Raw genomic sequence first — 61,598 nt, forward strand, 5'->3', positions numbered from 1 at the left:
TTTTTCTTTTAAGCAAGCCTATCCAGATATGTTGAAGTTACTGTGCTAATTTTCATTTTAATCATCTTTGAATATTGTAAACATCTGCTTTAAACCGGTTTTTACTGATAATGTTTCTGTTTCATGTTTTGTAAACCACTTAGAGGCTTGTTTGCTTTTGCAGTTAAGAGGTAAAAAAAACAAACACCTGGAAATAAAATAAAGGCTTAAGACTTTAAAAATGATTGCAGCAGCTAGAACTTGTGTTTGCATGCTTTTGCATCTTCACACAGGAACCCACAATGCATTGGTTCTTCTCCCTAAACATACAGATCACCCCCCCTCAAAACGAGCAATGTTGTGCTAGATATTGTATTCTTGCTTTCAAACATTAGGGAAAGGGTGGGGCGGCTTCTCTCTTTTTTGATACATGTTACAAAAGCAGTGTTTCCCAGCTAAAAATGTTAGGGACCAGTTACATAGGCATCACTTGTAAGTGATAATCTTGTGGCAGAAAGCAGCATCGGCTTGCTTTAAATTGTAGCTTGCTCCAGAAATGCTTCCAAATTAAAGCAATAAGAATTCCCATCTAGGATTTTCTGAACTTCTGGCTTTGCATATCCAATCACAATGAAAGCTACTTCTGGGGCACTTCCTCCCTTTTTTTCAAATTCAACTGCCTGCCACCCTATGTCTGCTGGTAGCACTCCTTCCATTGGATCACTGCTGAGATGGCTAAGGGAAGGCTTAGGGACTGCTCAGATAAAATAATATTGTGGTCCACATTTGGAATGTCATGGTTCCCCACCATCTTATACAATCTAGAGAAGTCACATTCATAAGTGGTTACACTCCATCCTAAGCACAGCAATTTTCTACAGCAAAGGTGGACACCCTCAACTTAGAAATATAGGGTTGCCTTCCATGCCCCCTCTGAATCAAGAACACACAAAAGTGATGAAGTCCAGCACCTTATGCTACATCAGACTTATGGGCTATTTCTACGTGCTGCAGAATCTATTATGTACAAGAGTTCTCTTGGCAGTTTTCAATACCGCTGACCATGGTATGTCCTCCAGGACATGGGATTTGAAGGCACAGTGTTGGGGTCAGTTTCAAAGAATAGCAATGGGGGGATTTTGTTCCATCTCCTAGCAGGTGTGTTGTGGGGTACCATAGGACATTATATCACCAATGCTGCTTAATATCTATTTAACACTGCTGGGAACAGTCATTAGATTTGGAGCAAGATGGCATCCATATGCTGATTACACTTAGCTTTGTTACATCTGAATTACTACAGCCAATGACCATTTTGAATTGGTGTCTGGATGCAGTGGTGGGCAGGGTGGGGGACAAAAAATAGAGACTGAATTCTAGAAAGATGACACCGTCGGAGAGCTGTTTCTCAGGTCTCAGGGTTCAATGCTACTGGGTGGGGTCACGCTTCCTACAGGCATGTAGTTTTGGAGGTAATAGGCATTCTTCACTACAGAGGCTATCACTGAGGTGGTACCCAAATACAACCTTTGCTGGACAGCGATAGCTTGGCCACTCTGATTGATGCTCTGGTAACCTCACACTTGAACTACTGTAATGTTTTCTGTGGGCATCTTCTCAAGGGTTTGGTCCAGAAGCTACAGCTGATGTCAAGCGGATCACCTGGACAAGCCTACGCTAGACCTGTGCAGAGGGAACCATTTGCTGAAAAGATCATCTGGGAAAATTCGACTTGTGGTCTCATACATTATCATAGAGCGGTGACCTCAAACAAGCATTTTGCAATTATTGCCCCTAGACTATGGAATGCCCTTCTTTCAGCTGCTTCAGACATGCTATACACTTGTTTTTTATGATATAGCTTATTTGTATGTTGTATACCACTTAAGGTGTGGTTTTTTTTCCATAATTATTTATATTTTAAAGTAAAGAATATCTGTAAAGGAAATCTGAACCAGAAGAAGTTATTCTTGCCCAAATTTTACCCATTAGCTTTGCCTTTACCCATAGCCTCACCTTGTAAACAGTGGCAACAAATAGCATTTACAAAGAACACCCAAGTTCCTGCCAAAACAGTATTTTAATAAAATGAGCAGATCAAAAAGAGCAGAGTACAACAGGATTGTGGCCTCAGATAGGAAAACTATTAACACCATATAGCATTGTTTTAAGTGTTGTGTGCCTCAACAATGCCAAGTAGCAATCCACTGAACAGTCACTGATAACTAGAATTATGAGGTAGATATTATGCATTGGTTTGTGGGGATGGGAGACAGTAAGGGTCTATATTTCAGACAGACAACAGGAAGCAGACTCTGGAGGCACAGTACTACTTTATAAGGGTATTCTGTCATCCAAAAGCCTTGTCCTGAATTTTCAGGCATTTCTGCCATGATTGAGGCATTCTTACAGACATTCCAGTCAACAATTATAAATTAAGCTCATAGAAATTCCACCAGGGATCTGTGTTTTCTGTAAAACAAGTAATTTCCTTCCACTATCCAATCTTGTTTGGATAAGACGGGGGTCCTTCATATGTACTATTTTTGTGATTAAAAGCCTTAATAAGAAAGATATTTCCAGAGTATAATACTTGCATCTGTGGGAACACACAAAGACCAACTTTCTGTTTCATTATATTTTTATTCAATGTTGTCATTCTCCCCCCCCCAAAAAAAAAGCTTAGGACAAACATGAAACACAGTGCACAGGTTTCCCAGAGTGATTTCTTCAACAAAGTTGAACAAAGCAGGAAATGGCATATAATGGGAAGGTAAAAAAAAACAGGCATAGCTACAAGTATCAGTTTTCATATTTAGGGGAAGTGATTAGAATAAATCTTAATATTGCACGTAAATGTAGAACTGATATTTGCTGATTTTACAAAACAACCCAAAGTAAAAAGTATTTTTGTTTTTTTAAAAAAAAATATTAAAGCATTATGAATAATGTTAACTTGTCAGGTTCCCATTTCCATCTGTTAATTACAGTTCAGTGCGAAAGTTAGAAAAAATTAAGAGAATCAGAGCATAAGAATCAGAGCACAGACACAATATAATTGAGCATCTTTGGTAGTCAAGTCTATGCACTGCTGTTCATTTCATCTCTGCAGGAGGGGGGGGGGGAACAAGTCTACAAGTTGCAAACTGAGCTTTACTTTATAAAATCCAAACCATTCCTTTTAATCATTCTTTATGGATCTGTGAAGTTGCAAAGGAGTCGTTTTCCATATAAGCTAGTTCTTAATTAGTTAATAAAAATAATTCACGCATCTCAATTCTGAATTCATCTCACAGTCTGAACATATATTTTCACAACACTTCTTTGATATAGAAAAAAGCCCCGTAGGGTCTGAAATATCAAGGTGGTAAGTAGTAGTATGGGATGTTTCACTGAGGCTTGGCTGTAAACATCAGCCATAGAAAGCTAGCTTGTGCTGAGGCTGCATTCAGACATGGGTTTATTGTTTAGTTTTACTGGTATAATTGCTAAGTGCTTCTGTCCTGATCACTAACATTCCTGTTACAGGTAGGTAGCAGTGTTGGTCTGCCATAGTCAAAACAAATAATAAAAAAATTCTTTCCAGTAGCAATTTAGAGACCAAATAAGCTCATACCAAGAACAACTTAGTTGGTCTCTAAGGTGCTACTGTAAAGAATTTTTATTTATTTTGTTTTGACTAACATTCCTTTTATACTGCAGCACCTGTTGCATTTTAGAACTTGGGCTTTTTGATCATATGCTGCCATGTTGTGCTAAATATTAAATGGTGGTTAAATAACTATATGCTGGGATAGCACCCCAAATTTTGTCAATACAGAACTCCAGCGATTTTCCAAATTAAGGCAATTGCAAATTATTTTTTTTCCTGGAGAGAATTAACATGGGCATGCGTGCTAAACTTCCACTAGATTTCCATAAGTGGCTTTTGCATTGCGTGAAAGATCACATAAATCACAAAAATGCACAGGTAGGCAAATGCTAGGAAGACATAACTAAGTGACATCTGGATCCAGCCTTCGTATGAACATTTAGTCCATCTAACTCCATATTACCTACACCAGTTGGCAGCAGCTTTCCAGGGTTTCAGAAAGGGGTCTTTACAAGGTCTACGACAGAGGTTGAACATGGGGTATAAAGGATGTGTTCCACCAGTGAGCAATGTTCCACTGGCGACAGCATTATAATACATGCTCAGGGCTTGTATTCCAATAAAAAAGGACTTGTTGGAGAAAGTTTCTTTCTTTTCTTTCAAAACCCTAATAAAATGCATTTAGGCTCAACCTGGCAGCCTTTAAGTAAGTGCTACGTACCTTGCTGCTTTCAAAACATGGGGTCGCTGCCTTGGAACAGGAACCACATGTTATAAACATAAACATTGGAAGGTTAATACTTTCGTATATTTCCACAGCTACAGAAGCAAGCCTTAGATGCAGCTCCTCTTTGAAAGAGTCACATGCATTTTTCTCCCAATGCGACACAGTGTCACACATTTTAAGGCAGGCATTTTAATTCCTGAACACACGCCGATTTGTCTTCAAAGAAGGACCAGCTTTACAGCACAGTTTGTGCTTTGATCACAAGGGCACAGCCATAAAGTATTTGTCCCTGAGTAGTTCCAGAGCAATCCGGGGAATGCACTTCAGAATAAAGTGGACTAAAAGGTCCAACACTCAAAAAAAGAGCCCTTGGGGAATCCCATGCTGGGAACACTTAACCACTGCAGAACCAGCCAAGATCAACAAATGATGTAAGCTTCCCACTGGCATTTATTAGACACACTTGGAAATAGGCCTACAACATGCACCAATGCACTCTGATCAAAAGTACAGATCATCTTCCTAACTCTGCTATGGGAAGTGGGCTGAGAAAAGATCTCATTTATAAAGCTTCCTGATGTTAGAAAGGCTATAGCCAGAACATTTCTCCACCCCACTCTCCATAACAAGTTTGGGGAGATCAGGTTTACTTTCAGATATTTATCACTAGACAAGATTAGCAGCAAGGCTTTTCCTTTCCTCAGTACTACCATGATGAGAAGAACACTTAAGTTGTGTCTCAACATCTCCATTCAAGGATGCATGAGAACACTTACGAGCAGTGCAAAACTGTAAATTTCCTGAGGTATTACTAAACTGCATGTAGACAGGTTAATAAGAGAATACATATTTAAAGAAGGAAGGGATTTCTTTCCATGGTTTTTTTTTTTTTTTTTTTTTAAAGGAGCGTGTTCATGCTAGTTTATTGAAGAAATGCTTCAGAATTGCAGCTCCTAGGATGATGTGGCCTTATTGATATTTCTGCATCAGTTCAATTATATCTTTGTACATGCGCTGTGGGGCATCGAGGCCCCAGATGAAATCCAGATGTTCCCATTCAGGGATATTCTTGTGGTAAACTAAGTTCGGGACCTGAGTCATCAATAGGGCAATGTCCTTTGGGTCAGCAAGCCAGTCATGACCGCCAGTCCAGAGAGCTGTTGGAACAGTCATCTCCTTTACTTTGTAGAAAGGTGGTGTTGGCTAAAAGGGAGGGGGGGGAGAAACAGATTTTATTTTTTAAGGGCAGGTTTGTAGTTCAGAATACAACAAAGATTTATGGATTAAAAAACACCATATGTATACACAGTCTACATTAGGAATGTGGCCTTCTGGATATTGCTGGACCACATCTCTTATCACAGGGGTGTCCAACTTCCAAGAGGCTGCAATCTACTCCCACTATAAATAAATTGGCAGTGATCTACCCATTGGATTGACCAAAGTTGTGGAGCTTTTTTTTGGAGAGGATGAGCAAAGTTGTGGAGCTTTTTGGGGGAGGGCTAAGTCAAAGTTGTTGAGATTTTTTTAGGGAGAGGGATCAGCGCTGTTGAGCTTTTGGGGGGGAGCGATCGCTGGAGATCACAGGATCGACCAGGGACAGCCCGCGATCAACCGGTAGATAGACCTGTTGGACAGCCCTGTCCTATCAATATCACTGGTCATACAGTCGTACCTTGGAAGTCGAATGGAATCCATTCCGGAAGTCCGTTCGACTTCCAAAGCGTTGGAAAACCAAATTGTGGCTTCTGCAGCCAATCAGAAAATGCGGAAGCCCCGTCAGACATTCAGGTTCCAAAAGAACGTTCACAAACCAGAACAATCACTTCCGGGTTTGCGGCAATCGGGAGCCAAAATGTCTGACTTCCAGGGTGTTCAGGATCCAAGGTACAACTGTACTGGCTAGGGCTGATGGGAGTTAGAGTCCATTGCACTGCAGGTTTCTATTATGTAAGCAACATGCGTGCTCACAAATGAGTGAGAAATTCTTACCTGGTTGTAGTGAGCCATGTTTGCTTTCTTGCTACCCCAGTCAAAGGCTTTGAACTGCCCGGACTTCACAGCCTAAAAGAAGAGGCATGCTGCATTTGTAATGTTTGCATATACCTTCACATTCATTCATTCATTCATTCAATATTCAGGAGGATTCTTTAAACATAATTAAGGGTATAGATTCTACCTGAGCCCAGTGCAGCATGTTCTGAACAGATGTCCCAGCTGGACAGTGTGTTGAATATACATCTACTCGAGTCTGTAAGAAACAGCAACATTATCAAGTGAAACCATCACAAAATGCCACAGCCACTTAATTTATTTTGTTCTATTTGGTTTATTTGAATGAAAGTACTGCATCAGAGATCATGCAGTTCTGTGTTTATTTGCAGCAAAATAGTAACTACCAACAGCTCTTTACAGAGATCAACTTGGCACTCCAAACAAGCTGCAAATCTCAGTATTAAGTTACCAAGCAGTGACATTTACCTTAGGGCAAGGTATTTCAGTTTTAACTAACGTCCCACAACATTAATGCATTTTACATATTACATAGCAAAATTATTTCAGTGCAATCATATGAATGTGTTGTGAGAATTAAGTTTCACTGTGTTCAGCAAGGCTTTACTTCCCAGGTATGTTTAAGCCCTGATAATTCATCCCATGATCCAGCACAACTTCCCTAGGGCCAATGCAGATATGACAATGAACAACTGTGGGTGTATCATGAGATTGCATACTCTCGCCTCTCTAGCACATGAACTAATCCTACCCTTCTTTCACGCTGTATCCAATAGCTACCAATCATGGTTAAGGGGCGTTCTAGGATTCTAATTGGGAAAGGCTAAAATAGAATTCAGGAGCACTCTTGACCATGTTCATACTGAGTCAATATGGCAGGGAAAGAGTGCCTAATGCCACAGCCTGCTTGTGATCTACAATACATTCTTAGTTTCTGTTCACCAGTCCTGATTGGTATTCAGGGTGTGGCATAACAACTACAAGCATTCACTTCACATCATGGTTCACATCGTAATTCTAACGCTGTAGTGTGCCACAGATCAATTCATATTTTTATATGCATTTGTACAAGCTGGAACATAACAATTGTGTTATGTTCCAGCTTGTACAAATGCATAAAAAAATTCAACATAATCTTATGATTACATGAGTGTACTTTGTTCACGTTGTTTATCGTTGTAACCCTAGGAAAAGAAGAAATCTGGTGGAAAAGCAATGAAATAACAATAACTACATTCAGAAGATCACCTAATAATCCACACCAACGTTTTTTCCCCCTTTCCATTTTTACAAAGTGGGTGGTCACGACTTAGTTCTATGCCAGTCACTGTTTTGTTTTTGTTGTTTTGTTTTTGTATACCGCCCTTCATCTGCAGATCTCAGAGCAGTTCACAACATAAAATTACAATATACAATCCCATAACAGGAAGAGAAACATATGGAACTATGAGTTATACCCAAGCAATCATGTGTTTTCCAATATGCCAAAACAACATGAGCAGACACTTGTAAGATTCAAGCAAATTTTGCCCAAGGTAAATTAAGATATTGATGGCATAAGCTGTAATCATTTTAGAAAAGTTCACACACATCCAAGTTATTTAGATCATTCTACCTTTTATTAGGTAGTCAGAAAACTTACCATATTTAAGTTTTTCTCATTAAACCCACATAGTAGGAAGAAAACATTGCCGCAAAGATAATCAAATATGAAATGGTCACATAAGTGAGTAGCAAGCCAGCTCATAACTTTGTTCTGAGGGAGAAACTGCTTAGTTCCAAACATTGCCTGCCAAAACAAAAACATTAGTACATAGGTCATTAGGTTAAGTCAGTCGTCTGTTTCTGTGGATATTTCATTAGGTTAAGTCAGCGTCTGTTTTCTGTGGATATTCTAATCATATCAAGTAGCAACAAAGCAGCAACTATTATGAGAATCTTCTACTCACTTAGGATAGAAAACCCATTCAAATCCCACACACATAGGCAAAAGGATCCTGCACTATATTCTCAACACAAACATTGTCACTACAGCCCACTGAAGGAAACAGTATAAAGTAGCTACAGCAACACCCTGATGCCAAGTGGCAGCATCAACCAGTTTGAGCAGCTTAGGTGCTGAAGAGCGTTACAAGCAGTCTCGGGTCAACTGATGTGTTTACTTTTGAAGTGAGCCATTCATTCAGGCTTTTGTTAAAAGGTATGTTCCTTCTTTTCTTCAAGTATGTACAGAGCCAACGAAAAAGCACATTCCCAAGTACTTAGCTACATCCAGCAACAATTACGGCCTGTGGTTCAAGCAAGTATTTGGTCCAAAATACATACCTTGAACATCAGTTCAGGAAACACTCCAATCTTGGCTAACGGGCTGGTTGAAAACTTTACAGTGGCTACCGGCGCCAGTCCAAAGAACATCTTTACCTTCTTTGCTAGCTGTGGCATGGTTGAAAATGCAATGAACGCTGGGTAGTGGGATGGAAAAGGAGAGAAGAGAAATGAATATAGCTAGCTGGGCATTCGCAAACAAAACCCAAGATCAAAATTTTAAGCTCAGATTTCTCATAACAAAAGCAATGAAGTATTTTATGGCTTGTGTGGAACCATTTACAATAAGAACCTTCAAGTCAAAAGGAAGTTTTTTTTTTTGCATTAAGAAATCTGAACCCTTCTTTTATTTAAAAAAACTCAAAGTGGCTTATGAAATTACTATTGCAACAAACGCTAATATAACCAGCATTGGCAAAATTTAAAAGTGGGGGGAAAGATACATGAAATCAGAGTGAAAACCTGTGTCAGGGAACCGTCAGAGCCCAGAGGGGTGGTGGAAGAGCTCTGCGAGGCTGAAGGTTCCCAACACCACCAGAGCAGCACGGAGACATCCTGCGGGGAAGGCCACTTCCGCCCTTGAGCAGGAGGTGGATTTGTGGGCATCACGGCCCGATCAGCGTGTGGGGGCTGGGCTCAGCCCCTGCATGACTGGTAGAATATCCAATGCATCACAGGTAGGCCAACCAATCCAGTGGCCAGGTGGGGCATGTCTTAGGCTTTCTTTAGAAGGAGACAAGCGGGAATCTCTCCCCACTTTGCCCCAATTCCCAGAATCTGAGAGTGACTAAGGTGGTCACGGACTTTTGAGCTCTGCGCAATGTATATAGCTGTACAATAAACCTTGTAAATAAGAGGATCCGGAGTCAGGACTCTTTACTCGTGAGAAGCCACTACAGAAACCTCACAACCTGGCAGAATAGAAAGGCCTTAGCAGCACACATGAAGTTTAAACAGAGGGGACTCAAGCACACCCCCTCTATGGATGAAGTTTTTTTAACTGGCGATTGAAACAGCAGAAATATACTTTATTGCTTTTGACCAACTTAAAAACATTTACGGTTGCATATATATCCTCAACAGTGTAATAATTGTAAATTCACTTAATCAATATACTTAAGAATCACAAAAACATGAAGAATGACAGGTCAGTGGTGAGGTTAAGATATGACTGTGTTGGTTATTCAACTGCAGATTCTATTCAACATAGCACTGAGGCCAAATATTCCATTAGAGCAAGGAGTTTCCTTGTGCAACAGAATGTTCTCTCCTATATGTGACCCCCTGAAACTGTCTTTGGGTTCACCCAACTCTCCAAAGCAATTTAAAGCAGATGGTACAGGGGAGGAAGAGAAAATCTCTTTTACTACTACAAAAAGTGAGTTGATTACTGCCCTGTGACTTTTCTGACTGAGAATGATGGTTTGGCCCACACATTCCCTCCTTGCCTTCTCTCATGGGCCTTAATGCAATACTTCCTGGGTTTGTCAGACTGCAGCTTCCTGTTACAATTGGGTAATGGTTGTTTTTATTTCCAATGTGTGTCCAGTGAGACCATGTGTAATCACAGTACTATGAACAAGCTTCCTCCTAAAAGTACTGTAATATGGAATAGCAGCTGTACAAAGAAATCTGTGGCTATTAGAATTGTCAATGTGCATTTAAGAAACCTGCAAACTACCCATTATGGTGCCCTGTGAATGGCCAACATAAAATATTTGCTCCTGTCCGTTTTGTTCAGGATAAAATCTATTGAAGCGGGAAGGTCATATCTAGCCATTTCATCAAAACTGCAAAGGAAAGGAAAGGAAAGGATTTGCTAGTCTCAAATGCAATGTTCTCAGCACAATGCAATCAAAGTTCACCACAGACCCATCAAGTCCCCAAGTCTCTGAACATTTGTGGAGCAGCTTTTTGTTTTTTTTAAATCAAGCCATTACTCGTCCTCCTTAGATATCTCCACAGGCGCTGTTCAGAAATGGTCAATGCCACACTATGAGCAATTCACTACACATGAAGAAAGGCCACCACCTAGTTAACAGCAACCACGTGGCTACCACAATGTGACAGTTTTAACAGACAAGCTGTCTTTAGATGTCAGCAGCACCTGGAAAACTAACCAAGGCAAACTAAACTTTCACCACAGTTATTATAAATCATCATGGCAGTTTACAAATGCAACACTGACAGACTGGAAGAGGAAGACAAATCCTTCTGGAAAAGGGAGATGAAAAAGCCATGTTTCTCCCGGTGTGATGAATACTGGAAACGTTGGGAGAAACAACTTTTTTAAATGTCAATTTGGGAGGAACAGAATTTATGCAGTGGGCAGCGGAGGGCTCTGCTTCCTCTCCCGCCCATGTCTGAGGATCTTCTCCCACATAAAATCTAATTCCACCCAAACTCTATTAACACCACTAAGGACGCTTTTCACCACCATCGTTATATATTAAATGTCTTACCTGCACTTCACCCTGAGGTATCAGGGTGGGTTGCAACAATTTTAAAACGCAGTATTAAGAACAGTTAAAAGGCATTACAATAAAAGAAAATAGGATGGGTCCTAAATTATGCACCTCTGGTGTCAAGGGCCAGGGGAAAGAGATGACTCTTTAGCATATAACAAAAGATATGACAAGTACACCTCTATGAGGAGGGAACTCCAAAACTTAGGGGCTGCCACACAGAATGTCGCTTTCTGAAGCTTTGAGGGTGGCAGAACTACCAAGAGGTCCCATTCTCCCCAAGAGGGTTTGTAGGCATGGGCACCAGGATAAATTTTTAGCGGGGTTCAAAACACTGAAATGGGGGCAAGCCAGTTTCTCATTTTTTTAAAAAAGAGAATAATTGCACCTGTACAATTTGCCACATACCACAGATTTTACAGATGCTAGAAAGAGTTAACTCTTTTTAAAAAAAATTAAGAAAATGAAGGTAGGAATCATGAAGTTGTAGTTCATCTGCCCCTACTGCTGCAGATGCTAGTGTCTGTAGATATTTTAGGCCTAAGTCATTTAGAACTTTAAACACTAATGTGAGCTCCCTGAACTGGGCCCCAAAATGAATTGCCAACTGGTTTCATCCTTTGACGCTGGGGTTATCCCAATTGAGGGCTTCAACCAAGCACACAATTCCCCATATGTACAATATGTGAAATTGTTTATTTAACTACCAATATGAAGAGCATGAGTCTAAAGGGCAAAACCAGGAACCAGCGACATGCAAATAAGTTTAGATATTTCACTCTACCTGAACATCCAGAATTCTTCTTGGTCTGCTGTATAGTGTATGTGTTTTCTGGACCAGGTGTTCCCTCTACTGTTTCCTAGCCAAACATCATAGCCAGCATCAGCCAGTATGAAGCCCAGGCTGTTGTAGTCCAGATTTGTCACCCAGTTGCTGCCAGCAGCAAGCAAGCCGTGCTGGCAGAAACACTGAAGGCTTGGGACCTGAAAGTGAAATGTTTTAAGCAAAGTTACTGCTTCAGTGTCTGCTTCCAAAAAGACGAGATCCACTGAAATTTTTAACGCCAGTCATGCAATCATTCCATGTCTGCTGTAAACATGGGGCAAAGAGAATGCACAGCCAGCAATTCCACAAGTGGCGTCTTTTAGTCTGGAATGAATGGAGGGGATAGTCAACCAAGTTTTGCTCGCTGAAATTAATGAGCATGTCTAAGTCAACAACAGGTCTTCTCTGAGTAAAACTTGGTGGAATCACTTCTGAATGCAATGCGGAAAGCAGAGCAAACACAGTTTTTTAATACCCAACCTTTGCTCTGTTCAATACAGCTCTTATTTTATCTAGAAGTATGAGAAATCAAAACACCAGGCTTAAGTGTCCTTTGGGAAAACGTTCTTTTCTTCTATCACTTTGATACCTTGTACTAAAATTCTCCTTCATTACAAACAGATCCACAACCCCGCTTAACAGTTTTACCACTGCAAGAACCATCACTGAATGTATCAAAAACAGGATATTTGACACAAACAGCCACAAGATAAACTGAAACCGAGGGAAACGAGCTACTTTTCCCTAGATACTTGCTGCCTCTTAATTAGAACAGACCAACTGTGTAGGTCAAAGTTTCCGTGGTTGTTAAACATCGCTAGGGTATTCATTAAGCTAAACAAATTCTTTGTTCTGCTCCCCCCCCCCACATATCAAACCTTATAATGGAAGAGGGGCGGAAAATGAGACATTGAAGCTACAGGAAGCAGGAGGCTCAGACCATCTGCCTTTTCTTCATGGTGCCACCTGTGCCTCGACTACCAAAAATCATCACTTGTTATCGACTATCCTTTACTCAGGCTTCACAAATGCAACAGCCTCAGATTGTCCTAGCTCCATACCTTGGAGTGAACTCCTTTTACTCAAGGAAAAAGCTGCAGTCAAGAGAGACAAAGGCACTGGGACACTGAGCTGGATGTGCTACCACCTCCACCATTTTTGAAAGAAGAGGTAGTTAGTGAGTCTCTGTGAATGGCTGAAGCAAGTGCATCTGTGACAACTGCAAAAAGACTCTTTTGCAACTAAAGAGATCCGCCCCCGCCGCCCCCAAAAGATCACATGCACTTCCCTGTCACTTGTGTCAAGGTGGTGATGTCAACATGGACTATGAACTAGTTATTCTAGCTTCCCTTTCTGCCTACCACCATACTTCCCCACTTCTTTTAATAGCTCAGGAAAGGATTAAATATCCTTGACTTCATCTATTAGTATGGCCTGTTTATTTTGAAATCTTAAAAGAAAAAAGGAACAAGAACATGTTGGGCAATCGTGTGCACTTCCTCCCACATTGCTGAGCAGCTGGTGAGACCCACAAAATACAAAAATACGGAAGAGGGCAACTTGGCTGGCAACCATCACTTTTATAGGAAAAAGGAGACCACCATGTTATTTTGCAACATTGGATAGCAAGAGACACCCAAGAAAGCAAAATGGATAACAATAAAAAGAACAGCAGGTTGCCCAGTCATTATCAACATACAAGTATCCACCCTACATCTCCAAGAATGGAAAAGAGAGCCAACAAACCTGCACTGCTTGGGAAGAGACATGCCAGCACCCTATGGGCAAATTAAGGAATGAGAACTGGGGGTGGAAGAGGGGCAAGAGCTTGTGCCTGGCCTATGTCCCCACGCGCTTAGCAAGGCTTCCTGTGCTCCTTTGAACCAAAGCCATCTCATACCCAACTTCTGAGGGTGGGTGGGTGGAGTAGCTTTAGCTCAGACCTGCTCAGTCGAGTACAATGTTTCCACACCTAATGCCTTTGGGAAAAGAAGCAGGGAATGTTCACTTCCCCACATGAAGAGAGAAAGTGCTCTGCTCCTACCATGCCCTTGTGGCATATGTAATGAAGCCATACAAGCAAAACTGGTCCCAGTGGAGGCAGAATGGTGCCAGGTTTTGGATGCACTCCAAGTGTGGTAATATTTATCTGAATGTATTGCAAATTCTCTGTGGCCCAGATTATGCTACTGCCTTTGTGGGAGGGGATAACCCTGAAGATAAAAAAAGACTCTGAAAATACACAGTTAAAAAAAAAAGTAAAAAGCTAAATAATAATACCTACCAGCCTTCCCTTCTCTCCTCATGCCCCAATTCTTAGATCGTAAAGGGGTTGCGGGCGAGGGGGGCAGGTTCATTTTGTAGGAGTGAGCTCAATAGCAAGGTGTGTATGTATATATAACTTTGATTTTAACTGTTAGTTTCGCTGAACAAAGAATCTGTTATTGATATAAGAACCCTACACTATCAAATAAATTATCTATTTTCACACTGGTGAAACCTGATGTAAGCCAAATTTCTTCAAAGCAAGAAGCCATCATTTCTTTCTCTGTATCTATATCTACATCTCTGCATAGTATGGGACATTTGCATTTATGTGTACACACAATATATTACCTCGAAACACACACTCACCCTTGTTCCACTGATTTATTTTCCCATGAGGGATTCTGTTAATACTCAGGATATACCCATCATCTGTCACCACTTCATATTCCTCGCTGGGATATCCTCTGAATGAAATAATTTCGCTCTGGGAGGGAAAGGAAAGAATGGGCAGCGTTCAGTTGAGAACGTTAGCAAGTGGCTGTAAAAAAGCCTAGACAATTCTTTTCCACAGAAGACAGTCAGTACCTAGAGTGTGCAAAAAGGTGCAAAGTCAGAAAAGGGAGTAGTACTGTCCCACACAATCAGTTTATTTGCCAGTTCCAAAGAAGTCTAATAAGTTATGGCGGTGGCCAGGTCAGCACTCTGTGTGAACTGTTTGGTGACGGCCTTTAAACAAAACCGAACAGTATCCCTGAGGCAATTCAGCTTTCTAGAACTATCAGATTATGTACTTGAGTAACAGACTCAGAGAGCCAGCCTCCAGTTTTCCCAAGAATAATTATCAAGGGAAAGTTTGAAAAAGGGGGGGGGGCGGGGCGAGAGGCTTGAAAGAAGCTGCTGCTGTTGTAGCAAATAGAAGGCATGTTTCAACAAGAAGTCCAACCATCCCTGCGTTAGTGGGTCACGAGAGTGTTGATCAAGACTTGCCAGATAAGAAACATTTTGGAATGTGGGCATATAGTTCTGCTATCCGCCAAGCCTGTTGCTGCCACTTTATATCTTTTATGGGATTATTTTTGTTTCGTTTGTTTTTGTGCATGGGTTTTTTTTGGGGGGGGGAATTCTGTGGGTGTGGGTTGTTGTTGGTTTTTTGGTTTTTGTTTTGCTTTAATGGCTGTAAACCACCCTGAACAATGCAGTTGTATCGGAAGGGAAGGTTACGTTCCTAAAAAATAATAATGAATAAGTGAATATTTTCATGCTCCCTGTAATCCCAACTTTCAGTGAAAATCCAACTTCAGGAATTATCAAGCGTAGCACTAATTGCCACTGATGCCTTTAACTATGATAGATACGACACAGAAAGATAAAAAGGGCTTACATATCATAGTTCCCCCCCCCCCCCCCCCCCCCCCCCCCCCACAAATAGCTTATAGTGCTCGTCGACATTTGTCTTCTCACAAAGTTTTCTGAAGTTGCAAGTCCTTGGATCAAACTTGCCGCGACTATGAGGAGCCACATCCTTGATCTGCATGAAAACAAATTCATCTTTCAGTACACATATGTAAGACTACTTTTCCACAAACCTAAATTAATACTTTTACAGTGAAATCCACAAAGAGAACGATCAAGGATGTGCGCACACGTTTCACAGAAAGAAATGGTACATACAAAGCAGCTTTTGAAGAGTAAGACTAACAGTTTTTAAGAAACAGTTACAGGTAGGAAGAAAGAAAGAAAGAAAGAAGAGAGAGAGAGAGAGAGAGAGAGAGAAAGAACGTGCTTTCCTAGAGGGAAAACACCCCTGTAACAGAGATTTTGTAACAGAGGTTTTGGCCTCACTCAAGATCCAGCATAATTCCATGCACATATACCCAGAAGGGTCCAGGTTTGCAGCCTCGGCTTAACAAAACATTACACATGGTATGAAAGCTGTCTCAGTGTAGTGGTTAAGGGTACAAGTCATGAATTAACAAATATCTTGTCCAAATCTCATTTTATTGGGTGGTTTCACACGGATTGTTATTCTTTTAAGATAATACTGGTCAACTGTATTTGGGTGTTGAAAAGGGACACTTTGAATATTCCTGTTTGGCTGGCATGCCAAATGGATCATTTGAATTGCGACTGCCATTGAAAAGGCTGAATCAACTTGACATCTGCAACCAGAAAAAGGAGCAGTCACCATTCAATCATTTGGTGTGGTGGATCTGCTTCTGAAATTTTCTAGTGACCTGTGGAGGCCACCAGTTCTCCACATGACTGTAATCTGGTGTCAACTTAACACACTTTGTCTTCAAATCAAAAGACCATCCCTTGCTCCCTTTCATATCAGCCATGCCCACACATAATGCTGTGCCAGAAACCCTGACATAATTAACCAGTGTGTGTGCACCCACGTGCAGGACCATCTCCCTGTTGTTTTGCTGTGCCCTCTGAACAAGCAACAAAGCATGCCAGGAGCCAGCATCTAACAAGAGCTTTCCACTATGTGCAAGCCTGGAAACTGTATAGATAATGACTTCAAAACAAGCCATAATATGAAGCCATTATCACCTATAGCCAAACTCCTCTGGCATATATCAGAATATGTATACGTACATGGCATTTCTACAAGGGCATTATATAAACTCATTATTTTAAAAGTTTTTTCTTTGATAATTTGAATCATCAACAAGAGAGGAATGAATTTCAAAAGGTGCAAATACTGAATTTAAAAATAATAGTTACAGGTAGGTAGCCGTATTGGTCTGCCATAGTCAAAACAAAATAAAAAATAAAAAAATTCCTTCCAGTAGCACCTTAGAGACCAACTAAGTTTGTTCTTGGTATGAGCTTTCGTGTGCATGCACACTTCTTCAGGCGAAAGCTCTGAAACTTAGTTGGTCTCTAAGGTGCTACTGGAAGGATTTTTTTTTTTAAATAATAGTAATCTTGTTGCAGTCATCATTCTGTCTCAAAGGGGAGAGTCTTATCTTTCAGATAAAAGGCAGGGAGACATGCACCACCCCAATATGACATGCAAAACATTATTCAGTTTGGCCTTTGATCAGTGACTATGGCTGTCCTTGTTCTGCAGTTTCCCCACATGCCTTTTAACAGCACATGACTGAGAGAAGATAAAGTTCATTGCAATCACGCTTTCCTGAAACTGCTCTATGATCAGCTAAAAGGCCAAGGGGAAAGATAACATAAAAGTCAAGGCACCAAAAGAGTCATTGGTATATTAACATTAATCACATTAAACTGCAAACTTTTCTTTTCTTTTCTTTTCTTTTTTTGCTAACCCTGCCTTCAACAGCACCACAGCACCACATCACCTTCTGATGAAAGATGCATGCGTAAGGCCAGTAGATCAGGCAAACTTATTTATCACAGTTTTTTTAAAAAAAGTTTTAGTCAGCTTTTGAGCCAAATTGTCTCTTGTGAAAGGCTTTCAGCTTTCAAGGCTTTGAAGAAGCAAATGAAGAGTTACCTGTAGACGTTCCAAACCCAAGGGCCACCCAACACAGAGCAGGTTTCAGTATTCCAGCCTCAAGCTTACCAATGTTACCAATGCATGGATTACACTGGTCAAGCTATCCCCATCCTACAGCCAGTCCAGGGAGTTGTACTGGCTGTCAGCCTTCTATTCTTCAGTCTCAGTCTTATAGAACTCAGCAAAGAGGAGTATTGGGGGTGGTGGTGGTAAGAGTTTTCTCTGCCTGTCATTGGCCACCTGCTGTTTTGCCTCTCTGCCTTCCATCCTACTGGTTCCAATGGGCATTAGCCACCATTGATAATTGATTCATTTATTTATTGCAAAATGTATACACTGCTTGATTGTGTAAAAAAAACAACCAAAAATCCTCAAAGCCGTTTACAAAAAGATAAACCAACACTGGTTTAAATGTATCACTGAAATGGGAAACATCCCCTATTTCTGTCTTCTCTTCCTTCCCATTTTCTCTTCCCATCAGTGGGTGGATACTTATTTAACCAAATGGCACAAGAGACATGGCAAAATTCCAGGTCTGTAGAAGTACAACAAATATTTAGGGGGGCAGAGAGAGAGAAGAATGGAACAATTCATTGAGTGCACAGGGCGGGCGTGGGGGAAGGAGGCTGAAATGGAGTAACTCAGGAAAGGGCGTGGCTGGCTACCTGGAATACTGGACAGGAGTACTCCTTGCAGCAACATGTTGTTGCTTGTCTCTCTTTCAGAGAACAGAAACATGGAAGCAGCAGATGTTAAGAAACACACAACTGTTCTAAAAGAAGAAGTTAAAGAAGAAGTGTTACTTGCTAGTAGTGCTAACATTGCCACGAAAGATTTATTTCTCCTTTCACAGATAGCATCTAACAAGCAGAAGTCTCCTGAGAAGCAGGAAAATACGTGTTTTCCCACAACACTAACTACCTTAGCAATGCTCACTGAGGAAACCACTTTGAAAGAGAAATCCCAAAAGAACCTGGAGAGACTTAAAACCAGTAACAAAAACTGCATTCTTGTAAATAAATAAAAACTAAATAAAACCATGACAAATCAACACAGGAATCAATCACAAGGTTGGAGAGTATACATGCCTGTACATGCTAAAGTTATCAGCTAACCAGAGAATAACCAGCCTGGCCTGCCCTTGTGCCTTTTAACTGTGAAAGTTTAACAACTGCTGTGATCTGTAGAAACCAGCAGGTGAAGCATTTCTGGGCATGAAGGTGAGCATCAGCACTGGCTAATGTCTGCTGATGAAGCTGCTTTATACATGCAGGACCTGGTTAACAAGTTGTCAATTCCAGCATAGCACTCTCTCTCCTCTAATTGCCCTGGAATAACCGTCATATTCACAGTTACTAAAATGGGTTAGGATCTCCACTACATTCTGCACAGCTGCAGGGATTACACTGGGAAGTCAGAGGAGCAGTGTTTGAAACTCCCATTGTTCTAGGCGAATTTTGCAACAGGGAATTTCATTAATGTGAGCAGTCTCTGAGCTCTGGGTGCAGTACTGTGCCTAAGATTTCAGATTAAAACTGCCACTGCTGGGAGGAAAGAAGGACCTTTTTCTGCCTCCCCACTTCCAGTCACTCTCTTTAGCCTGGAGAAGAGGCCTTCATAAGAATATTAGGGTGGTTGGCAGGCGAAGAACTAGACCATGTGAAAAATGAACGTAAGATTTTAGCTGCAGTTCATTCATTTTCAAGTTTGTATTATTGTTTGTAAAAAGTGTGCCTAGACACTCCATTGTGGCATCCATAAGAGTTTGGATTTGATATCCCGCTTTTCACTACTACCCGAAGGAGTCTCAAAGCGGCTAACATTCTCCTTTCCCTTCCTCCCCCACAACAAACACTCTGTGAGGTGAGTGGGGCTGAGAGACTTCAGAGAAGTGTGACTAGCCCAAGGTCACCCAGCAGCTGCATGTGGAGGAGGGAGACGCGAACCCGGTTCCCCAGATTACGAGTCTGCCGCTCTTAACCACTACACCACACTGGCTCTCCATAACCTAAGTATAAGGTGCCATTTAGCTCCTAGCTTTCATATTTCAGTTTCTAACACTGCAGAGAAGAGAGGCACTGTGTGTTGCTCTACTCAGTTTCCTGCAGCACCCAGAGTTGAGCCATGATGCAGTGCACTCTCTGATTACAAATTAGAGCTTCTTTCCTTTCTCCCAAGTTGTGTATGCCATATATAATTGAAACATGTCAAGCTACCTTTTACGAAACCATATCATTGGTCAATCCAGCTTATTACTGCACACACCAGGGGTAGCCAATTTGGTGACCTCCAGATATTGTTGGACAACAACTTCCATCATTCCTGACCGTTGGTCGTGTTGGCTGACGCAAGTGGGAGTTGTAGTCCTACATTATCTGGAGGACACTACGTTGGCTAACCCTAGTCTATACTGACTAGTGGCTCTCCAGAGTTTCAGACAGGGTTTTCCCCACGCTGGTCCTACCTGCAGATGCCCAGGACTGAATATAGGATTTTTGCATGCAAAGCTTGTGCTCTACCACTGAACTACAGTCTACAGCTGATGGATCATGGCTCTTAGGAGTGCTGCAATGTTAGCACCATTTTCTTATGTGTTTGTTTAGACCTTTAAAAAAAGGAATTATCCGTACAGCAACAGTTTTCAGAGTTGTTCAGCAGAGGCAATTTCATCAGGCGCAGGTGTCTCTTATCACTGCAAACCGGAGAATACCCCCACTTCTGCACAACTCTCAAAACTTGAAAAAGATCTGCTGCATCTGATGAAGTGGCTTCTAGTCCACAGTATGGGGGTGGCCAACATGGTGCCCTCCAGAAGTTGTTGAACTACAACTCCCATCATGCTGGCTGGGGCTTATGGGAGTGGTAGTCCTTACGACATCTGGAGAGCATCGTATCTGCTACCCTTGCCACAGAAGCTTCTGCCACAATAAATCTGTGGAGGCTTTCTGAAGTGCCACAAGACTCTTGATTTCTACTGCTTTCCCTTTTTAGCTGGCCATCTAGACAGAAAGAAGAGAAAACTGGGCATAAATTTAAACGGATTTCAGGTTGCAGATTAGAATGAACAAGTGGCCTGTGCTGTCTATCAGTACTGTATCCCTATTTCAAGCCCAAAATATGCAGCTAGAAGATGGGGGAAAGCTAATCTTTTTAAAGCACCATCTCACCACTTAAAACTGCAAGAGCTAAAGGGTCCTAACCTAAAGTGCAACCCATTCTTTGTTCCGAGGAACTCGAGTAACAGACTGAAAGGTTTCATAGGAGGGAGAAGCCAAATGGGAGCAGCAAAATTAAGTTCCTACAAGTACAACAACCACTTAGTTACGTCCATTTCCATGCCAGTAATTCATGTGTGATTCATTTCAGCCCGTTATTCAGCATATAAAGAACAAAAAGACACACACTTGAGGACAAGGCAGCGGGAGAGAAGAGTAAGACCTGTAGTGTTAAAGAAGCTAGTTCACTCCACCAGCATGGGCGAATCATAGAACTATAGAGTTGGAAGGGACCCGGAGGATCATCTAGTCCAACCCCCTGCAATACAGAAGCACCAATGGGAGGTGCTGTGAAGGGACAGCCTGCCACTGCTACTTTCCCTCTTTCTAGGTGTTGCCTTATTTGCTGTTGCCAATTCCCTTCTGGTCCATATCGCCATTCCCCACCCCATACCCTCCAGCATTTCTCCGATGAAAAGAGAGACGTCCCCTCCAACATTTTCATCAGGATGTCCTCCTATTGCATCCCCTCCAACCTTTCTCCGATGAAAACAGGGGCTTCCTAAGGAAAAGCCGGACATTCTGGGATCCAATCAGAAACCGGGACGGCTTCGGTCAACCCAGGACTGTCCCTGGGCAAGAGGGACACTTGGTAAAAGGTAAAGGGACCCCTGACAATTAGGTCCGGTCGCGGATGACTCTGAGGTTGTGGCGCTCATCTCGCTTTACTGGCCAAGGGAGCCGGCATACAGATTCCGGGTCATGTGGCCAGCATGACTAAGCCGCTTCTGGCAAACCAGAGCAGCGCACGGAAACGCCGTTTACGTTCCCACCAGAGCGGTACCTATTTATCTACTTGCACTTCGTGCTTTCGAACTGCTAGGTTGGCAGGAGCAGGGACCAAGCAACGGGAGCTCACCCCGTCACAGGGATTCGAACCGTTGACCTTCTGATCGGCAAGCCCTACGCTCTGTTTTTTAACCCACAGCGCAACCCCCTGCCAAACCCCCTTCCCGAAAGCTTTAGCTAGCAACTATCCCCCCATCCCGAGCAAGGGTCCAGCAACAAGCGTCCCTTCGTGCAGGCCACTGGCGCCCTTCAGAACGACGAGCCGGAGCATCCCTGCGCGAGTCGCCAGGCTCCAGGCCACTTTTCGTTCCCTTCCAGGTCTTGGCGCACCATGTTTGCTTATAGCCCGAGGGAAGGGATTCCTCAGTTCCTTCGGACTTCAATGGCCGCAGAGCACCAAGCACAAGAGGCGCCCTGTTGACTCCCCCACCCTGCCTCCCTTCAGGCGATGCCCTCTCTCCTCGCCCCTTGCGCGCTTGGAAAGCGAAGCCACTCACCGGAAAGCAGAGGGACGAAGGAGTTGCAACCCAGGCTTCTTCCCCTCAGCTGCCAAACGGGGCGCGCGGCACAGCCAACCCCAAGCCTCGCTTGTCCCTCTCAGGCCACGCGCGCCGTCCAATCAGAGCGCGCGGAGGGGAAGAGAATGCCCAATCTCCTCGTCGTCTCCTCCTCCCACCCAGCCGAGGCCTGGGCGCCGGTGGTCGGGGGTTCGCAGAGGCAGCGGACGAGGCTGAGGGAGCGCGGGCTGGAGTCGGTAATGGCGCCGCCGAGCGTCAACTGCGGGGCAAGGGCAGCCCGCCTCTACGCATTTATGGGCTTCCTCTTCCTCTGGCGTCCGCGCAAAGGAGCTCTCGCGGTGGTGACTCATGCGGGCATGAGCACATTTACGAGGAGGCGAGTCGCTTTGAACTCCCTGGAAGCTCCCGCAGACCGAGTGAGACCATCCAGGCTAATATTGCCAGCTCTGGGCGGCAGCAGCTCATCCGGGCATCATAGAAGGGAAGCTTCCCAGCCAGCCCTGCCTAGAGATGCCAAGGACCGAACCCGGGACCTTCTGCAGGCAGAGCAGAGGTTTCTGCCACTGAGCTACTTCTCAAGTGTCCAGGAGTGGCTGTAGTATGCGGGATAACCAGTGCTTTTTTTCTTTTAAAAAAATGTTTAGGGGTACTCTCATTTTGACTCAAGAAAATCACCACTTTATAGTTCAAATCGGGGGAAATAAATACAGTAAACGGACAAAAGTACAAAGAACATGCATTACTTCATATTACACAGCTGGCAACGCACAGTATTGGCATGAGGTTGTGTGCACTAACATCTTCCCGATTCCTCTGCTTGCTGTTGGTGTCGATCACCAAATGTCCTCCTTTCAAAAACCATGAATTTATACACACTGAAGGTTTAAACCAGGGGTCAGCAAACTTTTTCAGCATGGGGCTGGTCCACTGTCCCTCAGACGTTGTGGGGGGCCAGACTATATTTGGAAAAAAATATGAACGAATTTCTATGCCCCACAAATAATCCAGAGATGCATTTTAAATAAAAGGACACATTCTACTCATGTAAAAACACGCTGATTCCCAGACCTTCAGCAGGCCAGATTTAAAAGAAGACTGGACCGGATCTGGCCCCCGGGCCTTAGTTTGCCTACCCATGGCTTAAACAAACTCAAAGGAGGCCCTACCAATTTTATCAATACTGAGTTGGCTACAGTGTTTAAATGCAATGAAGCTCTTGTTGGAGTCAGTATTAAATTCATCAGGTAGATTCACAAAATGTTGAGGGGTATGCGTACCCCTGTGTACCCCCAGAAAAAAAGCACTGGGGTTAACCCAGACTGAAATTCTCAGGTGCCAGAAAAGGCTATTTATAATGTATGCAACAACTGTGGCCCTTGTTTGGTTAGCCCCAAAATGGAAAGTGAGCAAAGTCCCAACTAAAGATGGTTGGCAACTGAGGTTGACAGAAGAATATGTACAACTTGCAGATTTAACATATACAGTAGAATAAGAGAGCATTAGAACGTGCATTTAAAGAAGATTGGAAAACGTTTATTTGATATATGGAAAATAACTATACATCTGGAAATTCTGGCAGCATTAAGACAAAACACTGAAGTGAAAAGAGAGGTCACAACCACTAAAAGGGTCTGAGATTTGGACCAATGAAAATGAGTTCACTAATATTGAAAAAAAAGTAGCATGCCAATACCTCAGTGGGCAAAATGTGGCAAGACACTAGCAAATGAAAGTGTCCGTTGAGGCATCGCGGTGGGCAGGGGGAGCATACCAGTTTTTAATACAAGCCACTTGATTCTCCCCACCCCCCAAATAATAGGCAACCAGTTTTTAAGAGCAAGAAAGCTTTGCACCATCTATGACAGGAAGAATGGACTGATCCGACTTGTTCACAAAGTTGCTTCAAATGCAACTTTGATGAACAGCTTTCTTCACAGAGAAACCCTAGCTTCAAAGTAGGTGGACCCTGTTCTAGGAAAATGTGTGAAAATTAAGAAAATTGTTAATTTAATCAAAAGCAGTACTCCTCATACAAGTTCTCTGCAAAGCAGTGGGTTCTGTACTCCAAACTCTTGTTGTGCATAAAAGTGAGGTGATTGTCAGGAGGACAATTGCTCACAAGGCTATTCTGGTTTTCTTCAGAAATAAATAATGAGCATGTGCTTCGTTTGACAACTCATGGTGGCTTTTACCACTTTTGACTGGTTTTTGAGTGGTTGACTGGTTGATCAAAAAGTAAATAATTGCTTCCGTCAAAGGAGAAGTTATGTAATATGTAGAGCAGTTAATTGGTTCAGTGCCTATTTTTTCCCCAAAACTATGTGAGGATGTACAGTGAGCACAATTATTCACTGTGGACACAGAGTCACTGGAATCAAGATACGAGTTACAAGAACAGTTCCTTGAGCTCTCTTGTGACACAACCTTAAAAGTGAAATTTCAGCAAGTAACATTACCAAAGTTTTGGATTTCAGTGACTAAAGAATACATACCCAGAATTGGCAAGTGAAACAATCATCCACCTGCTGCTATTTTGTATACCACTTGTCTTGTGATCAGACTTCAAGAATCATAAAAAAAAACAGTTTAGCTGCATGGAATGAGATGTGACTTAGCCTTTCTAATATCACTCCTCACTGGAATGAAATCTGGAAGAACAAACATGCCCAGATGTCTCACTGAAATTGTGAGCAAGTTGGTTGGGGAATCACTAGTTTTCAATAGCTTCTCAGCCTTTGGGCAAAGAACAACTGTAAAAAAAAACATTGGTTTTCATCTGTGTAGTAGCAATACTAAGCTTGCTCTGTGAATTGCCATTTTAGGATTAATCATGTGCCTTATTAGTGCTACTAAATATAAATAAAAAACGAATATGTAGAAGTAGGTCCCATGTTGCAGGTTGGAAGTCAGAGGTGGGTCTTGGGTCTGGACCATTTGAAGCCTAAAAGCCAAAAGCATAAGGGACGCGGGTGGCACTGTGGTCTAAACCACAGAGCCTACGGCTTGCCAATCAGAAGGTCGGCGGTTTGAATCCCCATGACAGGGTGAGTTTCCGTTGCAGTCCCTGCTCCTGCCCACCTAGCAGTTTGAAAGCACGTCAAGTGCAAGTAGATAAATAAGGTACCACTCCGGCGGGAAGGTAAACGGCATTTCCGTGCGCTGCTCTGGTTCGCTAGAAGCAGCTTAGTCATGCTGGCCACATGACCCAGAAGTTGTCTGTGGACAAACGCCGGCTCCCTCAGCCTATAGAGCGAGATGAGTGCCACAACCCCAGAGTCGTCCGCGACTGGACCTAATAGTCAGGGGTACCTTTACCTTTGACTTTACTCTAAAGCATAGAGTGCTAGTGAAATTCTTAAGAAGGTTTATTGTTTTGTCTCACAATGACTCCGATTACCGCAGAGCTGTAACAACGAACATATTCTAGTTAAGATGATAACAAATTAACCCTAGACTAACAGCTGGTTTCTATTTTTGTTGAAAACACAAACATAACTACTAAAGAAAGGTAACTATGGCAGCTTGTGGATATCACAGCACCACCCTGTGGTACATAGGCAAATATGGCATGATGCCTTGTTTGAGCAAAGCCTCAAGTCCTTTTTTTCTTTCTTTGTAAATAAAATGACTGCGCTCTATACATCTTATATAATCCAAAGGACTGTATTCCTTTTACACAGCATCTTTGTGATCCAAAAGGATCACTTTCTTGCTAAAATATGCTGTTTGGTGAATTTTGGTTGTACATATTTTGTTCTCTGAATTTCCATGAACTTGAGCCCCAAGAGCTGCGCAGGAGTCCTGGAGCCTTGGACTCTCCTCACTGCCTTTGGCTGTTGCCAAGCAGAGGAGCAAACCCTAGGCTGGCTGGAGCCTTCCGCCTGGCAGTCTGCTTTCTTTGTCTCCCCTCCTGCATTCCCCGCCTTGCTGCTAAGGATGGGCAAAGTGGAGCAGCTGGGCATCTTCCATGTTGCAAGGAACAAATGGTTCCAGAAAACTGGGATGGGTGGAGAGATACAGATTCAACATATTTCCTTTTTGCAGAAAGGCAGCAAAACAGACTTTTTCTTTTCTTTTCTTTTTTAGTGCCTGGGGCATACTATGTAGGTGGTGAGCTGTGTGTCGTTTGCTTTGTCCGTTACAAATTTATGCAGGCCTGTTTTAACACACACATGCAATCTGATTTGGTAAAATGGATGGGTGGATCACATGTGTTAAAAACAAAAGGAGGACACCCGCTGAGTAAAATAAACATGTACAGAGAACCAAAATTAAGTAACAGTGCAATGTTGGGTAATCCCAACATTGCACTGTTACTTTCACATCTGTGCACACCAGAGGGTGGGGCGTGATGTAGGCCTTGGCTTATCTGCTTCCTCCTTTTTTGCCTGGACTGGCAGATAAGTTCTACTGACACCACTTTTCTTCCAAATTCAGACCCCAGCAGGCAAGCTTAAAAGTACATTGATAACACTAGGCTGGTGGCGTCAGGCTAGCCTCCTTCCTCTACTCAGCATCTACTAAGACTGCCCAGCAGGCACTCCTCACTCACTGCCATCATTTGCACAGATATGACTACCCTGAGCAAGCAAACAAGCAGCACACAGCTAGTCTCAGTGGCATTTCAAACTGATGTCCACTTCAAACTGCATGTGTGCAAGCAAGCACCACTTTTGAAACACATTCTTCCATCGTCCCCTGGCCAGGTGCATCTGTGTGGAAGACATACACGTGCAAAACAACAACAACAACAACAACAACAACAACCCAAAAGGCATATATACATATAGAGTGAAGGGAAAACCATTCATGCAGTGCCATCCTATCTATGTATTAACTGAGGAAGAAGCCCCTTGTGACTTACTAATAGGGGTAGAAAAGAAATTGGATAGAGTTTGGATTTAAGGGCAAAGTTACCAATAATCTGCACTTTCCAAAAAATCATGTGAATTGAAACTGCCATTCTTCACAATTCACACTTCCCTGAATTTTCCAATGCAGTTCTCCATCCATCTTAAGATTCACTTTCCACTTAAATATCCTGTTGTGTACTACAGGAGGCAACTATTTAAAAACAGCTGAACTGAACAGAAGCATACCCCTTCTGTACTCAAGTGTGGCTCAGGCTGCAAATCTACAGTATATACACACTTGTTGCGGGGCTCACTTGTTTTTCGGCATGTACAGGATTCAGCTTTTACTCCCTGGTAGTATGGCGTTGTGGGTTAAACCACAGAGCCTAGGGCTTGCTGAGCAGAAGGTCAGAGGTTCAAATCCCAGCGATGGGTTGAGCTCCCGTTGCTCAGTCCCTGCTCCTGCCCACCTAGCAAAATCACATCAAAGTGCAAGTAGATAAATAGGTACCACTTTGGTGGGAAGGTAAACAGTGTTTCCGTGTGCTGCTCTGGTTTGCCAGAAGCAGCTTAGTCATGCTGGTCCCTGAATTTTCCAATGCAGTTCTCCATCAATCTCTTAAGATTCACTTTCCACTTAAATATCCTGTTGTGTACTACAGGAGGCAACTATTTAAAAACAGCTGAACTGAACAGAGCATACCCCTTCTGTACTCAAGTGTGGCTCAGGCTGCAAATCTACAGTATATGCACACTTGTTGCAGGGCTCACTTGTTTTTCAGCATGTACAGGATTCAGCTTTTACTCCCTGGTAGTATGGCGCTGTGGGTTAAACCACAGAGCCTAGGGCTTGCTGATCAGAAGGTCAGAGGTTCAAATCCCAGCGATGGGTTGAGCTCCCGTTGCTCAGTCCCTGCTCCTGCCCACCTAGCAAAATCACATCAAAGTGCAAGTAGATAAATAGGTACCACTTTGGTGGGAAGGTAAACAGTGTTTCCGTGTGCTGCTCTGGTTTGCCAGAAGCAGCTTAGTCATGCTGGTCACATGACCCGGAAGCTGTACGCCGGCTCCCTCAGCCAGTAAAGTGAGATGAACACCGCAACCCCAGAGTCATCCGCGACTGGACCTAACGGTCAGGAGTCCCTTTACCTAGTATGTTAAAAATTGCACCTTTCCCCTCTTGTACAGCAACTCAGGGTCTGTAGTGGCCAAGTAAAAGGGAAGACAGGGATCTAGCACCTATAACAAACAGACTGTAGAAGAGGGAATTTCAGCAGGATTAGCTTCACACACTTTGGACCTCCCCCACCCATGGGTACAGTATATACCGGTAGCCAAACATTTAATCACTGATGTAGTCTAGTCTAAACAGTGTCATGGGGTCAGAGGAACAGGAATCAGATTCCCTGTGTTTGTGTGTGTGTGTGTGTGTGTGTGTGTTTTGGTTTCTGTTTCCAGGGTCTTGGGCTCATAAGTTTCACTTTCCATTCTCCTTTTACAAGCAGAGAACAGATTCTCATAAACACTGTGAAGGGCTATAAAGAGGAAAGAGCATACCCAGTTTTATGGGAAGTTTCATTACACCTTATAAGCAATCTGAGACTATGGGGTAAGTAACAAATAATAGGTTACTGTGTACAGTGTTTGCTGGTTGTTTGTATTATTCATATGAATGCTATAGATAAAGAAACACTTTTTTTGCTTTGCTAGATAAATATAGATAGATAAAGAAATATGGAGCTTAAAAATTACTTGAGGGAGGGCATTTGAGACAGGTCGCTATCACAGAAAAGACCCACTGTGGCATTGTCACCAAATGGCAATTCATTTTTTTTAAAAAAATAATTTTTTATTTTTTATACTAAATTACTAAAAAAATAAAATATACATTCACATTCATTTTTCATTTTTGGCTATCAAAGCCATGACTTCCCTCAGACGTTCCACATGGCATTCAGAATTATATCTTAATATTATACTTCTTTGATCTACCATTGCTTACATTATCCTAAATCTCTTACTCACTCTATCTACCATAATTACAATAATATTTCTACACATTAACTACAAAGCTTCTTGAAGTTCTATTAGCGTATTCAACTGCAAATTGTTTGTCAAATAGTTTGTAAACTTTAACCAGTCTTTGATGAATTTCTGGTCCCGCTGTTCCCGGATTCTTCCCGTCATTTTGTCCAGTTCTGCATATTCCATTAATTTCACTGTCCAATCTTCTTTTGTCGGTATTTCTTCTTGTTTCCACCTTTGTGCTAGCAGAATCCTAGCTGCAGTCACTGCGTATTGGAAAAGTTTAACATCCTGTTTTTAATGTCTGTACCTATAATACCTAGTAAAAAGGCTTCAGGTTTTTTAGCAAAATTATATTTCAACATTTTTCTCAACTCATGATATATCATATCCCAATATGCCCTCACCTTCTTAAACTCCCACCACATATGATAAAAGGTACCGACACTTTCCTTACATTTCCAACACTTATTATCAGACTTATACATCTTTGCTAGTTTAACCGGGGTAATATGCCATCTATACATCATTTTAAACATATTTTCTTTTATTTCATTCCTTCCTTCCAAAGTTTTTCCCAATCTTCTAACATGATGTTATGTCCAAAGTCTTTTGCCCAATGAATCATCACTGACTTTACTTCTTCATCCTTCAGGTTCCATTCCAACAGCATCTTGTACATCTTAGCAAGTACTTTAAAGTCACTATTTAATATTTCAATTTCAAATTTTGATTTAGTCTCGCTAAAACCTGTCTTCTTCATGTCGCTCTTAAACATCTCATTAATTTGGTGATACTGCAACACCAAATGGCAATTCATTGGTACTGGAATGACTAGCAGGGTCTCCTCAGAAAAAACTTAAAAGATTGGCTTACCATGTAACCACCTCACCTACTTGGTTTTGTAAAGAGTTGCCCATACTTCTCTGCCTGGCGCACCAATTAACTGCATTTTTTATTCAGAAAGCCTCTTTCTCATTAAACAGCAGAGAAATGCAGTGAACTGGTGATTCAGGATGAGATCTATTCCTGCCTGGTTAGCTCGCTGTATTTTCTCTCTGTCTGTATAGATATTTTTTGCTTCCTTGGCATGCATCAATGATACCAAGCTGAGAAAGTGGGATCTAGGTGCATGAGTGTACACAAAAGGCAAGCAGAGAGTGTGTGAATTTGGTGTGTTTGTGTTATTTAGCTTCACACACTTTGGACCCTAGTTGTCATGGGTCCAACACCTCTTGACCAGTGGTGGAGCTGGGGGGGGGTGGTACCCAGAGCAGCAGGGTGTGGCACATTGCCCACACAAGCATCCTAATGGCGCCCACACTAGCATCCCCACCCGTGCGGGGAGGTGGGAGAGACGAGACGGGGGAAGAGGGGTTTAGAACACCCTTTAGAGCAGGGGTAGGCAACCTAAGGCCCATGGGCCAGATGCGGCCCAATTGCCTTCTCAATTCAGCCCACGGACAGTCCGGGAATCAGTGTGTTTTTACATAAGTAGGATGTGTTCTTTTATTTAAAATGCATCTCTGGGTTATTTGTGGGGCATAAAAAGGTAAAGCTAAAGGGACCCCTGACCATTAGGTCCAGTCATGTCCGACTCTGGGGTTGCGGCGCTCATCTCGCTCTATAGGCCAAGGGAGCTGGCATTTGTCTGCAAACAGTTTTTCCGGGTCATGGGCCAGCACGACAAAGCCGCTTCTGGCGAACCAAAGCAGCGCACGGAAACGCCGTTTACCTTCCCGCCGGAGCGGTCCCTATTTATCTACTTGCACTTTGATGTGCTTTCGAACTGCTAGGTGGGCAGGAGCTGGGACCTACGAGCAACGGGAGCTCACCCTGTCGCAGGGATTCGACACGCCGACCTTCTGATCGGCAAGCCCTAGGCTCTGGTTTAACCCACAGCGCCACCTGGTCCCTCTTGTGGGGCATAGGAATTGTTTTTTTTTTAAAAAAAAAAAAAAAAAATTCCCCAAAATTATAGGTCTGGCCCACACATGGTCTGAGGGACGGTGGACCAGCCCACAGCTGAAAAAGTTGCTGACCCCTGCTTTAGAGTTCCCTCCATCGGAGGGGCTTGATATAAAATGTTATTTTGTATTCAGAAGGCATGAAGTTTGTGTGGGGTATCTTGGTTTTAAAATATGCTTTTAAAAGTCTGGACTTTCAGACAGTAAAAGTGACAGCTGATCTTTTAGGAAAGTTAGGGGGGGAGAGGAGAGGAAGGTGGCACAAAGTTTTACAGATAACTTGACTTTTGCCCTCCTCCCCACCCCCATCCTTCACCACCCATGTGGCAGCTGATCTGGCGAGTTGCATTGCAAGTGATGAGAGGAAGCAACAGCAACAGCGCTTTTTATTCCTGTCTTGCTGCTTATTCACGATGCAATCCTGTGTGTGCTTACTTGGGAAAAGCGCTATTAAACTCAATGGTACTTGCTTCCGAGTAAACATACGTCAGGCTGCACTCCACCCACACCTCTTTCCCCTTCGGTGTTGGCTCCATTGCTTAGCTAATTGTTTAAAGGCTGTGAAAAGGAGTCCTAAACTCCAAAAACCTTTGTTTGTTTCATTTTAAAAAATCTAGTGCGTCCTTCAAATCAGGCTTTTTTTTTTTTTGCGTGTGGTGCTTTGTGTCTGTGCAACAGCAGCTCTGTAAAAACCTGGTGTGAGAGAAGCGACGTAAAGAAGCCAATACCTGTGATAGATAGGACACCATATTTCCCTTCATTGCTTGTCGTTGCTTTGCCTGTAGGCAACCTCTTGTACAGTAGTCCCAGGGATCACTGGCCGCGTCTTTGGGAGTTCCTGCCCATTCCAAGACGTCTCTCTCTCCTCTACCTCTCTGCACCCCCCCCCCACCTCCTTGCCAGAAGAGGCTCTATGACTTGCATGAGAAGCAGCCAGGAGCCAGCGCGGAGGGGGATGGGCTGCGGCTGCATTTGTCGCCCTGCGCAACTCTGTCAATATGGACAGGGAGCTCCACCAAGCAATATATTCGCCTCTTACCCTGAGGCTTAGCTGCCAGATGCCCATGTGTGTCTGAAGGCTCTGAGGAGACATTGCCCAAAAGTAGAGGAAACGGGTCTCTTTATCCCTTGGATGGCAAGCAAGGCTGGCAGGGAACACTTCTGGGTTTTGTTTGCAAGGCGAGGGCCGTGACCTTCACTTTTGCTCTGTTTTTGTTTTGCATTTTTATGTGGATGGAGGGGCAGTATACAAATTAACAACAACGCCTGATCTAGAAAAGCGCTCTCTCTCTCCACCCCCCCCCCCGGTGTCCTCTCTTCCGGGGAGTGGATGTAGTTGCAGGAGTTTGCTAAGGCTTAATGCCAGGGCAGAGAGAGAGAGAGAGAGAGGTGCTACCCCAGAGTCGAGTAATGTCTGAGCATTACATTGCCAGGGAGATAGATGATGAGGCTCATTGAAAAAAGCAGTGGTGGCTATTGGTGCAGCCGGCGGCGGCAGCAAGCCGATGGGTTTCAGTTTTGCTGCTGCTGCCGCCTTTGGAAGCAGGCTGACTGAGCTGCAGGCATTGTACCAGGCGTTGCCAAGGCTCGAGCGGGAGAAGGAAGGGAGGCCGTTCGCAGGCAGCAGGAAGGAGCCTGCGAGCACGGGCTCTCGCTGCTGCTACCTTCGTGAGCGTCATCCCAATGCGGCGGCGCCCGCCCAGACAGTGTCCCGAGGGGTGTGGTGCCCGCCCGCATGATGTCACCCCCCCCCAGGCTGGCACCTGGGGCGGTCTGCCCCCCACGCCCCCTTCCTCCGCCACTGGCTCTTGACCACTTATTCCTGAGGGAATTCAGGGCCTTGGGGGGGGGGGGGTTCTATCACTTTCCTAAAGGCTCATACATAGTCCAACTTTACTCCTTCCAACTATTTGATTTTGATGCACACAGAAAACATTAATCTGCATTGCTCAAAACTAATATGGGAAGAATCCTCCTTCCTATGGGTTCTCCGTGGGGTTAGCCTCCCCCCCCCCACATTTGTCCCTCAAACCTCTTAAAACAACCCTATTCAATTCAGCACTCCCTAGAAAAGACCCTGATGTTGGGAAAGATGGAGGGCACAAGGAGAAGGGGACGACAGAGGATGAGATGGTTGGACAGTGTTCTCGAAGCTACTAACATGAGTTTGGCCAAACTGCGAGAGGCAGTGAAGGATAGGCGTGCCTGGCGTGCTCTGGTCCATGGGGTCACGAAGAGTCGGACACGACTGAACGACTGAACAACAACAACAAATTCAATTCAGCAGAGTAACTGAGCTCCAGCAATTGTATGTGAGTAGTCTAAATCACAGAGCCACGGGCTTACCGGTCAGAAGGTCAGCGGTTCTATTCCCTGCGACGGGGCGAGTTCCCGTTGTTTGGTCCCTGCTCCTGCCAACCTAGCAGTTCGAAAGCACGTCAAAGTGCAAGTAGATAAATAGGTACCGCTCCAGCGGGAAGGTAACCGGTGTTTTCGTGCACTGCTCTGGTTCGCCAGAAGCGGCTTAGTCATGCTGGCCACATGACCTGGAAGCTGTACGCCGGCTCCCTCGGCCAATAAAGTGAGATGAGCACTGCAACCCCAGAGTCGTCTGCAACTGACCTAATGGTCAGGGGTCCCTTTACGTAGTCAAGATATTTCATAGTCAAAACAGTGATGGTTTTTGCTGTGAAGGTCCACGTGACCCCCTAGCTGCCAAATGGTTTCCCCTAGCTGTAGAATGCAAATGTCAGTCTGGAAAGCCAGCAATTCTTCTCTGGCTTGGATTTCAGTTGGGGAGGGGGGCATAATTTGGGAGCCTTGTAAACTCGCCTCTCTTTGAGGCAGGCTTTTATGACCCCATGAAGTTATTTTCCAACCTTGCTTAGGAGAACTTTGCTGCCGTTGCTAGGCCAGAAGTAAGATGATGGATGAGACAGAGATCCCTAGCAAGGGATCAGCCAACTTTTTCAGCAGGGGGCCAGTCCGCTGTCCATCAGACCTTGTGGGGGAGCAAACTATATTGGGGGGGGAATAAACAAATTCCGGGGGAATGAACGAATTCCTTTTATTTCCTTTCCCCCCCAAATTTTTATTGATTTTATAATACACCAAACAAACACCAAAAGTACAAACAATAAAAACACATACCCCACTACCTCACCAACATACTTATCTAAACCTACCGGTAACTATTCTTATATATATCATTGTAAGTTGACTTCCTCACGTCCTCGCTCCAACTGCTTTCTTGTAGTTCATCTTTAGTAACTTCCTTACCTATTTCTAATCTATATCAAAATACTATTCACCTTATCCAAATTTTAATAACCTTAACATTACTTCCTATATTACTAAACCTGTATCTTCTACCTCTGTAGCCTAACTATTTCCACCTGACTGCTTTACATAATAATTTTTAGCATATTTCTTCAAATATACTTTGAATTTAGTCCATTCTTTCTCCACCGCATCGTCCCTCTGGTCTCGGAGTTTCCCGGTCAGTTCAGCGAGCTCCATATAGTCTATCATTTCATCTGCCATTCTTCAGTCGTTGGTATTCTTCTGTCTTCCAATTCTTTGCCAGTAGAATTCTTGTTGCTGTTGTGGCATACATAAAGACTATTCTATCTTCTCTAGGAATCTCATGGTTTACAATACCCAGTAAAAAAAGCTTCTGTTTTTTTACTAAATGTTTTTTCAACACTTTTTTCAACTCATTATAAATCTTCTCCCAGAAGTCTTTTACTTTCGGCACGTCCACCACATATGGAAAAATGTCCCTTCTACTTGTTTACATTTCCAGCATTTGTTACACTGTCCATGATACATTTTTGCAGTTTAACCAGAGTTAAATACCATCTATACATCATTTTCATAACATTTTCTCCCAGGCTATGCACACTATGCAGGCCCCACAAAGAACCCAACATATGCATTTCAAAAGGACACATTCGATACAAGAGCACCAGGCAGGCCAGGCAGTATTGTAGATGATAAAAATTAAAATTATTATTATTTTCTTACCTGCACTGATGATAGTCAGTGTTTGGATGGGGGGTCCTCGCCTGGGTTTGGTGCTGCGTTGCGGCCTGCTGGGCCTCCTGCTACCGGTACCTCTTCCACGTTTCGGGGGTGCCAGCAGCAGAGGCCAGACCGCCACCACACAGCCAGCAGGAAGAGCTCCTGCCTGTTCTCCCCACCCTCTCCCTTCCTCCGCAGGACCTAATTTGCTGACCCCTGATCAAGCAGGTTAACATTCTCACAATGTTGTAGTGGTTTTAGATCAAGCATGGACAAGGCAAGTTAGGAAAGGTATTGGTCATGGACAAATACAAATAATGATAGCTTGCATCAGCCTTTCTTTGCAACTTAGTAATATGTCTATCTCTTTTTATTCTCATTGTGTAGTGACATTTCCATGGATCCTTTATGTGAAATACTCCAGCAAATGGACTGCCATTTTACATGGACATTGCTGAAGGAAGACATTGTTCCTGATGAATTAGAGGGAAGAATTGCTGACCAGATTAAGTTTTTAGCGGGCAGAGTTCAACATTATAACCTGCTGGCCTATGTGAAGTACTTGAATGGCAAGAAGGAAGAGGCTCTGGAAAATTTACAGAGGGCTGAAGAGGCTGTTAAAACAGAGTACCCAGAAGAAGTTGAAAAGGCAAGCCTTGTTACATGGGGCAACTATGCATGGGTGTATTACCGCATGGGCAAACTTACAGAAGCACAAACCTACATAAACAAGGTGGGAAGTACCTGCAAGGCAAATGGCAGTGCCTCTCCTTATAGGATGGAACTCCCACAGGTGTGCTGTGAAAAGGGGTGGGCACAGATAATGTTTGGCCAGAATTATACTGCAAAAGCCAAAGAGAGCTTTGCAAAGGCCCTGGAAAAAGAACCCGAAAACCCAGAATTCAATTCTGGCTATGCAATTTCAGTCTATCGCCTGGAGAGAGAGTATGAAAAAAGATCTGCAACAGAAGGTTCATCTCTGGAGCTCTTGAAGAAGGCAGCAAAACTGAATCCGGATGATGCCTTTGTTTTGTCATTCCTTGCATTGAAGCTGCAGGAAACTAGGAAAGTGGCAGAAGGAGAAGAGCTCATTGAAAAATCGCTAGGCAAATTCCCTGGCATCCCTTATGTGCTGAGGTACGCTGCCATCTTTTACAGGAAAAAAGGTGATGTGGAAAGATCCCTGGAGCTTTTGAAGGAGGCATTGATCTTGACACCAAACTCAGGCTTCCTACATCACCAGATGGGGCTTTGTTACAGAGCACAGTATTTTAAAATCAATGGATCAAAAGACCCATATCAAGACACAGGACAGATGGCAGAACTGATCAGACTGTGCATCTTTCATTTCAAAGTGGCAGTGGAACGCAAAACCAAATTTCTTCATGCTTATCTGGACCTTGCAAATATGTATGCAGAAGGGAAAGAGCTCCAAAAAGCAGAGGAGACATTTCAGAAAGCATATGCAGTAGGGGAAGCTTACTTGTTCAGAAGAACAGCAGCTCCACTTCCATTATGGGCACTTTCCTGGAAAATCACAAAAATTCAGAATCTGAGGCTGTTGAACTCTATCTGGCTGGGCTGAGGATTGAAAATGAATCATTCGAGAGAAATAAATGCAAATGGAATTTGAAGACGTTAATAGAAAAGAGAATGAAGGAAGGTCCTGCAGATGCTAAGAGTTTGGGAATCCGTGGATTCATTCACCAGCTCGATGGGGAAAAGCAGCAAGCAATTGAGTGTTATGAACAAGCTCTGGAAACAGATCCTGAGAATGAAGAGTATGGCAGTGTTCTCTTGGAGTTGAGGCTTTCTGTACAAAGGTAAACATTTCTATATGTGGTGCTTGAGCTACTTTATTGTGTGTGTACATTCACCATCTCCTTGTTCCACAGTATTCCATTCTTATTCCATTGCAGTCCAGGAATTGAGCTGATGATAGTCTTGTTAAGGCTAAGCATTTTACTGTTTCGGATGTTATTGCTCTGGCCACTATATTTTATAGCTTCCCTTAACAAATTATTACTGTAGCCATGCCACTCCCTTAATAGACTGTGGTAATTATGCAAGAGTCCCTAATTGCATGTAAATGCAGATTGTAGAAGCGCATGCTTCCTCGTGTGAAAAAGCCCTTGACTGAGGAAAGCTAGCATTTCATAGGAAAAGCTTCTAGCCTCACCTTTCCCCTCGATTTGCTAGTTTTTCAATGGGCAGGGACAGTCTAAGCTTGTTCTCCCATATGCACTTTGTAGTGAGCTGTCCACAGACACTCAGACTGCAATTGTGTAGGAGGCCATGAGCACATGCTGGTCCTATTTCAATTTCTCCCATGCTGTACACTCACTCTACCCCATAAATTCTTGCATTGAGGGGGAAGGTCTGCAGGGCCGTCAAACAGTGGTAGAAGGCATACTTTTCATGCACAACATCCTAGGCTCAATCGCTGGAGGAGCTGGGCAAGATTCCTGCTTGAAACCCTGGGGAGCCACATCCATTCAGTGCTGATGCTAATGGTTTGTTGACACCAATGCGCAGTGCATTTCCCAGGCAGAAAAACTGGCAATTCATCTCCGGCTTGGATTTCATTCTAAGACGGAAAATAATTTGCGAGTTTTTAAAACTGACCTCGGTTCAGGCAGGCTTTTAGTGGCAACCCTAGTTAGGATGGTTGACTAGATGGAGACTGGTTCAAATCTAGCAAAACCTTTTTAGGTTCTTAAAACAAAAAGCACTCATTTGATGTTTGCAGTTGCCAAACACCTTTCTAAAAGAAGAAAACGAAAAAAGGATTATATGCATGAATCTGCCTCTCTTTTCAAAATTTTAAAGTGCCTCTCTCTCTCCCCCCCCCCCATTTTGCAGTGAAAAGTCTTTATACGAGATCCTCCAGCAGCTTGAATGCCATTTTACTTGGGAAGTGTTGGTGGAGGACATGGATCGCAATGAATTAGAGGGAAGAATTGCCACAAAGACTGAGCATTTACTATCCAACGTCGGAATTCATAATCTGCTGGCCTATGTAAAATACTTGAATGGCAAGAAGGAAGAGGCTCTGGAAAATTTACAGAGGGCTGAAGAGGCTGTTAAAACAGAGTACCCAGAAGAAGTTGAAAAGGCAAGCCTTGTTACATGGGGCAACTATGCGTGGGTGTACTACCGCACGGGCAAACTTACAGAAGCACAAACCTACATAAACAAGGTGGGAAGTACCTGCAAGGCAAATGGAAGTGCCTCTCCTTATAAGATGGAACGTCCACAGATGTACTATGAAAAGGGTTGGGCGCAGCTAATGTTTTGCCAGAATTATACTGCAAAAGCCAAAGAGAGCTTTGCAAAGGCCCTGGAAAAAGAACCCGAAAACCCAGAATTCAATTCTGGCTATGCAATTTCAGTCTATCGCCTGGAGAGAGAGTATGAAAAAAGATCTGCAGCAGAAGGTTCATCTCTGGAGCTCTTGAAGAAGGCAGCAAAACTGAATCCAAATGATGCATTAGTCTTACCTCTCCTTGCGTTAAAGCTGCAGCAAACTAATAACACTGAAGAAGGGGGAGAGTATATCAAGGAGGCCCTCAAAAAGAACCCAAGCTGTCCTTACGTGCTGAGGCATGCAGCCATTTTTTTTAGGAAAAATGGTGACGTGGAAAGATCCCTGGAGCTTTTGAAGAAGGCATTTAGCTTGACACCAAACAAAGCCTCCCTGCATCACCAGATAGGGCTTTGCTATAGAGCAAAGTATTTTAACATTAAGGAAGGATCAAGAGACAGAGAACAGATGGCAGAATTGATCAGGCTCTGCATTTTTCATTTCGAACAGGTGGTGGAGCGCAAAACCAGATTTGTCTATGCTCACCTGGATCTTGCAAACATGTATGCACAAGGGAAAGAGCTCCAGAAAGCAGAAGAGACTTTTCAGAAAGTGTTTACAATGAGGAAACTTACTCGTTCAGAGGAACAGCAGCTCCACTTCAATTATGGGCGCTTTCAGGAATACCACAAAAAATCGGAATCTGAGGCTGTTGAACACTATCTGGCCGGGCTGAAAATTGAAAGCGAATCATTTCCGGGATATCAATGCAAGCGTAATGTGAAAAAGTTAATACAAAATAAAATTGAGAGAGGTACCACAGATGCTAAAACTTTGGGCATCCGTGGCTTCATTCATCAACTTGATGAAGAAAAGCATCAAGCAATTGAGTGTTATGAACAAGCCCTGGAAATGGATCCTGATAATGAAGAATATATCAGTGCTCTTTTGGAGTTGAAGTTTTCTGTACAAAGCTAAACATTTCAATATGTGGTACTTGGTTCCTCCTTCAAGCTATTCCGTGTATATATACATATACATACATACATACATATATATATATATATATATATATATATATATATATATATATATGGAATAAATTAAATTTTCTGTTTTACAATTTAAAATACCCATTGAATATCCTTAAGACATCAGTGACTTCCCTTCTGCTCTTTCCAGGGTTCATTTTGCATATCTTAAATTCTTGCATATTTTACATTAACTAAACCATTCAGTATTCCATTATTACATCCATCATAACTTACCGGTATTTACACTGTGTTAGAAACTTTCAGGGTTATAAGATATTAATATATAATGCTTTTAAAACATGTAACATGACTCCTTTTGTTTTTAAAAGTGAAGTAAGCTGTGTTTTTAACTCTGTTGAATTGAAAACTTAAATTGTGAGCTTTGCAGAGCAGAATGTATCAACTTCAGTAAGAAATAGTTCAGGTCTGCAGGGTAACCAGAGCAGAATAGTTACACCTGTGTGTTGGTTTGTATGTGAATGGATTTTGCTGGCTAAGAAACAAAGAAACAGGTTTCACCTAGCACAGTGATAGCGAACCTGTTAGAGACCAAGTGCCCAAACAGCAACCCAAAACCCACTTATTTGTTGCAAAGTGCCAACACAGCAGTTTAACCTGTATATCTCATTTTTTATGTGTGTTTCACGTTTCCTCGTTATGACTGCTGTTGTAATAAATAATCCTTCATAAAAGTTATCTTCATTAAATTATCTTTCCAGTGATAAATAATTTTATGGTATAACTCAGTGCTTTTTTTTTCTTTAAAAAATGTTTAGGGGTACTCTCATTTTGACTCAAGAAAATCACCACGGGAGGGGGGTGTTTAAATACAGTTCAAATTGAGAAAAATAAATACAGTGGTACCTCAGATTTCGAACAGCTTAGTTCTCGAACTACTTGGAACCTGAACACTTCAAACCCGGAAATGAATGTTCCGGTTTTGGAACTTCTTTCAGAAGCTGAACGTGCTCTGTTCTGAATATAACTTCTGTTTTGAGTGCCACACTTCCGTTTTCCTAGTGAGGGAAGGCGGGCTGGGCGGCAAGCAAGCAGGTAAAGAGTGCCATTGCCACCCCACCCCACCCCACCCCACCCCAGCCTGCTCCTGCTTACTCCTCTAGGCAGCATTGCTGCTTACACAGGAACGAGTTGGATCGGGGCTGCTCAGCTGGGGAGGTGCAGGCTCCATCACACTTTCCATTGTGTGGTTCGCAGCTGCACTCACCTCAAGGGAGAAGTTTAAAGGAGCCCCCACCTCCGCATCAGAGCCCTTGCACCACCTGAAGGCAGCCAGGCTGAGTAGTTGCTGGGGTTGGGGAAGGTGGAGGCAGCCCGGAAGCTGCACCTGAGAGCCCCTGCACCACCTGAAAGAAGCCAGGCGCTCCTCAGCTGAGCTGCCCGATTCTGCTCCTACTTCTGAGAGATCCCCGCCTCCACTCCTTGCACACAAGCCCTCCTCTCCTCCTCCTCCCCCACCCCCAGCATGGAAGCTACGGCCCTGCTGGGGCAATGGCGCACGTGCCCACAGAGAGTGCCCTCTCTGGCCCGCGTGCCATAGGTTCGCCACCACTGACCTAGCAGATGAGTAATCTGGCAATCTGGATTTTTTGCTACAATGAGAGGTGTGAAATTGGATTTGTGATTGTAGCAGTCATGTACACAGAAGACCTGAACCACCATCGTTCAGCTCTGACACTGAGGTCCTCCTTTGAGAGCCTCCTGGTGGTTCCCTCATGGAGAGAAGTGAAGTTACAAGGAACAAGGCAGAGGGCCTTCTTGGTAGTGGTGCCCACTCTGTGGAACACCCTCCCATCAGATGTCAATGAGATAAAGAATTCTACAACTTTCAGAAGACATCTGGATGTTTTGTTATATTTTTATATCTGTTGGATGACACCCAGGGTGGCTGGGGCAACCCAGTCAGATGAGTGGAACACAAATAATAAAATTATTACTATTATTATCCTGGTGGAGCCGAGAGAGATTAATACACCTACACGCCAGCTTTAACGTTCTCCAGCCTGGCACTGACCAGCAGCATTTTCAATCCAGCGGGGCTTTAGCCAAGAAGGCAGAGGGCCTTCTTGGTAGTGGCGGCTGCCCTGTGGAACGCCCTCCCATCAGATGTCAAGGAAATAAACAACTAACCCACTTTTAGAAGACATCTTAAAGGCAGCCCTGTTTAGGGAAGTTTTTAATGTCTGATGTTTTATTGTATTTCTTACATCTGTTGGAAGCAGCCCAGAGTGGCTGGGGAAACCCAGCCAGATGGGCAGGGTATATATAACAAATTGTTATTGTTGTTGTTGTTATCCAGGCTATTTGAACTGGAGGACAGAATGGGGGGGGGGCGGCCAACCAGCAACCTACTAAAGCTAGCATGCTGCGCGGAAAGGTTCTAGCCTCATCTTAGTTTTTCAATGTACATTCTAACCTTGTCAGTAGGCGGTGCTGTTGTCTAGGCAGTTCTCTTAAGGAGGAAGAAGTCTGCTCTTTAGCATTCCTTACAGCTGCATCAGGGAGACTAAAACTGGTTCCAAATTGCAGTGGGAACAGAGTGTGTGCCGGTGCCTTTCATTCCACCAGAAGCTTCCTTTCGGAGGTTCCTTACTCTGAAGGGTGGTCATCCCGATTGCTGGGGAGGGAGGGAGGTGAGTGCGACCCTGATCACCGCTGACCATGGGAGCTGCGTGGAAGCAGCTTAGGGAAGTAGGAATATTACAGCAATTTCACTCCTAATCTGTATCATGGGGATAGTGGTCTGTAGTTTATACAAACTCCCCCGACAGCAATCACATTTTTCTCACAAAGTAAGTCCTAACTTAAAGCAAGAACTACTGTATATGCTGCTACATCTTTCTGAGTGGACTCCTGCTTCTCAAGTACGCTAAAATCCTGGGTTTCTCTATTGTTTTATATGCAGTTCTCATTTCCACCCTGGGGTGTGGAAACATCAAAGGGGATCATAATCTATGGGTTTTCCATCTATTTCCCCCTATCTCTATACTTGTCCTTGTTACTGGATGCAGTGCGGTGACTCTCAAGGCTGCAGTGTCTCTTTGGTACTTAAAGTGGAAAAATGATCAACATCAGACCAGAAGTGTCTGTATAGGATGGATGTTCATTGCTGTATAACCACCCCACAAACCAACAGCTGAGGAGGTGACTCAGGGGGTGGAGATTTCCTTAAGGTCCTTTTACCTCCCCCCCCCCAGTCATGGGCGTACCCAAGGGGGGGCAGGGGGCAGATGCCCCCCCTAGAAGCAAGCTATCCCTCCCCAGAAGCAAAAATGATCGGCGTCCGTTTGGAGTAGACTGGGACTCCAGGGTAGAGCCCACAGCTGAACAGAGCTAGGAAATAGCCCTGCAGTTCCTGAAGCTGCCACTGGAGTCCTCAGCCCCACCAGAGTCGGTGGAGAGCGGCGGACCTGCTGCTGCTGGAGGTCTCCCCCGTTTGCCTCAGCCTTGGGGGAAGAAGGGCCCCCCCGCACTGGCTTCCTGGCCATGCCGGCTGCCGCCTCTTTCCCTCCCTCAGCCTTGGTTTCTAAGAGAGTTTGAGATCTCTCACACGGCAACCCCCCAAGTCCTTGCCATGGGGCTCCCCGTTTTGCAGACACAGGCACAGGCTTCCCCACCCCAGTTGAACTGCGTCCCTCCCTATTTTTAAAAATATTTTTAAAGAGTCCTCTTCGATGTCAAAATCAGTGCCCTCCTCTCCCGCCTTTATTTTTCAAATCGCTTCCTTAACACTGCGAGGCCGGCAAGGAATCTCCCCCCCCCCCCCAACACTGCAAGCCACCACCTTTCCATTTAGGAGATTCTCTCGTATAATTGATCCACACACACTTTTTTTTCCTTATTTCATGCTGTCCTGAGAGCAGCTGGCTGCTCACATCGCAGCCATGTCGTCATACCTTCCAGTTTTAAAATTTGCTATTTGAGAGAGGAGAGATCTCCACTTTGCATGTAAAGAATTTATCTGAAGGAGACAACTCCTGTTTCTAAAGTAAGTTGAAAGGAGAAAGGTAGCAGATAGGCTTTAAAGTGCAGAAACTGAAGGAATGTAATCACAGAGTTGAAAGGGACCCCCAAGGGTCATCTAGTCCAACCCACCACAATGCTATCCTTAATGTTGTTTACATCTCTTTCCCCCCCCCCCCTTCACATGGCTTAAAGTCACTTGTAATCAGATTTTGGGGTTGATCCACTGGGGTTGGATCAGTATAAATAGAAGAATGCAATTCTATATAAAGGAGAAATATTCCATGTAAATTGGCACACTTGAATTTAAGCATGCTTTACAGTCAAGGCTGTAGGAATAAACCAATTTAAATGCTTCTATACTGTGTAAAGTTGGGATTTTATCCTCAGGACTGGATTGAAACGAAAGTTTTGAACAAGTTTTCTTCAAACCCAAGAAAAATGATATTAGTATAAGACATGTAACTAGAATTTAAAAAAAAAATCCCAAGCAAATCATTGTAATAACTATTGTAATAAAGCACTGCTATAAGTGCTATAATGATATATAATTTTCTTTAAATTTTGGTTTCATTCACCTTTTCCGTGCTGAAATGTCACAACCTGAGCGACCATGGCTTGCCCCCCCCCCCCAGTTTTGATCCTGGGTACGCCCCTGCCCCTGGTCATGTCTGGTGGGGCGGGAAGCAAGAAGTTTCAACATCCAAGGGAGCTACAGCCAATGGCAGGCAGAGTCATCACAGCTAGTTATAAGAAAGAAGGCAGGCAGGTGAAGGCTGGCTGAGGGCAGGCTGAGGTTGGTGGGGCAGTGCCCCATGCCCCCAAATAATTGGAGCAATAGACTCTGGTTACATACTACTGGAAGCAAGGGAGGACAAATGGGACAGTGGGTGCATCACGCCAGATTTAGCTGCCTGGCAGCTGGGCAGTACCACCCTAATAGGACTTAGAGACATAACTTCCGGAGGAGCAGAGGTGAGCCAGTCAATGATCCCAGCAGGCTGTATAAAGGAAGGAGTCTGTAGCAGGTCACATAGCCAAGCAGGAGGAAGGCTTTGCCAGAGAAGTGAACTGAAGTCTCAATGGAAGTGCAGGACATCATTTTAATATTTCACCAGAGGTTATCCGTAGGGGTCCAAGCAACGCAGCTGCAACAACACCCTGAGATAATCTAGAATATGTTGAGGCCACGTGAAACATACAGTGTTGTGTAAAGAAGAAGAAGTAGGCTATTAAATGCACATGGCCGGGCAGGGCACATACTATTGTGCCCTGTGTGCTTTTGATTGCTGATAACGATCATAAGGGACACATAGGATTTGGGGTTTCTTCCTATGGCCTAAATAGCCTCACAATGGAAAAGGGAGTCTCAAGATGCAGGCGAGGAAGACTAGTGTTGTTGTTGTTGTTGTTGTTGTTGTTGTTTGCTGTATTATCACTGTGCTGCCATATTCACCCACGCCCAGAATTCTCCATTCAGTGCTGTTATGTTATATGGCACTGTGAATCAGAGTTTCAGAATATTTGCTCTGATTGCTGAAAAAGCAAACATAATTAGGGCACCAAGTTCAGTGACAAATATCCTTTTCTGTATACTCTGGCTGTGGCCAAGGGCACAGTTGATAATGTCGCTAAAAGTAAATAGTCCCATATAAATATTACCAATAATATTACTAATACTAATTTTTATTTTTATTTTGTTCCATCTTAGTATTGTTTACAATTCATTATGCTTACTGCAAATGGTGTTTGGGGCTTCTGTTTTGGGCTTTTGAAACAACAGTGTGCGACACTGTTCTTTAGTGCTAGGAGACAGTTAAAACAGCCCGCACGGCTTTTGGGTTTGTGGGGTCCATTCTGCTTCCAGTGCATTTAAAATTTGTATGAAAGCATTGGGAACCATCATCGGGGGATCTAGCATATTATCTTCCAAATGCCGATAACCCATGGCAATAGCTCCATATTCTGTTGGAATCAGGAGAGGCTGTGAATCAGTGAGGGACTGGATGGGGCCAAGAAACTCAACCAGCATCTAAAAAGACACGAGTGCTGTGAGTGGTGGTTGCCATGTCTGGGAATTGGGTGTATTACCTGTTCTGGGAGGGGTTGAACATCTCCTGAAAGAACAGGTACATAGTCTGGGAGTACTCCTTGTCATTGCACTTTGATCTTGTGCCAGGCCTGTGTCTAAATTTTGTTTCTAAATTTAACACTTTGCTTCAGTAAAGGAGTTTTGACATCTGGGTGAGTTCTCTCTCCCTCAGCTAATTGTTAAGAAGCCCCGAGATTTACTGCCAGTGTCTCGAGGGCCTATGTGGCTAGTGGGTTTCTTATTTGGAATAATGTTTTTCAGCTGTGCTGCCATGGGGGTCATCACCAGACTTGGGCTTCTGGAAAGTTACATACAGTAGAAGTCTTTTGACTGGCTGAGGAGAGAGGGGCATGGTGCTAAGCAAGAGGGCATCGAGACATTTACTTCACAGTGTTCTTTTGCCCCTGTTCTGCCCCTACCCTGAATTTTGTTTCCCAGCTGACACATTGAGCAACAGCCTAAAAGCACGGGTCCAAGAGATTTTCTGCTTGTATTGTGTTTTCTAGGCACGAGTCAGAGCAGTTTTCCGTTAGTCCTGTTGTTTCCCTGGGGCAACCCACTCTTTAGCGCTGTCAGTCCACAGAAAACCCAATTGACGTTTGCTCCAATTCAGCAGTAAACAGTAGATTTTTCTGAGGGAAAGTGACAGAGCAAGAGAAAGTGTGGGCAAGCTCTTAGCTAGACTTTGTTATATTTGTGTGTGTTCCTAAATGTTCTGCTTCATCAGTATTAACTGATAATATTCTTAATCCTTTTATTCCTATTGGGTTACAGGTTCATGCTATGCTATTTTAGTCTTATCCATAAAATATGTATACTTCGCTTTTGTATGGTTATTTGGGTAAAGCCTTAGGCCTAAACCAGTACCTCAGACCCTTTGCATCACATTTGGCTACCGTATATTTGCCTGAAGCTTCAGGAAGCAGGGGGTGATCCCTTTAGCTTTTGCTTCTTGGAATCTTTGGGATGTCCGCCATACAACTCAGGGATCTCCTGGGCTCAAGCTGGCTGGACTTTAACAAGAGTGGTGGCAGCTTCCTACCTCAGAGGACTGGTTTACCCTGAGCTCTGGGGGGACTTATGCCTTCAACACAGACAAGTACTGACCTAGATTCCTGGGTCAGGTTTGAACTGCATTGGGGGGGGGGGGGCACCTATAAAGTAGATGAACCATCCAGGACATTGGTGGCAGGGTTTGGGATTTAAAATAGCTCTTGAAGCTGCACCATAAGGTAATAAAGTACAGTCGTACCTTGGAAGTCAAACGGAATCCATTCTGGAAGTCCATTCGACTTCCAAAACAGTTCGGAAACCAAGGCGCAGCTTCCGATTGGCTGCAGGAAGCTCCTGCAGCCAATCGGAAGCTGTGGAAGTTGTGGCGGATGTTCGGGCTCCAAAGAACGTTCGCAAACCGAAACAATCACTTCCAGGTTTGTGGCATTCGGGACCCAAAACATTCGACTTGCAAGTCATTCGAGGTCCAAGGTACAACTGTACACATTTCTCAAGTGCTAATGCACAGATTAGGCTGACTCAACAGCTATAGATGTTCCTTGCTCTAGTGAACCCTGTCCCTAGTCTGGACTACTGTTGTGTGCTATATGTGGGGCTGCACTTGAAGAAGGTACAGAGTCTGCAGCCAGTGCAGAAAGTAGCTGCAAGGCTGGTAAGTGAGTCAGCCTGATGGGACCATGGACTCACCTACATTAGTAAAGAAGCGATTTGAATGTGCTGTAAACATGCAACACCAGGTGGTGCCAGAGAGCAGGAAATTTTAATACCCATTTTCCATAGGGTTTTTTAATTATTATTTTGTTATAACAATCTAATTTCTGACTTATTTAAAGTGTTTCTTTCCCTGTGTATAGATACGCCCCATGTGTCATTAGTTGGCAGTGAGCTACCAGCCCCAATTCAAGGTACTAGTACTAACATGTAAAGCCCGAATGGTTTGGGACACAAGTACCTAAAGAGCATCTCCCCCAATATCAACCATTTTGGACCCTACAATTGGCATGTGAGGCCTGGGTGGTGCTACCAATGGATGCTGCATGTTTGCCATTGGCCTGTTACAGGGAATCTTCAGTGGCAGTTTCCCATCTGTGAAATGCAATCTCTGGTGAGGTGTGTCTCTCTCTGACACACACATTTGATGGATGGAAGTTGCCGGTCCTGGCAACCCTGAAATTCCTGGTTGAGAAAATGTTTTAACCATTTTCAAAATGTTTTAAAGAGTTTTTGTACTTTTAAAGATGTGTTCTTATTGTTGATTGGTTAGCTGCCTTGGAAGGGTGGGAAAGTAGATGAGGAGTTGGTGGACAATATGGTGGTGGGGGGGGGGGAAACCTGCTCCAAAATCATTTTAATTTTTTTAATTTTCTTTTTAAAGAAGTAAATGAGGGTGTAATAAACAGGGTTGGAAAATCAGTTCTGCCGTGTAATCCTTACACAGAAACATGTCCTGCTGCTGTAGTGGATGGAATGTTTAACATGGGTCCTAAAGTTCTACCACCCTACCCAGGGCCTTACGGAAGGGACCGCCAATAGCTGGACATCTGTCACTACCTCCAGTTCATGTTGGACTTCCATCCCGGTTACTCTATGGACCTCGGCCACTCCCCTTAGTATGTGGAGCACCTCCACCTCATCTTTCAAGAGACTATCCATCTGGCCCTCTATTTGGAATGAGAGACTTTCCACATGGTCCACTATCACCTTATGACCAGAGAGTCTATCAGCGCGGACCTCCTCCTTTCCAGCCTCCATACCCAAGAGATTATCCTCCAGGCCACCAACGGCTACCTCTGCAAGGATTAAGGGACCACCCCACTCCTACTGCCAGGGACTTGCCACCTTCAGGATCCAATAACTACCTAGGTGGTCCTTCTGGCCCCCCATCCTCAGCTAGCTCACGGGAGTCTGTACATCATGCTGAAGAGAAACCATGACTTTGGATTTCTGGAACGATCCTCATCACGTTTTATGTGGGGAGGATTTCAGTAGTTTCAGAACCAACTCTTCTTTTCTCCTCTGGACTTGGTTTCTATGTAGCTTCTTTTCTTTTTTTTTCTTTCTCCTTTGCAGAAATAATTTCTCTAGCAATGCACATCCGATCATCTTTAAATGAGGACTTGTTTATCCTCTTGGGATGCACATATAATTTTTCTGTGATGAAACTGAAGCCTGCCTTTAAAGCAGTGGCTAACCTGCAGTTCTTAACGTGCAATATATGAAAGTACATGTGTGGTTAGTTTTTAATTAATGTAGCTTATGTAATAAGTTGATGAAGGATTTTAAAATGATAATTTGAACATTTCCTATAGAAATACCCTTGGTAAGAAATGTTATCCCTTCATATATAGCCTACAGTGACTGTAGACAAGTGGTTTTTAATAAGGATTTTAATGTAGATATTTCTAAACTATGTGGTATGAAAGACCAGAAACAAACTACTGTGTACTGGAAGGACAAATCTACTAATAAAGTATTTAAAACAACAACAACAACAACATCATGTCCCTTTGTACTCAGTGTATCTTAGGTTGCAAATCTGCAATATATATATATATATATATATATATATATACACATATATACACACACACACACACACACACACACCTATTATGGGGCTCACTTATTTTTCAGCAGAAATAGATTCAGCTGTTGCTCCCTAGTTGTGTGATATAAATTGCATCCTTCCCCTCTCTTGTACAGCAACTCCAGGGCCAAGTGAAAGGTTGGACAGGGCTCTAGCACCTTTAACAGACTGCAGAAGAGGGAATTTCAGCAGGTTAAGCTTGTCAGGAAAAATAAGGCAGAACTTCAGTCTGATCCATCAAGTCAATTCTAATGCTGCTTTATTTTATCTTATCTTATCAGTACAGCTTCTACTTTCAAGCACACAGAACCCCACCCATGTGACTCACGGGCACAGTATTCAGACAAAAAAAATTGTCACTGATGTAGTCTAGTGTAAACAGTGTCATGGGATCAGAGGAAAAGGAAACCGATCCCATTCTATCATACCCTCTTGTATGTTTTTCTAAGTTTCTGTTTCCTAGGTCCCGAGCAGCTACGGTAAGTTTCACTTTCCACTTTCGTTTTTGCAAGCAGAGAGCAAACATTTGTCAGCGCTGCAGAGGGCTATAAAAAGGAAACACCAGTAACAAGAGGAAGATTTGCCCATCTTTAATGAAAGGCTACATCCAGTCCCTTCCAGGGCCAAAGAGAGAGAGAGAGAGAGAGAGACCGAGTATATTTTATAAGTGATAACAGATCTGGAAAGCATGGGGTGAGTAACAAATGACTGAGTTCCTCAATTTTCTAGGCTACAAGCTCTGTCATCTTAAAATGGTTTTAGATCCACAGAGTTCAGTGGTGTTTACTCCCAAGACTATATAGGATTGCTGCCTAAAGCAACAAAACTAAACACACTTTTTAAAAGAAAGTTAGCTCTATTGAGTAAACATAGAAGTGTGCTTCCAATGTAACTGTTAATTTGAAAGCTAAGGGTGGATTAAAACGGTTATGGTATTTACAGTTTATTTCCACTACAAACTATAGTTTCTGATAGCTCAGTATAAAAGAAAAGCAAACAATTTGCCCTCGACTTGAATTTGGCCCGAATTGGCCTATATGATTAGGTAAATAAAACCAGAAGTAAATCAGATTATGTGTCAGTTTCTTGCACGTTTTCTTCTCCTATCTGCTTGGTGTGAGAGGAAAGGAATTGCTCTGTTCTTCCAAGTGTTGGAGGGGAGGACAGATGACAAAAGGGTTAGTCAACCTGGTGCAACCCAGATGTTTTGAACAGCTGTTCCTATCATCCATGGCCATTGGCCATTCTAGTGCTAGGGCTGATGAGAATTGTACCCCAAGCATTTGGAAGGCACCATGTTGGCTACCCCATCATTTAATTCAAATTATATCGGGATGCTACTATATTTGCATGAAACAAAAGACAAAAGCCATTGCCAGAGCCAGAGCTAAATAAAGCTCGTTCTTTGAAATGCTTTCAAGGTAACCCTTCTGGTACGCCTATTTTCTCCAAACTAATACCCTGACTTCCTGTTTTCTTACCTGAATATCACTGGCAAAATGCCTCAGGCTCCTGGCATACAAGTGAGCAGCAGGTGTTGCCTTCAGTTGCATGTTAATCTTTGCCTCCTTTTTGTTAAGCCAAGAGGAGACAAGATCTTCAACCAGTTTACCTCCAGTCTGTCACTCTGCCTCCTCCATCCTGACTCTGAGGCACAAATAGGTGGTTTTATTTATTCATTTCATCACTAAGCCTCAAGTTTGTTTTCTGTGCCTACTAAAGCCTTTTCTTTTGTTTCAGCAAGCCTACGCAGGCTTGTAATCTTAGCATTTCATTTGTTTGTTTTAGATTATTGCGTTTAGTCATATTTTACATTTTTTAGGTAGTTTGTTTATTTTAAATTGATATTATTATTTCTGTTGTTGTTCTAAACAGCTTAGAGGGCTTTTTTTCCTAGTAAGTGGTATATAAAGGTAAAGGTACTCCTGACCATTAGGTCCAGTTGCGAACGACTCTGGGGTTGCGGCGCTCATCTCCCTCTATAGGCTGAGGCAGCCAGCGTTTGTCCGCAGACAGCTTCCAGGTCATGTGGCCAGAATGACTAAGCCGCTTCTGGCGAACCAGAGCAGCGCACGGAAATGCCGTGGTATATGCATTTTGTTAAATAATAAAATAAACTTGAACCTGTATAAACTGATGCTTCACACAGAGGAGCTGGGACTTCTAGACTGACCTTCCTCCCAGTATTTGCAAATACCCTCCTAACCTCATAAATAGAATTGTGGAGTTGGAAGGGACCACAAGGATCGTGCAGTCCAACCCCTTCAATGCAGGAAACTTGCCCAATGGGGGCTTGAACCCACGACCCTAAGATTAAGGCTCTCAAGGTTCTACCAACTGAGCTATAATTCACTGAAGTCTGTTCATGTGTATATCTCTGTTTCTCCAGATTGGTCATTCCTCCTTCAGCTAAAATTCTCCTCCCAATCCCTTATCAAATAAACCACGCCAACATTTTCTTATCTTTGTTTGCTTTAGAACTATTTGCTTGAATGGCTAAATTCAAACCTACAAATTCTTGTTAGTAATACAGTCTGTTTAAAAAATAATAATAATACTGTATTGTAATTTCCCTTTTTAATCTAAAATAAGAAAATAATCTAAAGCAGTGGTTCCCAATTGGCTACGTAATGCAGACCCCTTATTTTTTCAGAAGCTAAGCCATGGACCCCCTACGATAGTAGTTTTCATTATGTGAATGATGCCACGGACCCCCTGGGTGGATTAGACCACAAATTGGGAAAACTGATCTAAAGGATTAATCTGAGTTGTTCCATGCTATTAATCCTTAAAACAGCCTTTTTCTCTGAACACACTTGACACTCAACTTTAAAAAGACCTGTCAGGAGCAAGCATAGACCAATGGTATTGAACAGTATGGGAAACAGTCTTACTAGAAAAACTAACCAACAAACTGAAACTGACAAGCGGACAAATAGAAGAATTGAAAAAGACCCCTTCACCCCAAAATGGTTACCCTTTATCACATACACAGCCCAACAAGACAACAAGAAGAACCTGCCAACAGCATCTGAATCAATCAGGCTAACCTGGTCATAAAACACCCACCCACCCCACTCACACATGAAAATAAAGTTTACTACAGCCATGCCAATCACAAACAAACAACCACACTCTAGGTCAACCCCAACCTCTCTCACCACCAAAGAAACACCAAATAAGTGAATAGTAAAGAGAACCTGAACAAACGATGCTGACACAAAACCCCACACATACACTAAGTAGAATAGAAGCATTGCCACCTGACCCCACCCCACCCCACCCCACTCACCTCCACCTCTTTCCCCCTTTTATTCCTAATGTAACACTAATGTCTCAACAAATGAAACTGATCTGTAGAAAATGTAATTTGAAAAAAGAGACATTGCACATACTTTTGTAAACCAAGAAATCTTTAATAAAAATATGTTGTTGTTGTTGTTGTTGTTTAAAAAAAACTTTAAAAAGACCCTCAGTATGTGGGGAAAGTGATTTATTACATGTGTAACAGCAACATATGATAGCTTTCAGGCCAGACTTGAATCAACCACATTGTGAAACTTCGCAGTTCTCCCATTTGGAGTACTGCATGCATATGTGGCAAAGAAATGAAATCTAGTCAGTTCTGAAAGATCTTCCATGACAAATGAGGATATGCTTGGATCTATGGTTGTTTTCAGCATATAAATGTGACTTGTCTTTTTTCTCTTCCCTCATGGTCTGTAGTGAAATTTCAAAGGAATCTTTAAAACGGACCCTCTTGCAACTTGAATGCCATTTTACTTGGATGTTGCTGAAGGAGGATATTGATCTTGATGAATTGGAGGAAAGAATTGCTGAACAAATTAAGTTTTTACTGACCAAATCTAAAGTCCGAAATTATAACCTGCTGGCCTACGTGAAGTACTTGAATGGCAAGGAGGAAGAGGCTCTGGAAAATCTGCAGAAGGCTGAAGACGCTGTTAAGATAGAGTACCCAGAAGAAGTCGAAAAGGCAAGCCTTATTACATGGGGCAACTTTGCTTGGGTGTATTACCGCATGGACAAACTTGCAGAAGTACAAAGCTACATAAAGAAGGTGGAAACAACCTGCAAGGAACATGGAAGTGCCTCTCCTTATAGAATGAAAATCCCACATATCGATGGTGAAAAGGGATGGGCACTCCTAAAATTTGGGGGAAAGTATCATGAAAAAGCCAAGGAGAGCTTTTTAAAGGCACTAGAAAAAGAACCTGAAAACCCAGAATATAATGCTGGCTATGCAATCGCAGTATATCGCCTGGAAGATTTTTATGGGAAAAAATCTGCAGCAGAAGGGTCATCTCTGGAACCCTTGAAGAAGGCAGCAAAACTGAATCCAAATAATGCCTTTCTCCTGCCTATCCTTGCATTGAAGCTGCAGGCAACTAATAAAGTGGAAAAAGGAAAAGAGCTCATTGAAGAATCGCTAGGCAAATTCCCTGGCATCCCTTATGTGCTGAGGTACGCTGCCATATTTTACAGGAAAAAAGGTGATGTGGAAAGATCCCTGGAGCTTTTGAAGGAGGCGTTGAGCTTGACACCAAACTCAGGCTTCCTACATCACCAGATGGGGCTTTGCTACAGAGCACAGTATTTTAAAATCAAATTATCAAAAGACCCATATAAAGACAGGAGAAAGATGGCAGAACTGATCAGACTGTGCATCTTTCATTTCAATGAAGTGGTGGAACACAAAACCAAATTTGTCTTTGCTCACATGGATCTTGCAAACATCTACGCAGAAGGGAAAGAGCTCCAGAAAGCGGAAGAGACATTTCAGGAAGTGTTTGCAATGAGGAAACTAACTTGTGCAGAGAAACAGCAGCTCCACTTCAATTATGGGCGCTTTCAGGAATACCACAAAAAATCGGAATCTGAGGCTGTTGAACACTATTTGGCCGGGCTGAAGATTGAAAATGAATCACATGAGAGAAATAAATGCAAATATAACCTCAAGAAATTAATAGAAAGAAGAACCAAGATAGATCCAGCAGATGCTAAGAGTTTTGGCATCTGTGGATTCATTCACCAGCTTGATGGAGAAAAGCAGCAGGCAATTGAGTGCTATGAACGAGCCTTGAAATTGGATCCTGATAATGAAGAATATTTCAGTGCTCTTTTGGACTTGAGACTTTCCTTAGAAAACTAACATGCATGCGATTGTATGTTGTTCATTTTCCCTATCAGTTAATGTAAGGTAATGTAAAAAAAACAAACACAAACTTCTTGTTTGGCAGTAGCTCCTTATGAGTTTTCTTTTAAGTAATTCAGCTGAGGAAGATAGCTTTCTAATAGTTGGGCATTTTGCAGGTTTTAATGTTACTGCTGTGACTGCCATACATTGTCACACACATATATGCCTTAAGAGATCGTTTTGTCAGATTTTTCAATTTGGAAATGTAGACGCCTGTTTAGAAATGGGATATGTGGAAATTAGTATCAGGGGATCAATGACTGTGTTTTATTTAACTGTACCGGTTTAAGTGCATTAACTTTGCTTCAAACAGATTTGCCTAGCTCAAATTAATTCAAAGAAAGTGACCGGATTATATTTGGCAGCAGCATGGAATAATAACCATTTGTCATTCTAATCTGTCGATCATAGAATCATATAATTGTAGAGTGGGAAGGGACTCCAGGGGACATTTAGTCCAACCCCCTGCGATGCAGGAATGTCAATTAAAGCATCCATGGCAGATGACCATCCAGCCTCTGCACAAAAACCTCAAATGAAGGAGAGCCCACTCATTTTTAAATAAGTGCTTAATTATCAGGAATTCAGTGTTGCTTTTATTTTATAGCATATTTGAACTGCTGTTGTGAACTGTAACAATTAAAGGTATTAAACTAGTCACTGTCTGAGAAATCTTTATGCAGGTAATTTCAGACCTATAGTTAACAGTTTATATAAATGTGGTGTTTTTAACACTATGCAGAGGTCCTTTTTCAAATGGTTCACTTCTCAAGATTTCCTATCAACAAATGTACTTGATCCTCTCATGATGCTGCCTTAAGGAACACCAGCCATATTTTAGGTTGTAGCAGAAAGGCCGCAAAAACAGGTTTGTTGCGTGTCTTAAGTGATGACACAGGGATGGTGTCCTATATCTGGGCACCTCTCTCAGTGCTGACACCCACCTACAGGCTACAGCTCTTGCAGCCACATATTCAGCGTTCGTGTGAGAGGTGGCACAGTACCTACAGAGATGTATTTGCATTGGGCATGTATTTGCATTGCAATAAAAAGGTCTCAATAAATAAATAAATAAATAGCAGGGTTGGCAAACCATGAGGTCAACTAGGGAGCGGCAGGATCCACAGGGCAGCAGATCCTGATAGAGACCTTCATTTCCTGTTCCTGATATAGATCTCTAACTCACACCTTCTTCCCTGGTGAGGAGGAGTGGGTGCCATTTTGTGGGTCACCTCAGCTACCGGAAGGTTTTTGGCTGGCCCCGTCCTGCAGCAATGGTCACTGAACGGCCTTTCACACCACAGTCTCTTCACTGGAATGTGAGACTCCTTTGCTTTACCCATCTTGAGGTTCATCTAGGTTCATCTAGATTGGATGTACACAGGTATCATAAGGTGCCATCTCAAAGTACTGGTATTTTGCTGAGCAATGCTAATTTGTTTTCTTAAGCAACTTTGCAAAACACAGGAAGATGCCACAAGAGGCTCTAAATGTTCCAGCACACACACACACGGCAGGAATTCTAAGACAGTGTTTTTCAACCACTGTTCCGCGGCACACTAGTGTGCCGCGAGATGTTGCCTGGTGTGCCGCGGCAAAAATTGAAAAATTACTTTATATATCAGTGGTGGCGAACCTATGGCACGCGTGCCAGATTTGGCACGCAGAGCCCTCACTGCTAGCACGCGCACCATCGGCCCATCTGTGCTGCTGTTGTTGTTTTTTCCCCAGGCTTGCGTCCACTGTTGCCTGCTTGCACTCGCTGGGGCTGCTGGCCACGCAGAGCCGCCTCTCCCGGCGGAGCTGCGCCCAGGGTGCGAAGGCAGCGGCGGCTTGCCTCGCTGCCGGCGCGCCTGGCAAGGCGAGCAGTGCTAAATCCACCCTCTCGAGCAAGAAGGCAGCCCGGGCCCCGGATCAAGCAGGCGCCAAGGCCGGCGGGAGGCAGCCCGGTGGCGAGCCAAGCAAAGGCAGGAAGGGCAAGCGATGCGCCTCCTTGGCCCCGCCGGGTTCCCTGGCCCCGCCGGGTTCCCTGGCACCGGCCGCTGGGCTGGGCAGCGGATCCGGCGCCAGGATCAGCCACATGGACAGCAGCTCCGACCTGTCCGACTGCCCGTCCGAGCCGCTCTCCGACGAGCAGAGGCTGGCTCAGGCCGCCAGCAGCGATGCGGAATCCAGCACCGGCTCCAGCGATCGGGAACGCGAGCAGCCGCAGCTAGCGCCCGCTCTGCCCCCGGGGCCAGGCGTCGCCCCTCAGCCTGCCTCGCCTTCTTCGAGCGCCACCAGCAAAGGGCCGGCAGCGTACCGCCCCCCATAGCGACGCCCCTGCGGGTGGGCTCCCGCCTGCGGGGACTGCGGCTTGCTGGAGAGGCTGGGGAATTTGGGGTGCACCGGCGGGGGCTTGGCAGAAGCTGCCCGGGCGTGGAGGTCTTTGAGGAAAGGTTTGGCTGGGGAAGGAGCTCGGTGGAGCCCCTTCTTCTCGGCGAAGGAGTGGTGCAGGCTCTGCGGCGACTTCAGAGGCTCGCCGAGGCTGGTGCCATTCAAAGTCTCCATAGTCCCGGCTGCCTAAGAAGACGCCAGGGAGGGGCGGACACTTGAGGCTCCTCGAGCCCTTCCCGAGCGCAGGAGTGTGAGTGGCGAAGGCAACGGTCCTCCCGGCAGAGCCCCGCAGCAACAGCGCCTTCCTCTAGTTTTCGCCTTTGCTCTCTCATCACTCCTGCTTCCTCCTTGCCCGCCACAAAGCTCACACTTTTTCCTCGGTCTGATTCAGCAAGACGGGCTCTCCTCCACCCCTCGGTCAGAAAACACAAACACACACAAAGCACAATCGGTGGCAATCTTCTCCCCCCCCCCCCAGATCTTTCCAATCCGCTCGATGCAGCTCACGGTAACGTTGCACCCTGCAACATCGACTCCCTTCCCCCCCAAAAGCCCAGCAGCTTTGGGGCGCCCCCCCAAAAGCAAAGCAACTTTTGTGCACCCCCCCAAAACTCCAAAACTTTGGTCGGCAGCTCCCCCCAAAAAAGCTCAACAAGTTTGAGCACTTTGTGATAAATAAGTGGTTTTTGGTTTACAGTTTGGGCACTCGGTCTCTAAAAGGTTCGCCACCACTGTTTTTAACATTTCTAATGGTGGTGTGCCTCGTGATTTTTTTCATGAAACAAGTGTGCCTTTGCCCAAAAAAGGTTGAAAAACACTGTTCTAAGAAGCCAAAAAAATACTGAGATTTGTAAATGCATAATGCAATTTGTTAGTCTCTACTAGCAAAATAAGGCATGGCAGGCAGAGATCTATTTCTGAAGTTTGCCAGGGCTGTACTGTTTGCAGACTGTTATATGCAATGCCTATTCCTTTAGTTATGGAATATGACAGTGTCATGCAGTAGTTAGGTATGCAGTGGATCACACCCAGCAATAACACATGCACCTCCTATTGCAACACCCTGCCCCACTCACACCCAGAAACACCTACGCCCACACCATCCAACACTGATCTCTTCTACAAACTCAATATGTCCCAGACTGAAATCTCTCCACATCCCAGTTTAAGTACCCAAGGTCTCACAGGGTAGAAGAATAAGCATCCCGAAATGGTAAGGTAAAGGGAAAGGTACACCTGACTGTTAGGTCCAGTCACGGACAACTCTGGGATTGCGGTGCTCATCTCGCTTTACTAGCCGAGGGAGCCGGCGTACAGCTTCCGGGTCATGTGGCCAGCATGACTAAGCCGCTTCTGGCGAACCAGAGCAGCACATGGAAACACCGTTTACCTTCCCGCTGGAGTGGTACCTATTTATCTACTTGCACTTTGACGTGCTTTCGAACTGCTAGGTGGGCAGGAGCAGGGACTGAGCAATGGGAGCTCACCCCGTCGCGGGGATTCGAACCGCCAATCTTCCGATCAGCAGGCCCTAGGCTTTGTGGTTTAGACCACAGCGCCACCCGCGTCCACTCCCGAAATGGTAGGTATTCCTAAATGAATGGATATGGGAAAATAAAGAGAATGTAATAATTCAACTGAATGCAATTAGAGAGCCGGAACTCACTGGGACTCAGTTCCAGCACTTCTCAGGTGGGTGCCATTGCCATTCTAAGAGAACAAGGGAGGTGTTTATGGTGAGCTCTGGCACCACTTTTTGTGGAAAAATGCAACTGGCAATAAGGGAAATACAAAACAAACTTTACCTGGTGTAAGATCAACTCTGGTGCCTTTTTTGTTTATTTTGGAAGGAAGTATTTCAGTCAAGGTGCACAGATGCAAAGAGGATTAATAAAGAACTGTGATCTTTTTACAATAAATGAGCATGAAGGTTTAATCCAGTTAGGAACACATCTTTTGTACTTTGATTTCTTCCACATTAAAAGTTGCCCAACAAAAATTCAAAAAACACTGTGATACATTCAAGGCACTTCCAAAATTCCAAAATTAATTAATTAACCAATCAAAACTCCCCAAAGGGTTTGTTGGAAAGACAAAAGAATGCCACCGGCAAGAGAATACAAACAGGTGAGCTGGCACAGAGCACTGCTGCATAATTACGGCATGGACAGAAGTACAATTACAGGGGGAGGGAGACTCACTGAAATGTTGGCATATATTTTACAGTATGTTCTATCCTAGTTGCAAAACTCAGTATAACAATGCTGGGAACACAATACTAGAAGTTATATAGGAGCCAATAGTTAGTTAGTTAGTTAGTTAGTTAGTTAGTTAGTTAGTTAATAAAGGGCAGCAATAACCACTATAATCAAAACCACTTTTCTGCATAGAGGTATGCTCATAACAACTCACAATAAGGCAGCAACCACAAACCCTAGCAGCAAAATAATATAACACAAACCAGCCATAAAACCATTGTTACAAAAGTCTCTCCCTCTCTCTGCCGAGTGATAGCAAGATTCCAGGGACGTTCCAGGCACTCACCCAGGGTTTGTGTCCCTTTGGAGAATTAAGACACAGCGAGACAGCTGTAGTTTTAAGAAATAGGGTTTATTCACCTATTTAGACCTTCAGTCTGCATGGAGGGAGTCCAGATCTAACAGCACGGTGCTTTCAAGAGCTGCTTATCCCCCACAGCAATGCAGCCTTGCAGTCCAAGGCATCTCTCCCAACTTGCCTGCCCAAGATGGGTCCCAGTCTTTTTTCTCTCTCCTTCCTTCTTCCCAGCACACCTTGCTAAAAGACTCGCTTTTTCTGTCACCTCATACCCAGTTACCCTGGCAAACCTTCCTGTCAACTGGCTTCTGTACTGTATCCAACACACCTGAATCCTATCTCTGTGCATCTCTTAGCTTGCTCCTGTTCCTCACCTTCCATTGTTTCCAGCTCTTCTCTTCTTCCTCTGGGGTGTGTCTTGTTTGACACCCACACCCACCCACCCACCCACACCCACCCCAAACCTGGGTCCATGCCATCTTCATCTGCCCCCACCTCGGAAGCCTCTTGGAGTGGCAGTCTCCACCACTCCTCCCCATCTGATCAATCCCTGACAGAATATAACTCTTGCCCTTCAAGTCTAGTTTTTTTCTGGGGAGAGGGTTTTGAGGGCTAGTTATACTAGTGGTAGTTGTGGGATCGAGGAGTATTCTTTCGTATGAGCCTTACCCTGTGCCCAGGTGAAGATTTCCCATTTTAGAGACGCCTACTGAGTTGGGAAGCTAATGAGTCACTTGCTGGGAGGGTCAGAGTCCTCATAATAGCTACTTACATAGGCACATTTAAGACACAAAAGCAAGAGGCAGCTTACTGTGAGCACCCATCTGGTGGGATCATGCAATAAGTGAGTAAGCTGCATTCCAGACTCTTCCTTTTAAAGTCAAACTAGGCCATTCCTTAGAAATATTGACCATAATCTTTTATGGGGGAGGGGAAAGAGGAGCAAGAGGATGGCTAAATGAATATTAGAAATTCAGATCACTAGCTTGGCACTTGCTGTGCTTGAGTAGGAAGAGAAGGGAAGGAATGTGAGGCAACTTTCTTGAGAGAGTGGTTTTGTCTTGATGCTTCACAGCGATGTTTGGAAGATGTACAAATTAGATGTGTATGTTGTGGCATAGATATCTCCTGTGACTTTCAGAATTCCTTTGTTTCTCCATGAGCACCATGTTTGCCCTGTTTTGTTTTGTTTTGTTGTTTTGATGTGAGCTTTGAGTGAAGACCTTTCCCTCCTCTCTAGCAGAGTTACCTTCCACTGTAAGCTGAGCCCTGTGGGGAGCGGGAATCTGTACTACACAGGCCTTGTAAGAGATCCAGCAGTACTCCTATCTGATACATAGCTGTCAACTGTTCCATTTTCTTGTGAGGAATCCTACTCGGAATAAGGGAATTTCCCTTAAAAAAAAGGGAAAAATTGACAGCTATGATCTGATATTGCAGGTGCCCCATTTCCATATTTAGTCGTTGATTAAATGTCTCCCATGAAAATAGATAGTAATCATGTTTATAATCCTGTGCATTTCTTTGGAAGTGAATCTTATTGCAATTTGAGGGACTTAAAGTCCCTAGCACTGACCTGCTCAAGTGTGTCCCTGTTATTGTCAAAAAGAATGTTGTTGTCATGTACAGTCCCCTCCGAGGGTGGTGACAAGGGAGAGGGGCTTTTCAGTTGTGGCTCCCTGTCCAAAACTATCATTTTTAGCACTTCTCCCCTTCCCTCCTCAGGCTTTCGATAGACTGAAACTGATGTTCTTTTGTTGTTAGTGCACGGTCAAAGCTTTCTCCGGCTGTTATGGGGGTTGTTTTTATTCTGCTTTATGGTAGAATTAATTGTGCTTTAATAGTGTTTTAAGTCGCTGGAAGACTTTGGAGTAACAAATTGTCCCGAACCCCTGTTGGGGTGGAACCAGATTGTGAACTTTAAACAGCAGCTTTGCTGTGCATGCCCAGATTCATTAGCCCTGGGACACAGAGTGCAGGATCAACACAAAAAACAGCGACAATTTGTTGTTGACAAAGGACAGCTGGACATATAAAGGGCCCCATTACCTTTAGTAGCTTAGGGCCTCATCAAACCTAAACCCGGCCCTCCGCTTGGGTCACATTTCCATTCCCCTGTCCCAAAGCAAAGCTAATGATATAAAAAGGCTTGCTGAAACTCAGCTAATAATACAAAGACAGAGCCAGCGATCCGGCTGTGACCAGTATCATAAAGGTTATTACTGAAGTAATGCTCATAGTTGCAGAGCAGTTGAGATTAAGACCTTAATGAACAAAGTTTAGCCTTAGAGATAGCAACGAGGCTGCTTAGCTGTA

At 43.7% G+C, this 61,598-nt stretch overlaps 3 protein-coding genes across 4 annotated transcripts; 2 read left to right on the forward strand and 1 right to left on the reverse strand.

The window, feature by feature from the left end:
• Positions 1-5,188: 5,188 nt before the first annotated feature.
• LOC117046263 (putative lysosomal acid lipase/cholesteryl ester hydrolase) lies at positions 5,189-22,382 on the reverse strand. Its single transcript, XM_033148063.1, is given in 12 exon segments — positions 5,189-5,501; positions 6,291-6,362; positions 6,478-6,549; positions 7,954-8,100; positions 8,637-8,773; positions 10,318-10,368; positions 10,371-10,426; positions 11,886-12,061; positions 12,063-12,085; positions 14,562-14,710; positions 15,619-15,723; positions 22,235-22,382. Coding segments are annotated over 11 exon segments (1,215 nt in total). The 5' UTR covers positions 15,717-15,723; positions 22,235-22,382; the 3' UTR covers positions 5,189-5,267.
• Positions 22,383-28,684: 6,302 nt separating this feature from the next.
• LOC117046812 (interferon-induced protein with tetratricopeptide repeats 5-like) lies at positions 28,685-39,446 on the forward strand. The gene is given in 5 exon segments (XM_033149224.1): positions 28,685-28,717; positions 35,511-36,594; positions 36,596-36,646; positions 36,648-36,946; positions 37,986-39,446. Coding segments are annotated over 5 exon segments (2,859 nt in total). The 5' UTR covers positions 28,685-28,712; the 3' UTR covers positions 39,406-39,446.
• LOC117046813 (interferon-induced protein with tetratricopeptide repeats 5-like) lies at positions 32,465-54,352 on the forward strand. 2 transcript variants are annotated; one of them, XM_033149226.1, is made up of 3 exons: positions 32,465-32,489; positions 49,765-49,828; positions 52,862-54,352. In XM_033149226.1, the coding sequence occupies exons 2-3, from the start codon at positions 49,824-49,826 to the stop codon at positions 54,303-54,305; spliced, it is 1,449 nt and encodes a 482-aa protein (XP_033005117.1). In that variant the 5' UTR covers positions 32,465-32,489; positions 49,765-49,823; the 3' UTR covers positions 54,306-54,352. The 2 variants fall into 2 exon arrangements, with proteins under 2 accessions (XP_033005117.1, XP_033005116.1); XM_033149225.1 differs by lacking the exon at positions 32,465-32,489 and having other exon boundaries at positions 49,688-49,828.
• The last annotated feature ends 7,246 nt before the right edge of the window (positions 54,353-61,598 follow it).

Source organism: Lacerta agilis, chromosome 5 (assembly GCF_009819535.1).
Source record: "Lacerta agilis isolate rLacAgi1 chromosome 5, rLacAgi1.pri, whole genome shotgun sequence".
Taxonomy (NCBI): domain Eukaryota; kingdom Metazoa; phylum Chordata; class Lepidosauria; order Squamata; family Lacertidae; genus Lacerta; species Lacerta agilis.